Source organism: Pteronotus mesoamericanus, unplaced genomic scaffold (assembly GCF_021234165.1).
Source record: "Pteronotus mesoamericanus isolate MK-2021 breed Mesoamerican mustached bat unplaced genomic scaffold, CSHL_Meso_final contig_29, whole genome shotgun sequence".
Taxonomy (NCBI): Eukaryota; Metazoa; Chordata; class Mammalia; order Chiroptera; family Mormoopidae; genus Pteronotus; species Pteronotus mesoamericanus.
Window position 1 is genome coordinate 202 of NW_026555123.1, and position 70,847 is coordinate 71,048.

At 47.1% G+C, this 70,847-nt stretch overlaps 1 protein-coding gene across 7 annotated transcripts; it reads left to right on the top strand.

Moving 5' to 3' along the window:
- The first annotated feature begins 18,965 nt into the window (after positions 1 to 18,965).
- Positions 18,966 to 50,257, top strand: ZNF131 (zinc finger protein 131). Of its 7 annotated transcripts, XM_054575307.1 has the most exons (8): positions 18,966 to 19,169; positions 20,040 to 20,178; positions 21,148 to 21,249; positions 29,829 to 29,973; positions 39,989 to 40,349; positions 40,452 to 40,674; positions 47,732 to 47,862; positions 48,466 to 50,257. In XM_054575307.1, the coding sequence occupies exons 2-8, from the start codon at positions 20,055 to 20,057 to the stop codon at positions 49,150 to 49,152; spliced, it is 1,773 nt and encodes a 590-aa protein (XP_054431282.1). In that variant the 5' UTR covers positions 18,966 to 19,169; positions 20,040 to 20,054; the 3' UTR covers positions 49,153 to 50,257. The 7 variants fall into 7 exon arrangements, with proteins under 7 accessions (XP_054431282.1, XP_054431279.1, XP_054431281.1 ...); XM_054575304.1 differs by having other exon boundaries at positions 39,989 to 40,674; XM_054575306.1 differs by having other exon boundaries at positions 18,966 to 19,066; positions 39,989 to 40,674.
- The last annotated feature ends 20,590 nt before the right edge of the window (positions 50,258 to 70,847 follow it).

Genomic DNA, 70,847 nt, shown 5'->3' on the forward strand with positions numbered 1-70,847 from the left:
GGTCCCTGGGGAGAAAGGCCCGGTCCGGCGCTCGGTACTCGCTGCAGAGAGCCTCTCGGCTGGTCGGGCGCTCCTCGACCAAACCTCACTTCTCGTGTGCGTTCCCGCGGCGTGTCCCAGCGGACTGTCGGGTCCAGACGCGAGAGTCTGAGACATCAGATCCTTGCGAGATGCCAGAGCCATTGCCTCTGGGGCTGAGCTGTGACTCCAGGCCGTCGCGGAGCCACAGCAGGTAGGGGAAGGCGTACAGGAGTGATTCAGCCGGGTGAGTAGAGGAGGATTCCCTTTAAATTTTGAATGACTTATGGTCATATCTCTTGGACACTTTTTTGGTATAATTCTACTTTATTTTCAATTGTTATTATGAAAAAAAATCCAATCCCCTGCCTTACTTAAAACTGTATTTTCTATGTGCGTCCGCACTGGAGTACCTGAGTCAAGGAAGAATTCAAATATGCTACGGTTTTCATACCTAATGCGCAAATACACAAAGTTGATGCCACATTTTCCAGTGTTATTTCAAAACCCCTGTCCAGTTTTCTGTGATTTTGTGCATTCTGTTATTAGTGGTTCCCTTTTCTCTGCTTTCCCTTCTTCCACTGCAATTCTTCCCACTAGAGAAAAAGGTTAATATGTGTTTTTCTGTCAGTCTTGCTATATGTGACATTCTTTTATCTTAAATTCAGATACGGCGATCAATGTATGCACCTAATTTAGTTCATTGTTTCCCACTCATTTGCAAGTTTCTCCGATCGTTCTGGTGCATTTTAACGGTGGCTTCCAAGGCTGGCCCAGTAGCCTCTGCGAGGCCCTGCCGCGCGCATCCCACGGTCCCCCCTCCCCGCGCCAGCCAGTAAAGCCAAGCAACCCGGCCTGCCTGGCCCTTCCCGACAGACGGGCTCGGAACGCACGCAAGAAACAAAGGGCCGGCCGTGTTCGTCGTCTTCACTACGTAGCGAGAAGAAAGTCTTCGGGGAACTCTGAAGACAAGACTGCCTCCCTCGCCATCGAACAGACGTGTGACTGTAACACCGCCTTGCTCGGGAGAGGGTGGTGCCGTGAGGGGACTCAGCGGAAATCTCAGGGGTTCTTGGTGGCCGGAGTCAGCGCTTCCGATCCCCTGCCTGGGAGGTGCGGCCGGTGGCTGTCCCAGCTGTCCCAGGGCGACGCTCCGAAGGGTCCCCGCCCTCCAGGACTGGGACGCGGCAGCTCCTTTAGAAGGGAAAAGACCGGGCCCAAGCTTGGTCTGCAGATAATCAGTGCCGATCGCCAGCACTTGCACCTGGCAAAATGCATGGTACCGGGCAGGAGAGGGTACCTGGGCTTTCCTACTTGAGTGTAAGTGTTGACCAGAGCTCCCTCTGGATCTTGTAAGGCTCCTAAGTTCAGGAACAGCTGCGGTGCGTAGTAACCTGAGCACCTCGGTGAACCGGTCAGTGGGAGCTCAACAGATTTTTAACGTATTTGTATGCGCATCTATTTTATATACACACACATAAACATAATGGTTTTCCCCTTAAATTTTGAATGACTTATGGTCATATCTCTTGGACACTTTTTTGGTATAATTCTATTTTATTTTCAATTGTTACTATGAAAAAAATTCAAGCATTCCCATAGAGAAAAATCGTTTAACGGACCCGAATGTACCCATCACCCAGGCTTTACACTCTGCTGCATTTGGCAACCTTGTTTCATCCACCTCTCCTGCCCGTGTTCGGGTTTTGCCAGAGTACTGTCAGGGAAATTGCGTGTGTCACATCAGCCTCCCTGTCAGCACAAAGGCGTCTATCTGCAGCAGAGCAGGCCCTCTTTTATAATCCCAATGCCATCGTTATACTTTATAGTTTAACAATAATGTTTTAAGATTTTTTTATTTATTTTGTTTAGAGAGAGTGGAAGGGAGGGAGAAAGAGAGGGAGAGACACATGCACTGGTTGCCTCCCACGCGGTCCAACCAGGAACCTGGCCTTAATCCAGGCCTGTGCCCTGACCGGTAATCTAACCTGCAACCTTTTGGTTCCCAGGATGATGCCCAAACCACTGACCCACACCAGCCAGTGCTTAACAATTATTTTAATATTATCTAATAAGCACTCAGTGTCCATATTGCCCCATCTCTGAAATAACTCTTTTTCGGTTGATTACATCAAAATTCAAAGAAGACCCACACACTGCATAGGCTTGATTTTTCTCACAAAATTTTTTGATGTGTAGTTCTTTATCATCCCCTCTTTTTCTTGCCTTTTATTGTTTAAAAATGTAGGTAAATTGTCCTGTAGAATTTTCCACTTCCTGAATTTGGCTGACTGCTCCCTGTGTGTTGTTTAATTTTCTTTTGTTACACGTAGTGCTTGTGAACCTAAGGTCTTGATATTTATTACATTTAGTTTGAACTTTATAGGCAAAAATACTTCATGAGTGATGCTGCGTCTTCCTATTAATTAAGGAACACATTTTTTTTCTGATAGTGAGACTAAGAACTGCAACTGGGTGTTGGTGATGAAGGCTTGATCCCTCTGCTAAAAACGTCCCACTAATGTCTTAGTTACCGGTTTAGTATCTGTTAATGACTGTTGCCTAGATTCATTATTTCATGGGGTGGGGGCTGCAAAATCGTGAGCACTTCATCCTGCCATTCATCTTCATTTACTAGTTGGGTGTCTACTGTAAAAATGTTCTTTCTCTCGCTGTTTTTATTTTTCAGTCATAAAACCTATTTATTTTTATTATTTTTTTTGTAATTAATGGCCTGTAATTCTTTTAGAGCATGAACAAATGATAAATGTGGCGAATGCTAACCATAGGTAAAGGCTGGTGAAGGGCAAATGGGACTTCTTGGTACTATTCTTACGACTTAAAATTTCAATTCCAGTTTATTGAAGTTATTCCAAAATATAAATTTAAAAAGAGTAGCAACCTGCTCAACTGCTGTGGGAAGTAAGAGAAGTCACTGGTTTCTGGGCGTGAGTTCCTGCGCGGAGGCGCCTGGAGGGCGTCGCCCCCACTGTGTGGAGGCGCCTGCTGGGGCCACCGTCGGCCCGGTTCAGATGCAGCAGAGCTGAGGGTGAAGAGTAAGTCGCTGGAGAAAGTAACCAGTTTCCTCGCAACGTGCTTCAAGTACCAGGGCGAACTCCGAAGAGCTGAGGCTCGCCGAGCCCTTGCGCCTGGCCTGTCTGGCCACCTCGACACCAGACCTGGTCTGTGTGACCCCCGCACCCCAGGCCTGCGAGGGGCACTGGCGTGCCGACCGAGCTGGGGCGGAGGGCTGAACAAGGCCCAGGGCACACGGAGGGCAGGCAGCGGGGCGGCCCGTGAGCTCTGGCACCGGACCCGCCGCCCAGGGCCTTCCGGGGCGCAGGACACCGAAGTGACGGCAGCGGCCCGGGCGGCCTGCAGGGGGCGCTGTGGGCTCCGTGTCTGCACGCAGGGACGGCCGCGGTGCGCTCAGGGCCCCACGTCCCAGCCAGGACCACCGTTTAGGAAGTAGCTTCATTTCTCATTTTCGAAGTGGGCTTGTGTTACTTTTTTACAGAGCCACAAAAGCCAAAATCAGAACAATTACGTCCGTAAAGCGCATACGTGAAATTATAAAAAACGGTCTCAGTGTCTTCGACTGGGGAAGGCCTTTCCAAGCAAGACAGCGAGCCAAGCAGAGACGGGAAGGGCAGGCGTGCCTGTGACGGGGACGGTGCCAAGCCGCCAACGTCCCTCAGCCCCCGCGGCGGGCGGGCGCCCCTCCGGCGCAGGCTGCGGCGCCGGGGCGCGGGGGCGCGGCGGCCTCCTTCGGGCGTCGCAGGCCCGCCAGGTAGTTAGAAAGCAGCTGCGAAATCCCTTGTCCGGTGGGGTCCCATTTATCTGTGACACAACAACTCCAGTGACGTGTGTGCCTGACAAACACGTGAATGGGAAGGGAACGAGAGCCTCTGAAAACACACACCCTGTCGTTCAGCAAACAGGTAAATGTGCGAAGAGGACTCTACGAAGATGATGAAGAGGGGATGGGAGCGGACGAAACGCCGACCGAAACCGCGAGTTCGCTTGTGAGAATATAGACCAGAAAGCTGTGGGGGAGCAGGAGGAAGGGACAGGGGTCCGGGAGCGCCGAGTCCTTGTGCATCGGCTTCTCTGTGACCCTAAAGCTACCGACGGAAACTTAATCACACAGAGGGTGGGCGGGAGGAAGACCGAGCGTGCATCGCGGAGCGCACGGCCGCTGGACCCCGGCCACAGGGCCGGCGGATCAGGGGCCCTCGGGCCGGCGCAGCCTGCGCACCGCTGCCCGCGCCTCTCGGAGGCGAGAGCGGCACCCACCGGCCCCGGAGCGCGGAGCAGGGAGACGGAAGGGCGTTGCGTTTGCACGTGTTCCCAGCCGTTCGCAGAGAAAAGCAGGTGCACGGAGTGATCCTCCGCCTCGCTCTTCTTTGTCAAGTAGGAACTCAGAAGTTTGCCAACTTCAGTTGTTCTTTCCGGGAAGCGCCGCGGCTCCGCGTGCTCTTCCCCGCACGGTCCACGCCTCCAACACGAGGAGCGCCCCGCGCCGGCCCGCTGTCGCGCACCTTCTGCAGCCCCTATTTTTATTTTAAAATTGCACATATTTAAGGTGTGTGACATGATGTGGTTTTTTGTCAGTTATAGTTGGTGTGCAATATTATTTTATATTATTGTGGTATAGGGGTAGAGCATAGAGAGCAGACATTTATATAACTTACAAAGTGTTCCCCCAGATAAGGGTAGTACCCAGCTGGCACCTTACATGGTTTATACTTTATCATGGACTATGTTGCTTCCGTCAGCTTTACATCCCTGTGACTACTGTATAACTCCCACCTTGTACTTCTGGATATTCTGCTCTGATCCACGCAGCCCCCCAAGTCTCCCCCACCCCCCCACCCCCGCAACCATCAGTGTGTCCTCTGCACCCAGGCGTCTGTTTCTGTTTTGCTTTGTTTGTTTCCTTTGTTGTTTATATCCCACATATAAGTGATGCCATATGGTATTTGTCTTTCTCTGATTTATTGCACTTATTTCCGTCTAGGCTCATTCATGTTCTCACAAATTTTAAGATACTATTCTTTTTATGGCCAAGTAATATCCCATTCTATGTATGTGCCACAACTTCTTTATCTAATCGTCCACTGATGAGCACTTAAGTTGCTTCCCTACCTTAGCTATTGTAAATGATGCTGCAATGAACTTAGAGGTGCGTATAACTTTTGGAATTTCAGTAATTTTTTTCTTAGACTACGATGCAACTCATACAGCAATGGCTGGATAAATAATTATTTCTCTTCTTCAATCCAAAGGAAAAAAAGATATATCCTAGCAACATCCAGTGGTAATTAATGAGGGCTTTGTTGGTTTTAAGTGTCATTATAAACTGAACACCTGTGTTTTAGTATATTTAATTGGTTCCATACCAACTGCTCAGATCCCCCGCCCCCCTTGAGAAAGGAGACACCATGCCCAGCTTGAGGAGTATCATTGCCCGACAGCCGACAGCCGACAGCCGACAGCCGACAGCCTCCCGCTCTCAGCTCCAGGGGAGGCCGCCTCCTCTGCCTTTGAGTCTGGGGCACACGTGTTTTGAGGCAGCCATCAGTCAATCACTAAGCCAGGCGGGTGAACAAGAGCCTTTAATGAGTGACTTTTGCTTCGGCCGCCACCCCTTGGCCTGGCAGGAAATTGTCAGATCTGCCTTGCAGTCCAACAGCTTTCCTTGTCTGAGTATCCTTTTTCCTCTTTCCTTTCACAGGCATTAAGCTTTACTTTAAAAAAAAAAAATGCATCCATAATTTCATCCCTACATCCTCTAGAACCAGACAGTGTTTAAGTTCATTGTATTCATTATACTATTTGGTAAGAGTAGAAGTCAAATTTTGTTACCTTAGGTCAGTGAGGCCCATCCGCTCCCCTCTAGCCCCCTTTTCGGCACAATCCTAGTCTCTCACAGCTTCTTTGATTTCTGATACGATAATGAACTGTCCTGGGTGTGGCTTGCACTTTTCTGGCCCCAGACCCACAATTAGTCTCTTTTTCCAGGAAACTTAGTTCTATTAGTTGGGAAGTGTATGTAGAAGCCACATTGTTTTTCACTGATATGTTCAAAACCATTTCATTGATAATTGTACTTGGTCTTTTCCAGTAGATTGAGCTAAGATACACATTTTTAAGGAAAAACACCTAAGTCATACATTTATAACAACCTCCAAATTTTGATGTTGCAGATAGTAGTGACAGAAAGAAAAATTATCTGAGAAGCTTCCAGGTAAGAACCATGCTTCAGTATAAGTTTGCATGTAAGTACTTGGTACTTGATATTCTATTAGGGACAATTCACCTCCCGATTTTAATCTGAAAAGACACTGGAATAACTGTTTAGAAAAGAATCACAACTACCTGACTTTTTAGGGTTTTGGTATTTGGTACATTGAGCATTGTGTACAAATTTAAATGTCTGCCTACTTATCCTCAAAATAAGCAGTTAATCTCAATTATGAAAAAATTATGCAGAACTAAAATTAAACAATAGAACTCAGCTGCTGAAAGCAGTGTGTAATTGTTATATATCCTGGAACTAATGGCATAATACACTATCAAAAATATGATTAGAAAGATATTCTATAGAAAGAAGTATATACCTCAGAGGTATAATACATGGAAAAACTGATCAATGAAAATTGAGAGAAGATAATTTCAAAGTCTAAAGCTTCCAAGTACTTAGTAACTGTATACACAGCACATATTGCCTCTAGAAATTAAAATTATAAGACAGGAAATCCAAAGGAAAATGTTCAAGGGCTATGAATAGGTAATTCACAGAGAAATAGCACCATCCAGGTAAACCCAGCCTTTTGAAAGTTCACTTTGCACCATTTAGCTTTTCTGAAAACCCTACATCGGTACATATTTTCACTAACAGAAAGAAATCTGAAAATAATTTTTGCTTTTATGAAAACAGGTGAGAAGTGAAAGTAGAACTCAGTGTCTGGTTTTCCAGCTCTCAGGGAGGCAGCGCGCACCTGGAGCAGTGAGTGTGGCCGCACCAAGCTCACTCCCCAGGGACCACGCTCAGTACCTGCGCATGTCAGCATCAAGCTGCCAGGCCTTTGAGCTGTGTCAGTGAGCATCTGTGCTTTTTCCTGGTTTATTGCGTGCATCCATTAGCTTTCAGAGAGGCCTACGCGACCTTGTGTGTGTGGGGGGGTGTTACACTTAGAATACATTTGATGTAATAAGGTGTTTCCATCCCGGTGAATAAAGACGTTGTGCATACATCAAACTTGTCTGTGTCTATCATTCATACTACTTACATGCAAAGAACCTAGAAAGCTGCTGAAGTTACTTTTGGTCCTGCAAGTAGAAAATGGTCTATTTAATCGGCATCCAGTACTAGAAAAATGAACAGTCTACTGCTTGAGTGAATTGATGGGTGTATAAAGTGTAATATTTCATTATCTTGTAACAATAAAGGAGAAATCAAGCCAGTGTTGTTTTTTTTAAAAGATTATTTATTTATTTTTGTAGACGGGGGGGGAAAGGAGGGAGAAAGGCAGGAAGAGAAACATCAATGTGTGGTTGCCTCTCACGCGCCCCCAATCTGGGACCTGGCCCACAACCGAAGCATGTGCCCTGACTGGCTAACGAACCGGAGACCCTTTGGTTCCCCGGCCCACATTCAATCCACTGAGCCACACCAGCCCGGGCGCAAGTCAGTGTTTTTAGTAAGTGAAACTACCTTATAAACACATTATTTGTACTTTATATAGTCTGTATATTCATCACATTGACAAGAAAACAATCATGAGATGCCCTGAATTAAATTACAGCAGGCCAGAGGGAGGAAGGGAGAGACGGGAGAGGTTAACAACAAGGACAAGCCAAGACAACACTGCTTACATTCCTGAGCTTGAGTGGAAACAGAATTATCTTCTAGGCGTCTATTTCTGTGATTATTTAAAGAAAAAGCCAGGTGCCACCGGTCACCAGGAGCCTCTGTTTCTTGCTGACCCGTGAACTTTCCAGACTGTTGCGACCATCAAGCTGAAGGACCAAACCCTTCTTCTTAAGGACTAAGTATCTACCCCAGAACTAGCCCCGTTTTGCCTCCACCCACCCCCTTATCTGATAGCTAATGTAAATTCTTTCAAAACAACTTAGGTCTTTCTTCCTCAAACTGTTTCCACAAAAGAGCCCATCAGCCCCAGGACAGCGGACTTGCCTTTTCCATGTGGACCTCCATCACCCGCAGGACCGGGTCCTTTTCTGACGAGCACTTGGCTTAGGAAACCCCTTCTTTCACAGCTTTCGGCTGTGGAGGTTTTTTTGTTGAACAACATCATAATGCTTTACTATATGGTAGTGTTGTTTTAGGTTTCATGTGTTATTAAGTATAATTTGGTAGGTGATTTTGGATCTGGGAATGCTCAAAACTTTTTCCATATAAATTTGTGGCAAGAGCTTCTTTGCTCTCTGCCATTTCAGTTTAGGAAAGTTGCACAGGAGCACTGTGCCTTCAGAAAGCAGGGAAATCTGTAATGCATATGGGCTAAAGAGAGGCTCCAAAGCATTATGGATAAGTAAGTGTTAAAACTATAGAAGTGTCAAAAGGGCAAAAATTAGAAAAATCAGAAATTCGCATAATTCAAAGAGCTGGCGAGGATTTGAGAACAGACCTGTCATCGGGCCTGGTGTTCGTGTGAATTCCCAACAGCAGTCTGGTAGCACGCGGGGCGGGGGGCGGGGGCGCTTTGTGCGCTCTTTCCCTTTGCCCCCATGAACCACACCCCGGGACGACGTCACAGAAAAAACCACACCATTCAGGCCCATGGAGCATATGAGTGATGACATTCCTCCGACCATTGCTTGTCATATTAGGGGAGCTGGAAGGAACCATCATATTTATCATTAGGTAAATGTTTACATAAAATGTGGTGTATTCTTACTACAGAATACATGGCAGCAGTTAGATGAAACAGACATGCCATATGTGGAGCGACGTAGATCCTAAAATCGTACGGATGAGTGAATAATGAAAGCAGAGAAATAGAGGGTCTGGCAGAGGTAAGGCCTGTTTGACTGGTTGGTAGGATAATGAATGAGTGTAATAATTTATAGTTTTAATTGGAACATTTCACCTAAAATGTCATGTGGTATGCTTGAGGGTGATATTGTTATGCTACAGAATTACATGCTTATGATTTTGTAGTAACAAAAGATTTTGTAATAAAAGAGGGGCGTTATTTGTGCCCGACACTGTCTGTATCCGAGTACCATTTATATCCATCAAAAACACATTCACACATTAAAATCCTACAAATTTACATGGATGCATACATAATTTTTAGAATACTGAACAATTAGAGTGAGGCAAGAGATGAAGTGGTTGGAGGTAAGAGAATAGAATAGAATGAAATAAAACATGTTTTTACAAGGATGAATTGTGATAATTTGCTAAGAATTCTGTGTGTGTAGTATAAATAATAATAAAAAGGTGGGTTTTCAAAACTATCATCCTATAACTACTTCTAATGTGTTTATTCTTCCATATAAATCTTTAAATCTTTTACTCACATATAATGAAATATTTTCATTTAAATCTTTTATTAATAAACACATTACATAGTCTATTCACTGGAGATGTACTTCGGAATAAAGAGTGAGATAGGGAGCCACCTCTGTTTATCCCTAGTAGCAGCTCGTTGATGTTACACATATTTAATGACTAATTAATATTTTCCCATTAATTTGAGAAGCAATCACTATTGTACACTAAATTCCAGTATGCGCTTAAAATGATTTCAACAAATGTCACATTAAAATTAAGTTAGAAATCACCCACAAAATGTTACTGCAGTATGCCAAATACTTGGAAATAAAACAGCAATGAACATCTAAATACCCATGAGTCAAAGAAAAAAATCACAGTGAAAGTTATAAAACATTTTAATTGACTTTTAATGAATATTCAACATCAACCTTGAAAGATGCGCCCAAAATCATGCTGATATTTACCTTTAGTAACTGTTTTTAAAAAACCAGTAAAGGATCTATTTCAAGAGATTAGAAAAATAATGGAAATTAAGTCCAAAGAAATTTGAAGTAAATAATTATAAGACTAAATTTAATGATCTAGAAATTAGACATTAGAAATGATTAACAAGAGCAAAATAAATAACCCCTAATAAGGCTAATAAGAAATAGAAATGACAAGGAATAAATTAATAGTATCATAAGATTGGAAATAAAAAGAACATCATTGCAGTCTGTAGGCAGTAAAGAGATAATCATGATAGTATGAATAAGTTTATATCAATAAATTTGAATATTTAGATAGAAAAGGTATATTCCTTAAAAACACAATTTACCACAGAGCTACTGGTCTAGATTCCGGTAGATTCTGTAAATCCTACAGAAATTTAGGGCATGCCACTTTGATACAGTTTTTAGGGTACTAGTGGCCCAGGGCACACCAATTAAGGAAAAATTATTGTACCTTGAACTCCTTACCACAAACAAGCATAGCACTTGGGGCCTTGTTCGTTTTTGTTTTTGTTTTCCTTCTTAAAGATTTTATCTATTTATTTTTAGAGAAAGGGGAAGGGAGGGAGAAAGAGAGGGAGAGAAACATTGAGTGGTTGCCTCTTGCACGTCCCCAACTGGGGACCTGGTCCGCCTGGACTGGGAATAAAACCAGTGACCTTTTGGTTTGCAGGCCAGCACCCCATCCACTGAGCCGCACCAGCCAGGGCAGTTTTTCTTTCTTAATTTTTTTCTCTTATTGATTGTAGAGAAAGGGGAACAGAGGGAGAAAGAGGGGAAAAAACATCTATGTGAGAAAGAAACATGGATCTGCTGCCTCTTGCCTGCGCCCCGACTGGGAACCAAACCTACAAGCCAGGCACGTACCCTGCCCGGGAATGAGACCCGCAACCTTTCTGTTTGCAGGACACTGCCCAACCCACTGGGCCACACCGGCCAGGGCCACTTTCAGTTTGGAAGACAGTGTAGATCACCTGTGACAACAGCACTCCAGCCCATTTAGTCAGTGACTCCTGAGTCTCTGAATGTTGAGTGGGGCCTAGAGGAAGAGAGGGGGCTTGTCCACAGCAGGACAAAGCTGCTGGGGAAGCTAACCAGCCCTTCAGGCCACATGACCCAATGTATCCCATACCGGGCACGGGCACCTGCCCATGGAACTGGAAATGCCCATACAAATCCAGCTGATCAGATTCACTGAGTCTTACGCTTGAGCAGGCGCTACGGCATCCATGATGTAGGTGGTGCATTAAGAATTGAGCCCAGGGATACCCAGGACTCATAAGAAAACCAAAGTGACCCAGAGCCCACTGTCATCTCCCTGTGTCGCAGGAATTCAGGTCACACCTATGCACTGTTTGCTACAAACAGCTGATGAAGGAGGCATGCATTTGGACCTGTTCACAGATGAGTTGGTTCAATGATTGACCGTTACCAAATGACAGGTTAGGACAGGACAGTGTTAAAAGACAGCAGTGAAGGGAAGTCTGCTTAGTGGGCAGAGTTGATAGAAACACACTTGGTCCTGAATTTTTTTTGAAAGGTCAGTGATCTGAGGATTTTTAAGTACATATACATCATATAAATATTATATCATATTTCCAGGCAGTGGGAGTAGTTTGTCTAGTTGGCCGACATGCTGAAAAGAGCAAGATGGGAAACCACTTGGGCTACATCCCATAATTTCGGTATGCAGTATTTCCATTTTTGTTTGTTTGGAGACGTTTTAGTTTCCCTTTACATATTCTTTGACCCATTATTGTCCCGATTTCTTTGCATTGTCTTTCGGTGTCTCCTGGTAGCTCACTGAGCTTCTCCAAAGTAGCTATGTTGAATTCTTTATCAAGGAATTAGCAGATCCTCATGGCTTTCATCTTGGTTACTAGATTATTGAGGCCAATGGTAGTGTCATGTGTCCTGGATTTTTTTATGTTCCTTGAAGGTTTACGTTTCTGTCTTTGCGTTCGAAACAGCAGTCACCTCCTCCAGCTCTTGCTGACTTTGGGAGAGAAAGGATAGTCCTCTCTCTGCCTGTGCGTACGCCTGCTCTATGCTTCTTGCGCCCTCTTGTGGCGGAATTCTAGAGTTTGCCTGCCTTCTCTAATCTTGCTATGAACCTGGCTAAGGGCTGACAGTCTCTCTTTAGTTTTCCCAAAGGTGGCGCTCAAGCTCAAGTTCACGGTTTTCTTCCGGCTTGCAGATTCCAGCCAGCTTTCCGCCTAAATGCACTTTCTGTCAAAGCCTAGAAGTGCCTCATTGTCAGCGTCCGCTCAGCTGGGGAAGCGGTGCTCACACACACTCTCGCGCCTCCCGCTTCCCACCTCCACCCGCAACGAGAAACCACAGGCTGGGAAGACCTCTCTTGGCCTTAAGCTGTGCTCCATGCGGGGCAGGGATCATGCAGGTAAACTCAAGCTATTTTCTTTCTCCAATGCATCCAAAACTTTTTTTTTTTAATCCAACAGAAGGCTGGAGTTCCGCAAAGGCTCTTCTTGTCCGTCGGTGATTGTCTTAAGACAGTGTTTTTTTTAGGGGCTGCAAGAGCACAGCCAAGAGCGCTTGAGCTGGTTCATAGGCCACTGCCGGATCTACAGAAGGATGCCTCTTACCTGACACACAGGTAGTTGAGGCTCCTCCTGGGTCCGTGGGCGCTGGATCCCATGGGTCCCACCAAAGCACTTTTGTCTGTGTGTCAGAACCAATTTAATGTTGCTGCGGGGCAAAGACAATTTACTCCACCGCGATGTTCATGTCACTGCTCTGAAAACTGATTTTGGGCCAGTCTGCCTAGCAGCGCTGCTGGGGAAGGTGAAAGGAAAGAATAGAGGGCAAGTGTTTGCAAGGTCGGGCAGGAAAAGCCAAGAGCCAAGGATGATGTCTGCAGGCAGGGCCGCGGTGCAGCCTCTGAGCCACAGGTGGTCTAAAGGAAGGGACAGAAGTTGCGATAAAGTTAAGACACAACCCAGGAAGAGGAAGAAAGGCAATTTCTTTTTTTTTTATTTACAAATCCTGTTTATTCTATTACAGTTGTCTCAACTTTTCCCCCTTTACCCCCTCCACCCATCGCACCCCCACCCCTTGCTCCCACAGTCGATTCCCACTCTGTTGTCCATGTCCATGGGTCATTCATACAAGTTCTTTGTCTAGTCCCTTCCCCTTCTTTCCACCATAGTCCTCTTTCCCCTCCCCTCTGGTCACTTTCAGTCTGCTCCGTGTTTCCGTGCCTGTGGTTTATTTTGTTGAATAGAGTTCACTTATAGGTGACATCATACGGTAACTGTCTTTCTTCAATTGGCTTATTTCACTTAGCTTAATATTCTCCACTTCCATCCATGTTGTTGCAAAAGGTAGGAGTTCCTTCTTTCCTCTGTGCTCCCTGGACTTGTGTGACTTTTTCTCTCCTCCAATTGGGGAAGTTTTCCATAATTGCTTTTTCAAACAGGTTCTCTATCCCTTCCTCATCCTCTTCTCCTTCTGGTATCCCTGTTATATGGATATTATTACGTTTCAGGTTGCCCTGCATTTCTCTAAATGCCTCTTCATTCTTTTTGAGTCTTTTTTCATTTTCTTGCTCTTTCTGGGAGCTTTTTTCTACCTTGTCCTCCAGCTCACTGATTCGGTCCTCAGCTTCATCTAGCCTGCTTTGGATTCCTTCTATTGTGTTCTTCAATTCAGAAATTGTATTCTTCATTTCCTCTTGTCTCTTATTGATAGTTTCTATGTCCTTTTTCATGCTGATATAGTTTGCAGTAAGTTCCTCATAGTTTCCCTGTAGTTTTTGGTAATTCTCTCTGAGCTCACTGAGCTCATTGAGCTTCCTTAGAACCGTTGTTTGGAACTCGGTATCTGATAGTTTACTTGCCTCTATTTCATTTAGTTCTCTTTCTGGGGATTCCTCCTTTCCCTTTGAGTGGGGCATATCTCTTTGTCTTCCCATTATTCATGAGCCTCTTCTTTTTTGCTTCTGCTTAAGTTGATCTGTCTTGATTTCCTGACTTTGTGGTCTTCTATGGTTGGAGACCACTGTTTTTACTTCCTGGATCTGCCTCTGATGAAATGCAATTTCAATACATCTACCCTGCTTCATGTTATTTTTTACGTTATAAACATTATCATTCAACAATATTAAGTACCTACTATTTGTAAGATACTGTTCTGGGCACTCCAAATACACAAGAGAACAAAGAATGTATCTCTGTCCATGGAGCTCATGTTTAATAATAGCACATGTTTGGTGAGAAACCTTGAGAAAATATTGCAATTTGTAAGGAAGAAAAATGACATTCTTTAATTTCACCAGGAAAAGACAGTGTTAACATTTTGTTGCATTTTTTTTCACTTTTTGCTATGTCTACACTCACAGATCTATACAGTCTAAAGTTTGGGGCTTTTTTATTGTACCCTTGATTTACACAGTGCTATACGATTTATGAAAGGATATTAAACTGCCAAACCCTCTTTATTAAAATTGCTATTAAAACCCTCTTTAATAGAAATTGTATTTGTCAATGGCTTGAGAATTATTAGGGGCTTTAAATACCAGATTTTGTAATATATTGATTAGATGCATGTGTGTGACAGAGAGAAATGTGGGAGAGGAAACAATAGAAATACTTTTCAGGTTTATGATTTATTCTACTAATGGGTAATGCAGGTATCAATAACCAAGCATATAACTCAGTGAGAGGAGTAAATTTGATGTGCAGAAGATGCAGCTTTGAGGCATCCCTAGGGCATGCCACCGGCCACCAGCATGGTGCTGACCATCAGTGTCTGAGCTGGACATACAGGTCTGGATTGTACATTAAGGAAGACCAAGGATGAGGTCACCAGGCTAGTGTGTGTGGAGTAAGAAAGTGGTTAGAAGCTGAGTTCCAGGGATCTAACACTGACCCAAAGTCTTAGCCTGGGACTTCCCAGTCTGTGGGAGCCTGAGATGTTTCTCGGACATTCTAGAGTTTTCGTCTACCCTTGCATACACCTCAAATGGCTCCGAAGTTCCCTGATTGAGCTATCTCTTGGGTTCAGCCTTAATAAAATGGATTAATGGGATCAGAAATTGAGGGATAGATTTCCTGTGTTTATTTCTTCCCCTCCCCCTCCACACACATACATTAGAATTTGACTTAGTTTTCCCACATAAGAACGCTTAATTATTGTAGGAAAACATGAAGGGAAGTTGTGCATTGGAAGTTCAGTAACAGCACTGTGAAGTCTCAAAATTATGTGTAGGCTAGAACTTTAGGAGTCCTGGTGACAGAAGAGAAAATTCATTCTGTTCTGGGATCTTGACTTTCAGAAGTCAAACAGATCATTCTTAAAAGAGTTTGAAAACATTTTTATATAGTGTCCACAGTTTTTTGTTGAGCTCAGTGGGAGAAATAGTACATCAATTCCATCTTCCTGAAAGTAGAAGTCTGGCATTTAGTTTTTAATGTTGTATAAAAATATTATTTGAATTCTGAGTCTTTGCCCTCACTTAAATTTGTCACCTCAAGCAAGAATCTCCTTCACTTCACCCTAGTTCTGGACTTGTTTAGAAGTCATCTTAGAGTCTGGAATAATTCTAAAAATCAATCCAAAATAAGACAAGAAAGAAGTAACACAACTGTAAGAAAAACAGAAAACATAATATTAACATAATAAATTTAATCTCAAATACATTAGAATGACATTAAAAATAATAGACTAGGGCACTCCAATATTAAGAGGTTAAGAAAAAGAGGAATATCCACAGAGATACCAAAGAGAGTCGTGCGAGTTCCATGTTTGCAATGAAATGAAATGAAATGAACGCACCAGCTGTGCTCAGATCTGAAAGGACCCTTTGACAATAACATTCTGGAGTATCCCGAGTGGCCAGGAGAATAGTAGCCTTTTCCACACCCGGATGTTATTGCATTTCATACTGTTGTGGTGCCCAGATGGAACCAGAGCTGAACTTGAACACTCAGCTGCTTGAGACAATGCTGAAAACCACATTCTAGGCCTGGCGTGTCGCCTCCCTGCTTAGCCTGCTCTCTTCGGGGACTTTTGCTCCCTGGCCACTGTTCTGCCTTCTTTCCCAGGCCCACAAGATGACTGAGTAACCCCCTGATTTGGAGTTTCCGAGCCGGCGTTTGATAACTGGTATATGAGTCGCTATCCAAGCTGGAAGCAACTATGTAAGCGCCCTGGAGTACATACGACCGGCCTGAGTCCAGCACGTTGCCTGCAAGAAGGAATGGAGGAAATAATAGTCCTAATCATTCGGTCAGTTTCTTGTTTGCTGCATATTTAAATTATTCCTTGCCCCTACAAAAAATCTGGACTTGTCAAATCTTTTTTCAGCTCATTGTACCTGGATTCACTGGGAACATCCTCCATTTTCAGTTCCTTTGGGCAGTCACAAAGAAGACCTCAATTTTAATCCATAAATGGCTTCTAAAAAATTCTGACAGGTTGCAATATGAATGTTACACTGGGGCCTAACGGTGAACACCATTCACTGAAAGCTTAGTACACACCGGGGACTAACCTAAGTGCTGCCCACGTGTTATCTCCTTTGTTTCCCATAACAACATGGTTTGAAAGGTGAGGAAGTGGGAGTTTAATGACGTTAAACAATTTGCCAAAAGTCACCTAGCTATAAAGTGGAACTTCAATCAGGCTATCTTTCAAACCAAACTCAACCACCACACTGTCTCCTTCCCAATGTTGCCTTGAAAAATACAAAAGGATACCACTAAGGTAGCCAGAACTTTTTGTCAATTGTCCTTACATTTGAAGAATCCATACTAACTCCAGAAAACATCTATAAACCTGGTTATTATTAACTGATACGAAATCTGCACAGAACCACATCACTTCACTCATATGTGGGATATAAAACTGAAAGCAGCAAATGAACAAACAAGAAAAACAAACAAAAACTCATAGACACAGAGAACAGTACGGTGGTGACCAGAGGGCCTATTAAAATATAGGCGCAAGCTGGTGTGGCTCAGTACATTGAGTGCCGGACTGCGAACCAAAGGGTCGTCAGTTCAATTCCCAGTCAGGGCACAGGCCTGGGTTGTGGGCCAGGTCCCCAGTAGGGGGCACATGAGTGGCAACTACACATTGATGTTTCTCTCCCTCTTTCCCCCTCCCTTCCCCTCTCTAAAAATAAATAAATAAATAAATAAATAATTTAAAAAAAAAATAAAACAAACTAAAAAGGACAATGTAATCTGGACCTAAGACATTAGAAGGTGTCGGGGGCTGTGGTGAATGGATAGCTTATATCCCATGTAGAGAGGGCAGTCTCCATTTGACTTAACTCAATTTTTGTTCTAAAGAAAAGTAGCCTTATATGCTTGAATTTCCAAAAAGCCTATTTCTATGTTCAACTTCTTCAAATTAAAAAACAACAACAACAAACGAAAATACCACGTGGCCTGGGCTAGTTTGGCTCAGTGGACTGAGTGTCAGCCTGCGAACCAAAGGGTCACAGTTCCATTCCTGGTCAGGTCTCTTACCTGGGTTGATGGCCAGGTCCCCAGTTGTGGGAGCCAACTGATGTTTCTCTCCCTTTCTCCCTCCCTTCCCCTTTCTCTAAAAATAAATAAAAAAATTAAATAACTGTGTGAATAATGACAATATTAAAATACCAGTAGTCCACTTCAACCTATAAGCTGCTAATCTATTATCCCTGCATATTTTCCTTAAACAATCTCACCTATTTTCATGGCTTCAATACCCACTTTATGTTGAAAATCTCTAAGGTTAGCTCTCGCACCTAGATTCTTTATTCGGGTTGTGTATTATCTCCATTCAGTTGTCTTCTTAAAATTATGCCTCCCCTCCTCATCCTCTCTCCCCACCAGTTCCTCCACCTGTATTCCCTATTTTGGTTATGGTACCAACAATCAACCTGCTTAAGCCAGAAATCTAGAAGCCATCCTTGACTGTTCTTCCCTTGTCATGAATGTATTCAACATTACATATACAGTACCTATGGCATACTTTCCAGTCAATACTGGTTCTATCACTAGATTCCATAGTTCTCTGGTGCATTTGCACCATGGTTTCATCTGGGTCTAACAGCCTCCCAAATGGTCTCTCCTCTTGCATCTTGTCTCATTATCTATTCTCTGCGTTCAGGGTAGAATTCTCATTCTAAAAGGTAAATCTTAGGAAGTTACTATACTGCTCAATCTCCAAGGCGTCCCTTTGCCAGTATAAGAAAAATCTTACATCTTCAACAGTGTTTGCACGGCCCCTGTGGGTCTGTCTCAGCAACAGTCTTTCAGTTCCCGGAAGGCTATAGTCTCAGTGTGCCTTGGCTAACAACGCTCGGAGTTTGGGTTGCTTCTTCAAGGTCGCTAGCTTTCCTTGACCCCCCGGATTACATTGTTCTTCACATCTCGTAACACACACAAATCAGCCCCCAGTCAATTAACTGCTTGAGGTGTCTATCAGACCAATAATCAGAAGGCAGACACCTCATATGCCTTGTTCACCACTGGATTTCCCAGTCCCTTAAAGCACTGCCTATCACAGCGTTGACTCTCAATAAATGCCTGCTGAAATAATGGTTACATTCACTTGGCTATTTGAGTTCTTCCCTAACTCCCACCCTCTTTTCTTTTTGAGAAAATAAACGTCAACTATCTCGTTTTCCTTAAAAAAAAAAAAACCAACAAAACATTTTCCCTCCGAATGAATGGAGCCAGTCACGTGACTTTGCCAAAGGGTCCCCCGCTTCTCTGAGCGCGGTGGTGTAGCGAGTACGGTGTGGACCGCTGGAGTAACATCATGTGTAAGTAATTGGAGCAGATCCACCAGGTCCACAGCCTAGCTAGCACCCACGTGCTGGCCGCAAAGCACGGAGAGGGCGGGCACCCGGGAAGACGATCCCAGGCGGTGGGACGTGCTCGCGCCCGTGGCTGCCCAGCCCGCGCCGCGGCCGCCGGGTCTCGGAGCGAGCGCACGTGCGCCGGCCGGACCTGAGAGAAAGGAGCACCCGGCACTCGCGCAGACATGGAGGGCGAGGCGCTTTTTAGGGGTAGGGAAAGATGTGGGGCGAGTTCCGCCCCGGGAGGGGAGAGCAGAGCAGGTCAGGAGAGGCTTTGAGGGACACAGAGGAGAGAGGGAGGATTCCGAGCTAGGTAAGGCGGGCCGATCTGGGGCTGGGGAGGAAGGGGGCGGGGCGGGGCGGGGCCGGGGAGCAGCGGCATAAAAGCCCTGCGGGCGCGCGTGGCGGGTGGATCCTGAGGTCCCGGCGGAGCGCGCACGCGTGCAGTCGGGCCGGGCTGGGTGGAGACCGGAGATCCCAGCCGCGGCCCAGTCAGGCCCGGCACCGGCCCAACCCCCCGCAGCCCTATTTCCTTTTTCTCGCGCGCGCGCGCGGTCTCGCGGTCGCCAAGCGCGAAGTCCCCACGGTTGGCCCCTCCCCGCCGCTGGGTGCGTGGCCCGTCCCTCCGTGGTCTGCGCTCGCAGGCAGCCGCGTCAGCCGAAGGCCGACGCGGTGACGCTTTACGTCGACGTGAGTGACGCGCAGGTCCGGGCCGCTCCTCCTTCCTTGAGTGAGTGCCGGCCCGGTCGGGGCGGGGGAGGAGAGGGGGGGGCCGGGGAGGGAGAGGCGACCCGGGAGTCGTTGTGGGCCGCGGGCCGGACCGGGTTCCGGCGCGGCGGGAGCCAGGGCCGCGCAGGAGGGTTTGGCGGGCCGTTAGAGGGCCGCGGCGACTGTCGGCCTGTCCCCTGCCAGACTTGCGCGCCTGGGCGCCCGGAGCCTCCGGCGCGGCGCCCACCCCGCTCCAGCGCGCGTCTCCCGACTCCAATTAGGTCAGGCTCGGAGTCCTGCGGCCGCCGCTCCGGCCCCCGGCGGCTCGCCTTCCTTTCTTCTCTCGCCTTCCTCTCGCCTCCCCCTCCCCCCCTTTCTTTCACGTTGCTGGGGTGTTTTTGTTGTTCTCTGCTTTTGGGGTTCTGTTCCCGAGCCCGAGCTCATGGGTGTACATTATCATGCTCCTCTTTTGTAGAGCAGCCCGCCGGCCATGGAGGCCGAAGAGACGATGGACTGCCTTCAGGAGTTCCCGGAACATCACAAAATGATCCTGGACCGATTGAATGAACAGCGAGAGCAGGACCGGTTTACTGACATCACCCTGATTGTCGACGGTGGGTGGGGTGGTGGGCTTTTGGGGCTTCGGTTCCCACCTCCCTTTTTCCCACTCCCTACGGCTCTCTATCAAAGTCTGCAGAAAGTGCGCGCGGAGCCCCAGGGCACTTGTCCTTGCCGCTCACAGGGACCGGCGGCCTGCGGAGGCTCTCGTTGGCGGGCAGTGACGATTTGGACAGAACCGGGGCATTTTAACTTCTGGAAGTTTTCCCATTGCACACCTGAGTACAGGAGTATGGGTGGGGACAGGGAGGACGTCTCTAAATGTTTGGTTAATGGCCTTCTCTGGGTTAGCTTCTTTTGGGTGTCCCACGGGAGTCGTGTGGAGGTTGATACCCTCCCCCCGCCCCCAGTTTCACAAATGGTCTCGGAAGGAGACTGAGGGGATCCTTTGCGGCGCTCGTACCCACCCTCTTTGGGAACCTCCAGAGTAAAACGGGGCCTTTGTCAATCTTCGGTGTTGTTATTGTAAGGGAGGCAAACCCAGCTTGGGTGTCTCTTCAGTGGAGTGAAATAGACTTCTTCCAGATATTAGGCATATTAAAATGTTGCCCATAACAACCACGTGCAGCTTCGTGCTTGTTTTGTGGCTGTTTTTTCTCCCTTTCCAAACGATCTGTAACCTTCTGGGTGGTGTTTATATTTAGCATATTTAGTAGTTTCCACTGGCTAGGATATGCCTTTCACTCTTTAATTAAGTGGTAGGAGGTTCCTACCTCCTGAAGTATTGTAAACTGGTCTTTATAAACTGACTTAATAAGGCCTTTGAGGTAAAGATCTGGCTTTGTGTCTAATTGAGATTAAAATTTGTCAAGACAGCTGCCAAGAATATTCTGACTTTAGTTCAGTAATTTATGTAGTTGTATAATTACATTACGAAGATTTACTTCATATAGTTTTCTAGGTCGTTTTCTAGTTTTATATCTGATTTTTGTGAACATGTATGATTTTATTTTCTTTTTATTTAGGTCACCATTTTAAGGCCCACAAGGCTGTTTTGGCTGCTTGCAGTAAGTTCTTCTACAAATTCTTTCAGGAGTTTACTCAGGAACCTTTGGTGGAGATAGAAGGTAAATGCTTGTTTGAAATAAAACAGTTTAGGAAATGTTACGGTTGATGAAGTTTTAGGCATTTAATTTAGCAAGATACCATGGGACACAGGCATCAGGGGTTTTGTTAGGCAACTGGATAAATCGTTCTTTTGACACCTGAGAATTCTTACTTTCAGTCGAGTGCTTGGTGCAGCGATCTGCCAGGAAAGAAACTTCCGTTAGGTCGTCGGTGTTGGTCTCTTAAAGGAGTCTCTTCCACTGCTATAGCCAGCAGTCCCTTGCTGTGTTTTGAAACCCTATGACACGTAAATTCCCATCTTCGTTTGGTGGGCTTGGGTTTCAGATTGTGGGGTGCTGAGGGGTAGAGCAGAGGCCTCTCCTAGCAGGGGTTACAGGTGTGAAGTGGCTGCCGTGCCGTGCAAAGGGCGAAAGACGAACTGAGCTAGCGTTCAGAAGTTCTGGTGGCTCTCGGAGGCCGGCAACGGAAGGGGCTATCCACCCGACTGCCTCGTGGGAGTAAGTGATCTTTTGTACTTGCTTGATTTTTCTGTAATAAGGGCCTGCCAACTGCTAGGTGTTGTGCTGTGTAGTTTATGTACGTTTCCTGAGGTTCACAGTGGTGATCCTTTGAAGTAAGTGATATTATTTCCAATTAATACATCAGGGAATAGGCTCCAAATGGTTACTTGCCCAAGGTTGCCTAGCTCACAAGGGAGTCACAGTTCAGAACCAGGAAATAAGGCAGCTTGCCCACATAAATACCGAGTTTTAGCTGCTTTCCAGGCTTTCTGAGTTTTGGTTTTGTATCTCTCTTGCCGTATACATACTCTTTGTTATGAATGGGTTGCCTAGAAACACTATTCCCTTGGAAAAATTTCTATGCCTAGGGGAGTGAAGAGTTAAGAATATCCTTTATTTTAGTACATCCCAGTTTGTCTAGCAGTCTGCCTGCCATGTCCATGGGTAGATTATCTTTGGATCATCTGTGGCGGGCAGCGTACAGGCATAATGGGAATCCACAAAGCTTACTGACAGGGGAATCTAGCTGCCTGGATGGCATTGGGTTCTCACACAAGGTAAGATTTCATGCATTAATCCACCTGAGCTACTGTGTGACCCCAGGCAGGTTACTTTACCTTAATTGCATACTAGGCTCCTCTAAAAAGTGGGTTATTAGGCTTGATTAATTGAAATAACGTGTGGAGTACCTGGCATAGTGTTTAGTGGATTGTGGAAGCTTAATGAATTGGGGCTATTTGCCCATTGAATATACTTATTGTATATATGCTATGTTATAGCCATGAAATGAAGAATTGATGAATAAGATAACCTTATCTTTTTAAATAAGGTAACTTTAAAAATTGGCAGATTTAATCGCGGATAAGCAACAGGTAAAGAAAGTGCAGAAAGGGTTGCAGAGGCTTTTATTGTGGAGTGGTGTCCCTGAGGAGGGAAAGCGCGGTGGGATCTACCTTAGAGAGATGGGAGAGACTGCAGAGCAGCGAGGTTGACTTCTGCGCAGACTCTTAAAAAGTTGAAAAGGAAAGGGCTAGGCTAACATGCAAATGCTGGTGCAGCAGGGAGTGCTGAACCACCGGAGAGGCAGGTGCTTCCCTTCTGAAGACTGGTCGCCTTGGCACGTCTCTGGGACCTCGCGGGGCCCCTGGCTGCCATGTCCGTTGCAGTACAGCACACACAGGTCTTCGGTGTTTAACCTGTAGACCCGTAAGAAAGTAAAATGTAAGAACACTTTCTGTTTTTGTTATTTGCCAGAGTCAGGCTTAAAGAATCCGTTTGTCTCCATGTCTCCTTTAGCCGTGGGTGTGGGGGTGGCTGCGCCGTCCACCTGGCTCCCCGGCCGTTGAGAAAACCCGAGTTGTAGTCCTGGCTTTGCTGTCTGTCAGCTGTGCGACTGTGGGCATGTTGGCTTGCTTTCTTTTCTTAATCTGAAAATAAGTAATTTTGGACCACATTGTGGATGTTTTGAATATTAGGTCATCCTCCTCTGGGTGTCCTGGAGAATGCTTTCGTTGTTTTGATTTTGGTTTATTTTCGGAGGCTGTCAACCTGGTTAGGGTCAGACCGCCTTATGTGGGCTGTGGATCCAACGCCAATTTCATTTTCAAAACCTGTGGTGAGCTGTGCGGGCTCCAGGTGTGCCTCGCGGGCCGGTAGTTCACGCCGCAGTGCCGTTGTCAGCCTTCGCTGCGTCCCCTCACCGCATGGGTGGCTCGGCGCTGAGCTGGAGTCTGCACACACAGATTGAGGCGGCCTTTTCTCCAGATCTCCCTGAGCGCCTCCTCACACGAGCTCCCAGCTGAAAAACGGGGGTTGTAGCTTCCCTGTACCGTCTGCGGTCCCCACTGCGGGGTCTACTTCTTGGACAAAGTGGTGAGAGAAAAGGGAAAGAACAAAATAACAAGAATTCTCTTCATCTCTTGACATCATAGCCTCTTTCCTAGTTCTCTGTCAGTGAGAACTCGCTCTCAGACTGGAGGTGCTTGCTCGGTGGCCGCCAGTCGCAGGGGTGCAGCCTCGGAGCCGGGGCTTGCCTTTGGGGAGGGCAGAGGCAGAAGAACAAAGCCAAGCACTCTTTCCTCACGCGCACCCACACAGACTCTCCATCTTCTTTCCTGGCCTTCTCGCCAGAGTTCCTCTTGAAGCTGCTTCTGTCTGCACCTGCTGCACAGTTGTGGGATTTGGACCATCCTAAGCTGGGATATGTGGGAGGAAAAAGAAAAAACCAGGAAACTCTCTGCTGTTTGAGTTTTGATTTCTCTCTGCAATCTGCTTGATTCCATTTATTTTTCAGAATCCTTGTTTACTTGCTTCATGTATTCTGTCCAGGATTTTTAGTTGTAATCAGTAGAGAATATAGGGTAGAGTGTGCTTCTCCGGCTTAACTAGAACTGGAGCCCCCTGCCCTGTAACTCCAGGTCAGGTGACTCAGTCTTTGAGGGTTGGATTCCAAGCACCTATATTTAAAAGTTGCTTAGGTCCTTGTTACTGGAGGTGTGGTCTGAGGACCGACGATAATGGGCGACACCTGGGAGCTCGTTAGAAGCGAGGACTCTTGGCCTCCGCCCTGGACCTACTGAATCAGCCTCGGATCCTTAGATGGTCCCCCTGAACAGCAGTGTTAGGGCAGCAGGGCCCAGAGCCATCCCACTGTGCGGCCACTGTGGGGGACCACCGCCTCACAGGGTGTTGTGGGAGCAGATGACATGCTTGTAAAAGGAATTTCATTTCTGATATGCTCTGTGAGTGTCAGCTGTCATTAGATGCCAACTGAGCTATCTCTCCCCCTGTTTTCTACATCTCTGGTGTAGTAAGTTACCTTTGATTAGAACCACAGGTGCACCTTTGGCTTCAAATAAAAATTCTTGTCCACAAATCCAGTTGCTTTGTGGCTTGTGACTCAGATTCACGCCACATAGAATCTTCGATGAACGTTCACTCCTTTATTTGGAGCACAGCCTTCTCACCTGAGCCTCCAGTTTTCTAAGCCCATTCTTTCTCTCTTCCTCCTGAAACCACATCCACGAGCACCTAGTTTTCTCTCATCGCAACCCCACGGCCGTGTAAATTTGAGCCCTTACTGTTAAGGACGGGACACCCAAGTCCATGTTCAGGCATGTGCTTTTTGAGTGGGAGTTTTCACTAACTGGGGGAATTCCCTAAAACTAGAGACGTTTCAGAATTCTTCCCCTTTGTTTCTTTCTCTGGAGAAAAAAGACAACTCAGATTAAGGTGTAACATTTTCCTTAGATACTTGTTCAGAAAAGTTGTATTCTATAGCACACTTCTATTATGAGAGAAGTAAGGGATTGAGGGGAAAATGGGCTGAGATTTGAAAGTTAACAACTTCGTTTTGATAGAGAATATTTTTACGCCCATTCATTACCCACCATCACCTCACTTCTCTGGGCAGGACTTAACCGGTCTAGTTCATGTTAGCTAATTAACCACTCAGCTCAGAGCTTTATTCCTATGAACATTGTTGGACTGGATACATAAGAAGCACCAAGGATGCTTATAAAAACGTTTTCCTATCCCAATTTTGATTCTGGAGATCAGGGACCCATGGGGTGGGGGGTGTTTGCGCATGCGCTTGAGTTTGAAGTGAAAGTTTGTTAGAGAGTAGACTACTCCACAGGCAGAGCAGCATTTAAAAAAAATTTGTTATTCATTTGAGAGAGAGACAAACATTGATCTGCTGCTCTACCCACTCATGCCTTCACTGATTGACTCTTGCATGTGCCCCTACCAGGAGCAAACCCAAATGCTGGCGCATTAGGACAAGCCCATGCTTTTATTAAGTCTACGGGTGACTGATGAACTAAGGTTAGGAACAGCATCCACACAGTTAAATTGTTGAGGCCAGATGTTTCTGGAAATTACAAATTTTTATAATTTTCTATAATCAGTACATATGCTACAAAATACTTCTACTGGGGTCTAAGGCCATACTCTGTAACCAAATAATATTTCAGCAGTATAGCACATTACTGTTTACTCTAATTGGGATAAAGACTATAAATAGCCTTATTTCAATTCAGATCAAATTTTGCTGCCAAATTATGGGAAAACGTCTGGTTTTAAAAGATTGGGGGACTTTGGGATTATAAATACGAGATTGTGGCCTGTAGTGAATGAGATCATGGGTATACAAACTCTGGCAGGAGCATTTTTCTGCCATTGTTGTATTTAAAAAGCTTCATCCGTAGGCTTTGGAATTGGGCCATCGGTTTGATCCTAGGTGGTTGTTTTTTTAATTTTATATATATTTTTAAAATTTTACTACGCTATTCCAGTTGTCCTGATTTTCCCCTTTTGCTCCCCTCCACCCAGCACCCCCCACTCCCTCAGGCAACCCCTCATCCTTGTTCATGTCTAAGAGTCATGCGTGTAAGTTCTTTGGCTCCTCTCTTTTACATCCCCATGGATATTCTGTAACTACCTATTGGTACTTCTTAATCCCCTAACCTCTCACCCATTCCCCTGCACCCCCCTCTCATCTCTCTTATCTTTAACATTTTAATTATGTGTCTTGGAGTGGGCCTCTTTGCATCTGTCTTGTTTGGGGCTCTCTGTGCTTCCTGGATTTGCATGTCTATTTCCTTCACCAAGTTAGGGAAGTTTTCTTCCATTATATTCTCAGATGATTTCCAATTTCTTGCTCTTTTTCTTCTGGCACCCGTATGAAGCAAACGTTGGCTTGCTTAAAGTTGTCCCACAGGATGCTAACCCTAACCCTCATTTTTTGGGGATTCTCTTTCCTTATTGTTCTGATTGGTTGTTTTTAGTTCTTTACATTTCAAGCCATTGATTTGATTCTTGGCTTCATCCACTCTGCTGCTGTTTCCCTGTAAATTGTTCTTTATTTCAATTAGTGTGTCTTTTGTTTCTCACTGGGTCTTTTTTGTGCTGCTGAGGTCCTCACTGAGTTCTTTGAGCATCCTTATGACCAGCGTTTTAAACTCTGCATCTGCTGGATTGCTTATCTCCATTTCATTCAGCTCTTTTTCTGGAGTTTTGATCTGTTCTTTCATTTGGGCCATGTTTCTTTGTCTCCTCATTTTGGCAGCTCCCCTGTGTTGATTTCTGTGTATTAGGTAGAGCTGCTCTGTGTCTTGACACTGTGGCCTATGTAGTCGGTGTCTTGTAGGGTCCAGTGGCACTGCCTCCCCTATCACCCAAGCTGGGTACTCAAGGTGCACCCTTCATGTGGGCTGAGTACACCCTCCTCTTGTAGTTGAGCCTTGATTGCTGTTGACAGATCAATGGGAGGGATTTACCCAGGCCAGTCAGTTTCAGGGACTGGCTGTGACCACTGACCACCAACCTCCGCCCTCTGTGGAGGGTCAGCTGTAGGGGGGCAGGGTGATGGTGCTCTGGTGTGGTCTGTAGCTGTCCACTGGGTGTGCAGGCCCTGGGGGTTCCCAGGTGGTGCAGACCAAGGTCAGCCCCCACCTGTGTTTTGCCTGGGGCCACCCTGCCTTAGTTTATTTATAAAGTAGTCTGGGATGGCTGCTACTTGTGGTGGCTTGGAGAAGCCAACTGTTGAATCTAGGTTGCTAGTTCCAGCCTGGGGCTCGCTGAGGCCAGGTGCTGCTAGTTTGAGAGGATTTAGGAAGTTCTAAAGCAGGAGCCAAGACCAGCCATTCAGATGGAAAAGCCGCTTGGGTGGGCCCATAAGTTGGGTGGAGCAATGGGATCTCCAAGGCGGGTCAGTGTTAACCAGGTTGGAGTTTCAGATATGGCACCAGCTTGCCAGCCCTGTGGCTCTGTGGGGGGAAGGCTTAGAAAAAGGACAGTGGCCTCTGCTCACCCTGATGCCACACCTCAGCCTCCCGCTGCACGCCCCTTGTGCCCCTCAAGCCACCTCCCTGGTAGTGGAGCCCAGAGGGAGTGAGTCTGAGGAGGTGGGTCCCTCCCTGTGTAGGTTCTTTAAGAGGAACTGCTTGGGGCTCAAGAAGTTTCTCCCAGGGACTCAATCCCTGCTGGTTTCTGCAGCCAGAAGTTGTAGGGACTTATCTTCCTGGCACTGGAACCCTGGACTGGGGGCCTGCTGTGGGGATGGGACTCCTCGCTCCTGAGATGTCTCTCCCAGACTTTTACCCTTCACACATGGGTATGGGATCAGCTCGTTCCACCTCTGTGCCCCTTCTAGCAGCCTAGATGGATGTGGTTTCTTTAATTCCATAGTCGTCAGAGTGCCATTCAACTCAGTTTCTGTCGGTTCTGAGCTACGGTGATTCTATTTTAGTTGTAATTTTGTTGTGGTTGTGCGAGGAGTCAAGCCATGTCTGCCTAGGCCGCCATCTTGACTGGAAGTGTGATCCTAGTTTTATTTTCACTTAGTGACTATGTGACTTGGGTAAGTTACTCTACTTCTCTGTGTCCTAACTTCCTCATCTGTAAAATGGAGATTGTAATAGTAAGTACTTCATAGGGCTGTTACCAGGAATGAGTTAGTACTTGTATTTAGTGTAAAGTATTTCAGTGTTGTTGTAAATATGCATGTATCTTGTATGTTCTATTAACAGTCAAAATTTCATTCCATTTTAGGAAAAATTTACACATTGTGTTTAAAAAGGACTTTTTAAACACGCTTTGCAGTACTTTGAAACATCTGGTCAAAACTGCCTCAAAAATAAAAAAATAAAAATAAAAACCCCAACAAAATCTAGTTGCCCATCCCTCAGGCTATTTTCATATATAATAAAGAATAACATGGTCAGAGACGACCAAGGGGAAAGATTCAGACTCAAATAAAAGTAGCCTTCAGTGAATCAGTTATTTTTAGTTAGCTTATTTGGTAGCATGTGACATGGTCATATCACATTATATTTTATGGTGTTTCTCATTATCCAGGTTGCTTTCATACATTTTGAAATGAGTCTACCCAGGCTCAGGGGTTTAGATTAGCCCCAGGTTACACAGGTCACGGAGAGCTGGGTGCTCAGCTAAAACTTTGAAGTTCTGGTCCCTGAATGATGCCCTTTCTTCTCACACATCGGGGATGCTGGATACTCCACCGACACTCACTGTTGCCCTGAGGCCATACTGAGGTGTATGAAGTGCGTGGGAAGAACATAATATTTCTGTATTTGCAATTGTGTATTTTGTGTGTAGTTTGGACTTGAGCATTTCTTATTAAAAGCTTTACATTAAATGTAATTTTTTCTTTGTTCCTCTCCGTAGCATTTTTTTAGCCTTGCATTAGCAGACTGAAATAATAGTATATAGCGTTAAAGGGCATAGAGAAACAAAGTATCCTTTTGGGCCAGAATTTAAACAGAAAACCTGTAAAGAAAAGTTGGAATCATGGTTTATTTTTGAAAATGATTTTAGCATTTATTTCTATTTTGTGTCCTGCATTCAGGAAGCATTGTGTTAGGCACTGTGAGGTCCCTCAAGTAGCTTATAGTAGAGATGATACCTCAGATCAGACCAGGCAGGTACAGAGTTCAGCCTAGGGGAAGTATAAAAGCAGGTTTCATTGAAGATGTGGCATTAGAATGGGGCCTTCATGGGTTGTAGGATTTGTAGAGATAAAGCGATTAAGCATTCAGGAAAGAGGGTAGGTGTTAATGAGGGCAAGGAATCTCTTAGGAAGTGAATGGGCTCGAGAATCAGGATAGAGTGTATGTGATAGATTTGAAAATGTGGAAGGGAAGATGGTGAGAGGTAGAAAAATCACATGAAGAACCTAGACGTAAAGGCAGAGTAGTGTTGAACTTGATTTGCTAAGCCATGGGAAGCCATCAGCGATTTTGGAGTTGAGTTGATGCAGGGCTCCCTGGCAGGTGTCGTCACATGTCTGACGTGGACCAGTGAGCCTGCTCATCTGTTTGAGTAACAGGTTTTACTCTTCTGTAAGGACATAGAAATCTTTGGGATTCATCTAAAAGTAGTTTGCTAGTTAGTGCTGGAACTTGGCTACAATAATATCATGCCAATAATGAGAATTCTGCCAGGAATTAATCTTCATAAGTGACAAGTACCAGTCAGGTTCCAGACCTTTTTCCCCCCCCTCTGTTATAAGATTTGAATCAACATGAATAAATGCTAATTCACATCTTTTTTTGCAGGTGTTAGTAAAATGGCCTTTAGTCATTTAATTGAGTTCACATATACAGCAAAATTAATGATACAAGGAGAAGAAGAAGCCAATGATGTGTGGAAAGCAGCGGAGTTTCTGCAAATGCTGGAAGCTATCAAAGCTCTTGAAGTCCGGTGAGCCCTCATTTAAGTCTGTATGCTTGCTGATTGGACCACATGTAGCTGAGTTCTGAAGCACCTGGTGCAAAGAGAAAGGAAAAAACAGTTACATTTTTTCGGGTTATAATTTGAGAGCATACTAATTGCTTGGGAGCCATTCCTGGTATTAAAATACAAAATTTCTCATAGGAAGTATAAAAAAAAAAAACAAACATTAAAAGACTCCACCGTCTTTCACAGTGAACACTGGCATTGTAATGCAGTGACTCGGACAAGCACTCTCAGGAGTCAGGCTGCCTGCGTAGTATCCCAGCTCCGCCGCCCCCGTGCGCACGTGCGTCTGTAATGAAGGCAGCAGCCTCCTGCAGCAGCTCCGTCTCCCTGTCTGTCGAATGGGGATGCTGATGGTACTTTCCGCATAAGATGCCTTGTGAGGGGAAAGGAACTGAAGCGTGTAGAGAGCTCAGCAAGGGGTCTGGCCCATGATGCTCTAAGATGCAAACTGCTGCTGTTACTTCCGCGCTCTGTTCCTCACGGTGGGTGGTCCTCAGTGTAAGTCGCTGGCACAGCATTGCAGGGCAGTTTGGTAAAATCAGTTTCACCTGGGATGAAATAATTTCGTCCAGCTCGCTCGTGTGGTTTAGTCTAAAGATACACTTCAGAGTTACTCTAAAAAATAATTGAACTGTAGACATTCATAAATATCATTTCTCCTAATGAGCTTTTAATTAGTTTGGTGACAGTTCAAGATTAAACTTCTCTGACAAAGGGTAGTGTGTCTACGTTCTCTGATGCCCTGGCACGTAGGTGTGCGGTAAGCATTAGTGGGTGGGCGCGTGCTAGGAGCAGACCACCCCTCCCTGCGGAGAGCGCGGGATGTGGGTGCTGAGACGGAGATGTCTTGAAGATGCATGCCTGACTAGGTCATATCTTCTCAAAGTGGAGGTAGCCTGGGGGGTACATTTATATGGATGGGCAATACCAAATTTGTGGTTAAGTCCTAGATGAGAATCTTCTGGGGGAAAAAAAGTTCCGTGGTCCGTTTGCTGTGCACAGCGCGGGGGTGATGCCTCACTGCGGGCAGGGCGCAGGGCGCAGGGCCTGGGCCACAGCAGTGGGGTGTGTTCCGGGTTGGGCTTGGGAGGCACTTGGTTGAGTTCTAGTGAATCGTCTGGGGAGGGGAAGGTAACAACAGCTGGTGCAGCCGCTTCTCTAGTCCTATTTAAACCCTTTTAGAGGACTTACTAATATAAGATGGGGGTTCTTATAGTGCTTGCAATGATTAGTGCTTTTCAGTATAAATACAGTGACATGTTGAATTGTTTCTTAAACCAGCTGGGCATGTATTATCCTCTGAAGAGTTTCTTTGAAAATAGGAAGACAGCAGTATTACATATTAGCTGTTTATAATAATGAAATTTAAGAATAAAAATCAATTTAGCTGTGGTTCAAGAGCTAGTTAAGGCAGCTCTTTATTGAGATTATAACTTTTTCGGATACAGAAGGTGAATAAGGTTCTTTTTTAACATTTGCAGTATGTATTTTTGGAATAAAATGTAAACTTTTTGAATGACATTGAAAAAGGTACTAGGACTTTATTTTGTTTCATTGGCATGGCATTATTGTTTACTTAAATCAGTAGGTTCCTCTTATTTGTCAGGAAAGCAGCAGTTGCTTTATAGATTTTTTCCTCTGCAGCCTATTGAGGTGTCATTTACACACAATATATAATTCACACATTTTTAGTGTGGAATTCTGAATTTCTTGATTGTGTACAAAACCACAACTAAGACATAGGAATGTTGTCACACCCTAAGTTTTCTCACAACTCTGCAGTGGACCTTGATCCCCACCCCCACGGTTACTGGCGTGATTTTAATCTTGTTTAGAATGTTGTAGAAATGACTCTTACATTGGGCAGTCTTTCAGGTTTGCCTTTTTTCACTTAGTATTATGTTTTAGAGAGCTTTCTGTGTTGTGAGTGTTAGTATTTTTTCCATTTCATTGTTGAGTCCTGTTCCAGTTGTATGGATGTGCCACCTGTTGATGGACATTTAGGTTGTTTCCAGTTTTTAGCTTTTACATATGAAGAGGCTGTGAACATTTGTGTACAGTTCTTTGGACATATGTTTTCATTTCTCTCAGCAAAGACCTGGGAGTGAAGTAACTGGGCTGTATGGTAGACGTGTTTTCTTTCTGTACAGACGCCGCGCTGTCTCCCAGAGCTGCGTGCGTCCGCACTCCATCTGCAGAGCAGGAGGCTGGCAGCTGTCCCGCAGCCCTGCTAGCAGTGCTCAGTGCGGGGAGGCGTTTGCATTTCGCCACCCTCATAGGTATATAGCGGTTGTCGTTTGCCTTTTCCCAAAGACTAATGTTGAGCTTTTGTTCTCTGTGTGTGTGCTTCTTTGCCACCTCTTTATCTTTTGGTTAGGTGTCCACATCTGTTGCCCATTTTTAAAAATGGGTTATTGTCAAGAACATGAAGGGTCTGAGATTTTATCCGATTTGCAAGCTCAGTTTTATGGATGCTGCCAGAAGACATGAGACTCCAAGAGAGAAAGGACTTTATTTCTCCCACAGCGTGACCTTCACGTTTGTGTCTCTTTTTCTCCCCCACCCCAAATTCCACAGTGGCGGCACAGTGGCCTAGGTGTGTGCTAGACTCAGTGATTTGCGTCGCAGTTGGGAACTCTGAGCTTTAGGAAACCAAAACTTGTACAACGAGTGGCAAGCCGACGGGCCCAGCCTTTGCCCCAGAGGGCCGCTGAGGGGCGGCCTGGACCGTGAGCCTGCCCTCCCCCTGGCGGGGCACGGCCCTGTCTCCTAAGGCCGCGTGCTGTGCAGACAGCCTTGAAGTGATAGTCCGGAACAACAGGCTGTCAGGGTCTTTGTTTACAAGACATGATAAACAAGGGATCTGTGGAGAGTGCTCTGCCAACAGTGTCCTTGTTTCTCCATCAGTTCAGCCTCTGGTGAATTTTCCCGTGGGTACCCCACCCCTTGAGCACTCTGATTAATCCGACGGTCGAGACTGGGAGCTCACACATTCAGCTCTTCTCATGCGGGACTGAACTGAGACCGCTGTCAGCAGTCCTGCGGACAGCAGGATGTGGGACCCTGATGTGCTGGGCTTGACCACGCACCCGGTCCCCTAGGGTCCTGGACCCGGCCAGCTGAGCAAGACCCTGGAAAGCCAGCTGGCTCTCTCCTTGAGTTTTTGGATTGAGTTTTCAACTTAGCCCTATGCATTAATCTAAGGATAGCAAGGTGCTTTAGCCATTGCACAGTCTCCATGGCGGCCCCTGGGGAGGAGGGCCAAGGCAAGTCTGTCATCTCAAATAACACTGGCCGGTGATTTGCGGCTGACACGGATGCCTTCGAAAGCCCAGGCGGCGCCGTTGATTGCATCCACTGAAGGCGGGCGCGGAGCTTGCACCACCTTTGTATTTGGATGACTCTCCCTCTAGGGATAAAACGTGTACCCACGTGCACGCAACAGGTCAGTTACTCCTCCAGAAAGCTCCTCCAAGTGCCAAGGGTAGCCTCATTTTGGAGAGATACCCGAAGTTACCAGAGAACTAAACCGATCTGCCAGTGGTGTTTCCTTAAACCCTGGTGGTCTCTTCTACCCATCCCTGAGCTGCAAGTTGATACAGTTTTGGGAGGGAAGGAACTTGGTACTTGGCGTCCGCACAAGAGGTACAGCCCTGTAGGTGCTTTTGAAAGAGTGTGGTTTACGGTTGCCTGTGCCCCCACTGATGGAGTGGGACCTCCATCAGTCAGAGGCACAGGTGGTCATGGCCTCCAGTGCGGCCTCCCTGTCTCCTAGCTCAGTTGGAATGACTGGGCTAGTCCTTGTTTTCAGAGGAACTATCTGGAGGCGGTCAGTCCCGTCCTTTTGTCACGAGCACCTGCATGTCAGCTGAGTGGCAGTCGTCGACCTTGCAGGTTGAGCCTTGGCTCTGGGAGTGGTAGTGGGACAAGCCTCTGGAGCTTTATGCAGGCTGTGCAGGAGCTTGGCCATCCCCCCCCACCCCCGCCCCCCACCCTTCCAAGAAGCTTGGGAAAGTAAAGGGAACTGGTTTGACGCTCAGGTTGCAGTCACGGCGCTCTGACAGCGGATGGCATACCGAGCGGACAATTTCGGATTGCTCGCAGCAGGTGAGGAGAGCTGCATCAGCGGCTTCCCACCCGAGGGAGTGTCTGGGGCAGTTCTGGAGGACAGAGGTGGTTGCTGTCCCTTCGCCCCCTCCCCCTGGAGTCTAAGGCATTCTCTCCCTGGTGCAGGGATGTTGTGTCCCCCCCCCACCCCGCGCCCCCCAGTCATCTCTCACGCAGATCTCTCACCCTGCACGCAGACCTCTCACCCTGCACGGTCAGGGCAAAGGCATTTGCATAAAACTTAGAGACCCTGTGTGTCTCCCCCTTTGGCTCATGACGACCAGCTGGTGTACTTGGCCAGCAGTATATTCAGTGAAATGGTCATTACTCTTAGGACCTGGGCTGATGCCGGGTCACTAAGAGGATCCAGGTGACTGGTGTGGAGAGGCGTCTCCACCTCCCCGTGGAACTGCTAGGCTTCTTTTGACCAGGCTCTCGCCTGGAAGAGGCACCCACCTAGGCTGCACTGGGGTTGCCTCTAGGGGAAAGGGAGGGGTGTGCTTAAGAACGGTCAGGCAGAACCCTAAATTTCCAAGTGAGTTTACACAGCTTCCCACTTTTTTGGTCTTGATCATTACCCATGAAGCACCTGAGGACAGATGATCTCTTCCTGGGGACAGCTGAGTTTAGTGACCAGGCTGTTGACTCAGATACCTGGACAAGGAGGAGGTGAGCGGGGAGCCAGAAGTCTCTCTGAGTCAGTGTCTGCGGCCGTTCCCGTGTCCTGCACTGTCCGCATCTGTGGATGGCGGGGAGTTTGAAAGGCCCAACGATACCTTGACTCTCAGCCAGTGACCAAATGGCTTCTGCACGTTGTCGTCAGACTGTAGATGGGCCAAGCTAAACATCAGACACCGATTCGCCTCAAGGGCCACGGTGGCGGTGTGGCCAGAGCCCGCCTCTCGGACTAGAACAGCAGCTGCGCCACCTGAAGGAGTGTCAGCAGTGGTGGGGTCTGTCCACTGGGAACACTGGGGGACGGTGCCCGGGGCAGCGTGGCCTCCTTCACCGTGAGGCAGACAGGCCAGCTTTTGGCAGGTGCCCCAGGTTGGGCATGCCTGACAGCTTCTGTATCAGTTTGTGGTGGTAGATGTGTCTCCACGTGCAGACTCGCATCAGCCGTAGGTGTTGGCGATGGAAGCCTGGGTGGGGCGGGCCGCAGAGCAGCGTGGCCCTGACTGGCGTCATTAGAGCGCAGGCCCTGACACGGGCCTCTGAGTCACCGGTCCAGGTGGTGATCAGCAGATGGTACCTGTTTCCATAGCTGTGGCTCCAGAGGTGGATGTCTTTCATCTGCCAAGACTTGCACGTCTTCTGATAGCTAGGCCACGGGCAACGGCTCAAGTCAGTAACGATGGTGTGGAGACTGTTGTCCAGAGCTGTGAGGACGGCCTTTAGCTCCGCCTCTGAGTGGAGCAGCCACCTGCACTCCTGCGTGTGCGCCGAGGCTGGCCGTCTGCGGCCCCCGGTGAGGGCCCTCTGCCTGCGGCTTAGCTAGACGGTCGGTGAGTCAAAGACCCCGTTTTACTCCGGTGGTTTTCTTTGGGCAGTAGAGTAAGGGGACTGCCACTTTTTCATGTGGAGCCAAGAGGCCAACTGTTTTTTGACCATACTATTTGTCTTTGACAAGTGAGCCTTGTTGGGCACATCTTGCCTTGCTGGTCGTGAAGTCTTAGTTGACGCACTCCCAGTGGCAATATCAGGCTGGAGGACCTCAACGTCTCGGTTAGGCATCAGTTTCAACAAGAGCCCAATGGGCTGATCCTTTCTTGCCAGAGGGAGTGTGTCTTGCAGCTCTGTTAGGGAAGTGGCGAGTCTGAACTCCAAGGAAGACCTTCGGGTACAGGTGCCTCCCTTTGTCAGAGGCTCTAGTGGGCAGAAGCAGCAGTCTCAAAACACTTGTAACTCAGAGGAGCCTTAAGGTTGTGGAAAATGTACCACAGCCGCCCGATGGACAGCTGCCAGTGCGGTCAGTTGGCTAGAGCACTCCCGTCCCCGCCCCCCGCCTTGTCCCCCCCCCCCCCCCCCCAACTATGCTGATTTGCAGATCAACTGCCAAGAAGACGAAAGTAGAATGCGCAAAGGAGACACGCACCATTTCCACCACCCAAACGTCCAAGGATGCTGGGCCTCATTTTGGGGGGAGGAGAGGAAGAAACAGTTTTTCTTTTCCTGCTGGAGGGATTAAGTGTTGTGAATCCACCTGCAGAGCCCCAAGAAGCTCTGCATGGTAGGAGGCCCGTGAGGTGGTTGGGGTTTATCAGCAGTCCTTGCCGGCGGAGGTGTGGTAACACTGCAGTCAGAGCCTTTGCCGGTGAGGCTTCCGCCTTGCCAGCCAACAGGAAATCATCGATAGAGTGTAAATTTCAGACAGCATAAGACAGGACACGTGTGCCTCATCCCGACCCAGCTACTGGTGGCAGATGCCAGGGCAGTTAGTGCCAGTAGCTCTTCTCTGCATGTGGCTCTTCCCAGCTGGGCAGTCCATTTCTGGTACTTACGGGATGGGGAAGTGCAAATTCTGTAGGATGTTCAGATGTCAGAGCAACAACAGCGGGTGGAACCCCCCACCCCCATCCCCAGGGTCAGCGCAGCCTCTCAGTTGCTGTGAACCTTGCCCAGACCCCAGCAGTCGAATGTGAGTATCTCCTCTCCCTCCCAGATAAGAGGGTGCGTTAAACACCTGAATGTAGCAGAGCCGTGAAAGTTTGAGTCCCTCTTGTTGCTGAGTTTCCGTCCACATCCTGGGATAGGTATATGGGGTCTTCTCTGTGTACCTGTGGGAACAGAAAGACCTTGGCTCCGCCCCCAATTGTCTTTCTCCCAGACAGGTGAGGTCAAGGTTGAAGGGAGGGGAAGGTGGGAGAGGAAGAGATGTGGCGGGAGAGGGAGACTGTGCAGGAAGCGAGGGGGCGCACGCAGCTCCAGCCAACGCCCCCGCAGCCCCCTGGGGCCCGGTGTCGGGCAGCACAGCCGCCCTTGCTGGCACCTTCGGTTCGCGCGTGGGGCTCAACGGCCCTGTCCACGGGGTGTCCCAGCGGGGGCTGTGAGCTTTGTTCCTGTTCGTTAACTCAGACTTGCCCTGCACAGTGGAGCCTTTTTAAGAGTGTGCTTTAATTTTGGGCATTTGCTGTCCCTTTGTCATGATAACATCTTAGGCTTTTGCCTGACTTAACTAACAAAGGTCAGGGGGTTTTCAGCAGGCCTGAACGCAGGAATTTCCATTGTTTTGGAGTCTCTTCTCATTCCCCAATGACTCACCTTCATCAGCATTGTAAACCCATTTAGGCAGGAAAACTCTTACTAGTTAGTGTCTCATCATCATAGGAGTTTGTCTCCCCAGGAGCACCAGAGCACCCTTCGGCAGCCAGGACCCACTGCAAAAAGCTCTGAGACCTTTTATGGTCATCTCCAAGTGGCTCCGAGGTGGCCGTGACAGATGGCAGACTGCAGGAGGGACTGAGCCCGGAGGTGGCCCAGGTGTCACTGTTCCTCCTTCACAAGCATTGTGCTGCCCTTTGTCTCCAGGTGCACCAGCGAAGTTCTCCAAATGACTCAACTGGTGTCTGTTAGTAGCAGTTGCGAATTTTTCCTGTCACACTTGCTTTAGGTGCACGTCACAGAAACTTGTCGGTGAAGGGGCAAAATCTACTGTCTCCATGCCCCTACCATGAATGTTAGTGTTCACGTGAATATTAGTGTTAGTTGTCAGGATGGGTGGACTTCAGGCTGAGCACCAAATTGGCTGGGGAAGTCCTCGCCTGTCCCCCACACCTTAGGAGAGTTTGCAGCACCCAGGGCACCGGTCCACCAGCTGTCCTTGAACTTCCCGCTCAGTGCTCATCCTGCAGCCGCCCTCCCAGTTTTTCCTCGTCAGAAGCTTTTTGGTTTCCCAGGGTTGCTGTAACAAAGTACCACCTGCTGCACGGCTTCGCAGCAGATAGGTACTGTCTCGCAGTTCTGGAGGCCAGAAGTCCTACATTAAGGTGATACGGTGTCGGCAGGACCTTGTTTTTCAAAAGCCGCTGGGGGGCGCTGTGGCTCATGGCAGGGCCACTCCAGTCTTTGCCTTCGTCCCCATGGTGCCGGCGTCCCTTGGTCTTCATGCAGCTTCTTCCCGTGTGTGCGTGTCCTCCTCGTGAGGACATGGTTGTATTAGAGTAGGAGGCCCGCTCTGCTGACCTCACCTGGACTTCCTGACATCCTCTGAGACTTCCAGAGGAGGTCCACAGTCACAGGTAGCAGGCGTCAGGGCTCTGCTGTATCTTTTCGCGGGGCGCAGTTCAGCTGAGCGATAGGCAGGTAAGTGGGGGCCAGTCATGGTTACTCGGCCATACAGTGCACTCAGCACGCTGGGTGCCCGCTCCAGTGGGCCCCTTCCGTTCCGTCCACTGCTCCGTGACGCCTTGTCTGTCCTGTGCCAGAAAGCCTGGTCTTTTTCAGCGCCCTGTCGTTGTTGTCAAAATGTGGCGAGAACTGTGCGGGATCAGAGACCATACCCTTCTTGCAAGCCAGCAAGTCATTCTGCCACAGTTTCATGGATGCTGATAGAAGATATGGCTTATAGGTCAGAAAGAAAGGACTTTTATTGCTCTACCCAGCAAGCATGTGAATTCCATGTGTGTGCCGGTTTTCCCTTCTCCCGCAAGTCCCATCGGGGGGACATGGAGGGGCTCAGCTGAATGCCGTGTGTGTGGTTGGTTTGCATCACAGCCAAGGAATCTCCAGCTGGGAAACCCACGTCTTTTGCAATGGGCTATAAGCACACCTGCCTGACCGTCATCCCGAGGGAGGCGCCACTGGACAGGAAGCAGAGCTTCCCTCCACTCCAGAGGGCGCCGCGGTCTCCGCCTTCCCACACACTGGCTCTCCCACAGACACCCTTGAAAACATAGCCCAGGGCCAGAGCCTTTAGTTCATGAGGCAGGTAGAAGCACAAGAGCCTTGTGGAGAACTGTTTCCCAACAGTTGTCTTCTCTTACTGAGTTTATTAAATTGTGAGAATTTTTTTTGTATTTTCTATACGAGACCTTCGAAAAATATATTTGCAGATATTTTCTTCTAGTCTCTGACTTGACTTTCTGTTAACTCTGTATTTCAAAAGCACAAGTTTTTAATTTGCATGAAATCTACTTTATCAATCTTTTCTATTAAGTTTTTTCTTTTTTGTATGCTATTTAAGAAATCTTTTACTAACCCATTATTACAAACACTTTCTCCTGTCTTCTTGTAGAAGTTTTGGTTTTTATACTTAATGTGAACCATTTTGAATGTGTTTGTTTATAAAAATGAGTCAAGTTTATTTTACCTATGTAGATAACAGTAGTTCAAGCACCACTGTTAAAAAAATGATCTTTTCTTTCTTTTTTAAAAGATTTTTATTCATTCATTTTTTAGAGAGAGGTGAAGAGAGGGAGAAAGGGGGAGAGAAACATCAATGTGTGGTTGCCTCTTGTGCACCCCATGCTGGGGTCCTGGCCTGCAACCCAGGCCTGTGCTGTACTCTGGGATTGAACCAACAACCCTTTGGTTGGCAGGCCGGTGCTCATTCCACTGAGCCACACCAGCCAGGGTGATCTTTTCTTTATTAAATTACCTTGCAACCTTTTTTCAAAAGTCACTTGGTTGGGTAAAGCGTGGGCCTGTTTCTGCTCCATCAGTCTCCACGTGTGTTCTTTCACTAATAACACACGTCTTAATCCATTGTGCTAAACAGTAGGTCTTAAAATCAGGTAGTATAAGTTCTCCAATCTTGTTTTCTCCCTCTCCATATAAATTTTAGAATCAGCTTACTCAGTTTTTTCCAAAAAGCCTACTAGGATTTTGATTGATCTTACTGATTTTTAAATTCGTATATTACGTATTTCAGGAACAAAGAAAACTCTGCTCCACTAGAGGAAACTACCACAGGAAAAAGTGAGGCCAAAAAAAGAAAAATTGCAGAAACTTCAAACGTCATCACTGAGTCGTTGCCATCTGTGGAATCAGGACCCGTTGAAATTGAGGTAGAGATCACGGAAGGCACCATTGAAGTGGAAGAGGAAGGCGTGGAGACGCTGGAGGAGGGCGTGGCTTCTGCCAAGCAGTCCGTGGAGTTTGTTCAGAGCGCGGCTTCCTCTGACGATTCTGCTCTGGCCCTGTTGGCAGATATTACCAGCAAGTACCGTCAAGGTGACAGGAAAGGGCAGATGAAAGAAGATGGCTGTGCATCTGACCCCACAAGCAAACAGGTAGAAGGTATTGAAATTGTGGAACTTCAGCTGTCACATGTGAAGGACTTGTTCCATTGTGAGAAATGTAACCGTTCATTTAAATTGTTTTACCATTTTAAGGAACACATGAAATCACACTCCACTGAGAGTTTCAAGTGTGAAATATGCAATAAAAGGTATCTTCGGGAGAGCGCATGGAAACAGCACCTCAATTGTTACCACCTTGAGGAAGGTGGGGTCAGTAAGAAGCAAAGAACTGGGAAAAAAATTCACATATGTCAGTACTGTGAGAAACAGTTTGACCACTTTGGACATTTTAAAGAGCATCTTCGAAAACATACAGGTAATTAGCACACACCTTATGTTGAAAGTATATTTTTTCAAACCACTTCAAGTCTAAATATCTTAAGTCCTTATTCATGCTTTAAAAGCAAAATCAGCGTTAACTTTGAAGGTAATTGTCACTCCTGTACCTTGCCAATACTTATATTTTTAAAAAATATATGTACAGTTTGTAGTTATTTCCTGAGGGTCATAAATCATGAAATTTTAATTATGGTGAAACTGCACCGTGACTCCTTTTTACGTCTCCTGTCTTGGTTACCACAGCACATAGAGAGTACATTTATAAACAGCGCTCGCTGTGTCTGTGCCTTCGTGTACGTTGGTCCTGTGTTCTGGCCCAGTAGATAGGTGGGCCACGTACGCTCATCTCCCACCCTCCTCTGCATGGTCAGGCGTGGTAGGGCTGGTGGTCAGCGAGGGACACGGGAAGAGTAAGGTCTCTATCCTGGGAGCCACCCCAGGCACAAGGGAGAGGTCCCAGGGCCTCGACCGTAGGGCCTGTGGCCCTCACAGTTCTGCCTCCATCCCCTCTGCCTGTCTTTTTCCCTGTCAGATCCCTTGTCCTTGTTCCTGCTCCTTAACCATTCTTTGCAAGATCCCTTATGCGGGACACAGGAACTACCATCAACTACTTGAATGTTGGTGAGTCCCTGACCCACTGTAACAAAGGTGTGGGGATAGCAGTGGGCTAAGTGTCAGACCTCTGGACCCTTGTTTCCAAGTCCTTATGTGTGATGGTGGTTAAAGCTGTTTAGACTATTAATACAGTGAGTATGGGAGAGCTATCCCACACTGTTCGGGATCTTTCTTTTTGATGCTGGAGTTTGGAGAACTTTTGTTTTCCTTTTTTTTTTTTAAGATTTTACTTATTTAAGAGAGAGGGAAAGGCAGGGAGGAAGAAAGGGAAAGAAGCATTGATATGCAAGTGAAATATCAATCAGTTGCCTCTTGCCCACCCCCAATACCGGTCAGTTGCCACTTGTCCACCCCCAGTCGGGGACCTGACCCACAACCCATACATGCACCCCAACCAGGAATTGAATTGGTGAACTTTTGGTTTACAGGACAGTGCCCAACCCACCGAGCCACACTAGTCAGGGCAAATTTGGAGAACTTTGGATGAAATATTTTAATAGATCCTTCACTGTTCAGAGTTGCTTGCTACACACTGCTTGAAACTGAGAAATTAGATTCAAATAATGCAGTGTCCCTTACTATTCAGATACTTGTTATTAATACTCAGGAAAGGAATAAATATGTAAATAACAAGGGACTCTCATATTAAGTTGGCCAAAAAGTTTAGTTTTTTCCATAAAATAAAAGACACATTTTTCATTTTCACTAATAACTTTATTCTGGGTATTTTGAGTATGCCAGCCATCTCCAGCTATTGGCTTCTAGCAGGTAGAGGCCAGGGGTGCTGCTAAACATCTTCCCATACATAGGACAGCTCCAGAGCGAAGAATTATTTGGCCAAAATGTCAGTAGTGCCAAGAAAATTCTCAAATCACTTCTGACACGTTCAGTCAGTCGCAGCACCTTCTCCATACACAGCACAGATTTTTTTTTTTCTTTTTTTTGTCTCAGTTGCATTTTTACCTTTCTTGAAATAAAGCATAATACACTCAAAATGTTGGGTGTCTTCTTTCATCTGCAGTATTAAAATGGCTACACAAGAATTCACTGATTTTGATGGTTTTTTTAAATACAGGCTGATACAACACCTGTCCCAGGGCAGTCTAGCAGATTGTTTCGAAGGCAGTCAGACAGTTAAGCACTGCTAGAGCCGTCCTACAGAAAATCCCAACAGGCTTTTTGGCTGACCCAGTACTTACGGCTCAGGATGGATTCAAGAGGCACTTTTTATGTGTGTTTTCTCTTTCTAAATTACAGTCGATGATATTATCTTCGTTTCGGGTGTAGAGCTAGTGGTTAGACATTATATAATTTACAAAGTGGGCCTCCCCGGTCGTCATAGCGCCCCTCTGACACCGTGCGTGGTTGTCACGGTGTTACTGACCGCCTTCCCTTTGCTGTGTTTTACAGCCCTGTGGCTGTTTCGTAACTGCCAGTTTGTACTTCTTATCCCTTCACCTCTTGCACCCAGACTCCCAGCGCCTCCTCCCATCTGGCAACTATCATTTTGTTCTCTGTCTAGGTGGTGTTCATTTATTTTGTTCTTTATAGTCCACCTAGGAGTGACATGGTATTTGTCTTTGTCTGACTTATTTCATTTAGCATAATATCTTCTAGGACCACCCATGTTGTCGCAAATGATAAGATTTCATTCTTTTTTTAGGGCCAAGTAGTATTCCATTGTGTAAAACGCACTACAGCTTTTTTGTCCAGTTGTCTGTTGATGAACACTCAGGTTGTTTCCATACCTTGGTTATTGTAAGTAATGCTGGTTCCAGGTGCACTTAAAAAGAACGTATACATTCTGCTTTGGGGTGAAATGCTTCAAAAATACCCATTCATCTGCTCTAACGAGTCATTTAAGGCCACCGTCTCCTTGTTGATTTTCTGTCTGGGGGGCCTGTCTGTCGATGTCAGCGGGGCATTGAAGTCCCCGGCTCTGACTGCATTGCTCTCACGCTCTCCCTTGATGCGCATTTGCTTTATATATTTAGGTGCTCCGGTCTTGTGTGCATAAATGTTCACAGGGTTATACCATTTTGTGGTTTTGATCTCTTTGTCATTATGTAATGTCCTCCTTTGTCTCTTACTATATCCTTTGTTTTAAAGTCTGTTTTGTCTGGTGTAAGTATTGCTACCCCAGCTTGGTTTTTGTTTCCATTTGCATGAAATATCTTTTCTATTCCTGTACTTGCATGCTGAGTCCATTTTTTATCTGCGGTGGGTCTCTCGTGGACAGCATGTATATAGGCCTTGTTTTCTTATTTATTTAGCTACTCTCTGTCTTTTGATTGGAGCATTTAATCCATTTGCGTTTAAAGTGATTATTGATAGGTATGTAGTTAATTGCCATTTTATTCATATTTATATATTTTTTATATCTTCTTAAAGAAGCCCTTTAACATTTCTTGTAATACTGATTTGGTGGTGGTGATCCCTGTTAGCTTTTTCTTGTCTGGAATAAAAGACTTTAGGGTACTAATTTGGGTAATTAGTAGGTATTCAGTCTTTTGGGGAATTGCTTTCTTATTTTCAAATATTATATGTATATACCTGTTGAATATTTGGAAACTGACTATAATTATATAATTATAGTCAGTTTTCATGACCTAGTAGGTCTTTAAAAATATTCATCTATTTTAATTGTCTTTTGATGAACATTTTTGTGATAGTCGGAGTCACTTAGCAAAAGAATTGACGTACCAGAAGCGCATTGCATGAGTAGGTGAATGTGACTCGGTAACAGGCGTACATCGCTGGGTTTTCAGTGCTGCGACAGAGTCACTTGCATGTTACGTCCTGGCAGCGTGAAAGTGGAAGTGATTCTCTTTTTACCAGAAACATTACCTAGTGACTTACCTGTCTGAAAATAAGACAGCAGATCCTTTTGGAAGTTTTAAAGTGTGCTTTCCAAGGCCTGCACTGTGTATTTTGGATAGAACAGTAGGCTGTAGAGTTAAAGGACCTTGTTGGATGTCTTTGTCCTTTCTTTCAAAATGATGTAAATTTAGTTGTTAGAAATTACAGAACCAGATGCCCTTGGAGGAACAGTTTAGCAGGCACGGAAAGCAAACTGAGCTTGGTTGTCTTTTTATCCTCAATTATTGTGCTAATAATTAGTGACAAGATAGTTGCAGATGTGATCGTGAGCTAGTGAATTAAAGCGGAGTGTAAGTAAACAAATTTAAATTGTTTATATTATTAAAGGGTGGATTGTTTTTTCTCATAACAAAGTGTAAAAATAAAAAGAAAACAATCCCTGTTTTCTACCATCAAAATATACATAATGTCCCCCCCCCATCAGTTTCGTATTTCGCATACTGATACTAATTTAGTGGTTTGGTTTCTTGTGTATCCTGAAAGCATACACTGTGCTCTATGGCTTGATTTGTGAAATACTGGCTCTTTGTCCTCTGAATTATTTTGTTTCCATTTGGAAAATAGTAATGATAGTGCCAACCTACTAGGTCATGAAAAGAAAGAAATTTTAGAGTCCCGCCTTCAGGGCGCAGTCACAGTGTGAGGTGAGCCCAGCGTCTTATGGGGTCGCCCGCTGGGGCTCCTTTTCATTGTGGAGGAGGCAGGGCGGCTTCCAGGAGGCTGCAGGGCCTGGCCAGGTGATGAGCGCCCGGCAGACGACGCGATGCCCCACAGGCACGGGGAAGCAAGCGGGCGGCCGGTCACGAGCTCTGCTCGCGGGTCCGTACAGCTCCAGGACTGGGTCCAAGGGGAGGGAAGCCAGGAGGTGCCGCTGAGGGCACGCACCTAAGCGCCGTGGGTTGGCCCCAGAGTGTGGTTCCGGGGGAAGAGAGGAGGCTAAGATCATGTCACTGTGTTTTTGTAAGTGCTGTAAATGAGTTCAGATTTTATATTGGAAGGCCCTGGGTCGTTTTAAAGAAGTTTAAGCCAGAAAGAGATCTCTTCAGATTCATGTTTTAGAGAGGTGCCTGGTGTTATGGGTTGGGGTGGTGAAACCTTCTGGGTCTCATTAGGAAGCTTTTGAAATAAAGGGGCTGAGCAAAGGCAGTGATCGCAGCAATGTGACATAAATAGGCAGAATCAACAGCATTCGGTGACAGGTGAGACGTGGGAGTGAAGGTGACTCTCAGCTCTCTGATTTGAGCGGCTGCCTGACTGGAAGTTGATTCACTTAGAAGGAGAATGAGAGGAATAGGGTAAGCGCTTTGTGTTGGGGGGGGCGGGGGGGGACACCAGTGTGAGACAACAGAAAGGTAGCCTCTAGCCGTGTCTTCAACCGGTCATTTCCTCGGTGCCCAGAGGGAGCGTGCGATCACAGGCCAATGGCCCTGGAAATCACAGGGAGGTTCCTGCCCCAGTTCGGGTCGGCCGGCGCGAGGGCCTGGACTGGCCACTTGTCCTTGGGCTGCTCCTCGTCTGTGTAAATAACCTTTTTCACTGGGCTGTGGCAAATATGAGAAAATGATAAAAGCACTTTGAAGACCATATTGTCCACACAGCTAGAGTTAATCTGTTGCTATTTTTAGATTTTACTGGGCCTATTAGACTAATTTTTTTAAATAGCGAGAGCTCAGATGACCTGCGGTGTAAAGTGACTCTTCTCCTTCAGCAGTGCTCTCTCTCCAGGGGGGACAATCGCCATCATTTTCTTTCTTATGCTTTCAGACAGAGTCTTTGCATTTTCAAGTAACTGTAGAGAGAGACACACAGAACTTCTGAGAAGAAAAGCAGAAGCCTGCAGTACAGCACTGTGCTATTTAACTTTCCTTGAACTCTTTTTAATATGCAAAGCATTCATGAATCTCCGTCCTTCGTTTCACTGTGTCCACACGGCACTTGAGTGTATGAGCTTGCGACCATTTACCTCGCCCCTCCTGCTGATATGTGCGGAAAGTGATTCTAGTTTTGTTTTTTTTTTTAAGATTGTGTTATGTTTAGAGATAGGGGAAGGGACAGAGAAAGAGAGGGAAAGAAACATTGGTTGCTTCTCTACGTACCCAGACCAGGGACCACACCCGCAACCCAGGCACATGCCCTGACCAGGGACCAAACTAGCGACCTTTCGCTTTGCAGGACAGCACCTAACGCACTGAGCCACACCAGCCAGGGCTGTTTCTAAGTCTTTTGCTGTTGCAAACTGTGCAGCAATAAATATACTTGTACATATATCTTTGTGTACATGTTCAAGTAACTTAATTTTTCAGAGCTGAGTCCTGGACCCCACACCCCGATGTCTTCTCCAAGACCAGGTTCCGTGTGTGCTTCCGACTCCTCTCCTCTTCCACAGGCTCCTTCCTTCTCAGCCAGCAGACAAAGATGACTCTTCTGGCTGAAAGACCCTCGCATCGACTCGTCCCCCTCTGGCCACGTCCCCGTCTTCACTTCCAAGCCTTCCTGAAAGGATCTCGGGGCTGACTTTCCGCTAACTTGCCTCTTGATGCCGCCGTGCCGCTCGCACTCTTCCTGCCGGGCCCGGCAGGCCCCTTGCTGTCCCGCCTGATGTTCGTGTTCAGCTTGGCACTGTTTCCAGTACTTGTCTTCCTGAACTTTCTTTAAAGTCCCTCACTGTTTTCTTCTCCTTCTGGTTCTGGTTGTTTTCTCTGCTGCCTCATCAGCCTGCTGTTTTAATTTGCTGTTTCATTGGGTTCTGTCCTGGATCTTGCTATCATGTAACACACCGAGCACTTTATCCACGTCACAGGCTTTGTTACCGCCTATAGGAGCTCCTGTTCTGTCAGTCTGCCTTCTGTCTGGCTCCAGAGTTGTCTGCACAGGTATCTACTGGGCTTCGCCAGTTTGCTCGGAGTGCCTTGCATTCAGCGGACACAACACTGAATTCATGGGCTTTCCCAGCACACCCCACTCCAAACCTACTGGGACTTCTGTGTCCTTCACTCCGGTTGGTATTCTAGACGGAGATATGAGAGCCGTTATTGATGCCTCCCTCTTTACTCCTTGCCCACCGTCCTGTTTACACCTCTGTGCCGCCACCTAGAATAACCTTTCTTCTTGTCTTTCCTCCTCTCATTCCTTCCAGCAGCACTAACCACTCTCCTGTCTGTGCTCGCTTCTCTACTACCTCTTGTCCATCACAGGCCTTCTCCAGGGCGTGGCATCTGCTTATTTTCAGGTCGTTCATCTTCATGAAATACACTGGCCTGTGATAGGAAGTTTTTAAAAACACGGACAGTTTATCTTCATCACATAGCATGTGGTCTGGCATACAGTAAATGCTAGAAATGCTTGTGGGGTGGACAGTGATGCATTTCCCAAAAATAGAGATCGATCTTAATTTTTATCTAGGGGAAAGTAGATGGTTTCTTAAGAAATGCAGAAATACAGAATGGAACTTAGATTCAAGTTTTATCAAAAGAAATCAACTTCTGTTGGCTTTTTCTGTTTATCTTAATTTGTTGATATAATTTTTTCTATTCTAATAGGTGAAAAACCTTTTGAATGTCCAAACTGTCATGAACGATTTGCTAGAAATAGCACCCTCAAATGTCACCTGACTGCGTGCCAAACTGGAGTGGGGGCGAAAAAGGGAAGAAAGAAGCTTTATGAGTGTCAGGTATGTGTGGCTGTGTTCTCTCCTTAGCGGAGGGTCTGTATCTGAAACCGTTACCAGTAAGGGGAGTAGTCTAGAGCAGAGGGTGAGAACTGACAGCTTGGCAAGAAATGAGAGGAAAGAACGTGATTGTGTTGATTTTATAAGGAGGATCGTAGCGGTGTTTTCTCTCTAACCCTCCACGACACCAGTGTCAGCAAAGTTACGTTCAGGGGACGGGGGTCTGACACCAGGCAGGAGGGGAGCAGCGAGAGGCGGACCTCCCACAGCTGGTTGTCCTGTGGTTAGTGCGTGGGTCTGCATTGTGTTACTATGACAAATTATAATATTATTACTTTGTATTTTTAGAATTTTTGAGACATTTAAACAATTAAGGCAGTATTAAAATGTTTCCCAAAATATATTTAATTTGTTAGCCACATCAGCAAAAAGACCAAATAAAATAATTATGAAATTTCTTGGATCAGACAAATGTCACATTCATAACACTTTTAGGAAAATATTCAACTCTTTTCTTACAGAGAATAAATGAATCTTTTTTTAAATCCTTTTTCTCTTTTGCTTGAGTATGAAGCATTGCTAACATTGTACATTTGGCTGTTTCAGGTCTGTAACAGTGTGTTCAACAGCTGGGACCAGTTCAAAGGTCACTTGGTAATACACACTGGAGATAAACCCAACCATTGCACTTTATGTGACTTGTGGTTTATGCAAGGGAATGAGTTACGGAGGCATCTCAATGAGTCCCATAGTATTTCTGAGCGTCTGGTAACGGAAGAAGTTCTTTCGGTAGAAACCCGTGTACAAACTGAACCTGTGACGTCCATGACTATCATAGAACAAGTAGGGAAGGTGCATGTGTTGCCGCTGCTTCAGGTTCAGGTGGACTCAGCACAAGTGACTGTGGAACAGGTGCATCCCGATCTGCTTCAGGACAGCCAAGTGCACGACTCGCATGTGAGCGAGCTTCCGGAGCAGGTCCAGGTGAGTTACCTAGAAGTGGGTCGAATTCAGACAGAAGAAGGTACTGAAGTCCACGTGGAGGAGCTGCATGTTGAACGGGTAAATCAGGTGCCCCTGGAAGTCCACACCGAGCTTCTAGAGGCAGACTTGGATCAAGTGACCCCCGACCTCATGAACCCGGAGGAGAGGGAGCTGAGCCAAGAGGACGCTGCGGAGGTGGCTGGAGAAGATCCCGAAGACGCTGGAGGTTTAGAGACCAGGCCAGAGGTGGATTCTCAAGCTGAAAGTGCGGGAAGTGAGAACAGAACATCTGGGCCGGTTTTAGAATGAATAACAAATGAGTATATTTTTAAACGTATATGTTGGGTTTTTGAACTGATGTTGGGCAGTGTGACTGTCCTTGAGCTAACAGACAAGTGGACCAAAGTTAAACTCTTCCTTGTTGTGTGGAACTGTTTCTATTGAAACAGCCTAATTTCCCTTCCCGGCTAATGCCGCAGAGGAGGGATGTTTCCTGTAAGTGAATGGGAAGTTATGAGAAGTATATTTCTGGAAACTTAAATGGATTCTATTCTTATACAGTTGGGTACGAATGTATCTATTTTCATTGTGGTAAGGGTTCCCCCTTCTCTTTCCCAGGTTGTGTTCTTCCTCAGTTTCTACATACTGTAAAATCAAACATAAAATCATTAGAGTACAAGCATTTGTATTCTAATGCATGTTAGAAAATTGAACCTGTAGGAACACAGGCTGCATGAAGAAAAGTGCATTGTTACTGTGCAGTTAAATCTTGGCTTCTGGCTTTCTTCAGTTTGAACCACATCCTTGTCTACCCTGATAGTCACAGATGTCAGCTCTGCAACAGAAACCGAGTGGTGGCGGTGGCAAAAGTTCCAGAATGGAAAGAACAATCCACACCCATGTGCCTTTTCAGAACCAACTAAACTTCTATAAAGCATCTCTGGTTCTTTCAAAGTGTGTGTCGTAAGGGGCGATGTAGATGATGCTGTATAGTACTTTATATTTTTGCTTATAATGGCAACTACCAATTCTTTTTCACTTAGGTTGAGAATTTCATTTAATGGCAGCCAAAGGGCCATTTTCAATTGGGAAAAATTCATTTATATCTGTGGTAAACTTTATTTTGGTTGAAAAATTGCACTAGTATTTTACCACCAGATAAAAAAAGATGAGCATCATTTAAAAATTAATGTATTTAAAATAAAGTACAGAGAAAAACATGTATATAAGATATCAGGCTTTGTTTTGAGTGAATCTTTTCCCCCAACCTTAATGTAAAGGTCTTGTGCTATAACTTTTAAAGCCATACAAATAAGAGTGCTAAACTGTGGACTTAAAAGTAGGTGTGTAAATATTTTTAATCAGTATTATTTGGAAAATAAAATAACAACCACATAAAATAAACCAATATGCTATTTTCTTTACCTGTTAAATATTGGGAGATACTTACATTTTTAAAGTAAAATTAAAAATTATGTGTTCATGGCTCTTTTTTTTTTTTAATTACCAGTGTGGAAGTTGGTTTATAGTCAGAGGTGTTTTCTGATTTCTATAAACGCGACTTTATACACCAGTATTAACATGACTGATACGTGAATTGAGGTATAAAATTCTCTGTACACATTTCCAATCCCCAAAGACCAGTTCAAGGAAAGGAAGAGGGTGACATTTGTAGTTAGTAAACTGTGGGCACAACAGCCTATTGTTAAAATAACTCTCTTCACTTACTAGTATGTTAAATTTAAGAGATCAGTTCAACTTACCCTTCTTTGATAATCCTGATGTTAAATGCATTGCATTTATAGAGTCACTGAAGGGAATGGCTCCCCACAGCTTAGAGACGTTAACAGATTCAGAGGTACCAGGAGTAGGACGTTGTGTTTTTATTTAAAGATAAAAAAAAAATAAATGAGCATTTTCTCTTTTTAATTATATTTTATTGATTATCCTATTAACAGTCCTGATTTTTCCCCACTTTGCCTGGGCTTCACCAAGTTCACCCCCTCCTTCCTCAGGTAACCCCCCACCGTTGTTCATGTCCATGGGTCATGCGTGTAAGCTCTTGGGCTACTCCATTTCCTGTACTGTACTTTACATCCCCATGGCTATTCTGTGACTACTTATTTGTACTTTTTAAAGATTCTATTTATTTTTCGAGAAGGGAAGGGAGGGGGAAAGAGGAGGAGGAACGTCAATGTGTGGTTGCATCTTGCACACCTACTGGACACCTGGCCTGCAACCCAGGCACGTGCTGTGCACTGGGAATCGAACCAGCCACCCCTTGGTTTGCCGGCCAGCACTCAGTCCGCTGAGCCACACCAGCCAGGGCTATTTGTGCTGCTTTACCCTCACTCTTCACCCATTCCCCTCACCCCTTTCCCATCTGGCAACTATCACAACATTCCCTGTATCCATGATTCTGTTTCTGTTCTTGTTTGCTTGGTTTGTTTTTTAAACTGAATTGTTAGATTTGGGGTTTTTTTTTCCATGTTATTCATAGTTTTGATCTTTTAAATAAGTACCTTTAACATTTTCCTATAATAATGGTTTGGTGATGATGAACTCCTTTAGTTTTTTTCTTGTCTGGGAGGCTTTTTATCTGCCCTTGATCCTAAATTATAGCTTTGCTGGGTAGAGCAATCTTGGCTGTAGGTCCCTGCTTTTCATGACCTTGAATATTTCTTGCCAGTCCCTTCTAGCCTGCAAGGTTTCTTTGGATAAGTCAGATGACAGTCTTATGGGAACATCCTGTAGGTAACTTAACTTCTTTTCTCTTGCTGCTTTTAAGATTCTCCCTTTATCTTTAACCTTAGGCATTTTAATTATGATGTGCCTTGAAGTGGGGCGTTTTGCATCCTTCTTGTTTAGGACTCTCTGTGCTTCCTGGACTTCTATGTCTTACTTCCTTCACCAAATTAGGGAAGTTTTCATTATTTTTTCAAATAAGTTTTCAGTTTCTTGCCCTTCCTCTTCTGGCCACACCTGTGCAAATGTTAGACCTCTTTAAGTTGTCCCGGCGGCTGCGTATACTAACCTCTTTTTGGGGGATTCTTTTTTTCTTGTTCTGATTGGTTTTTTGCTTCCTCAAGTTTCATATCATTGATTTAATTCTTGACTTCATTCACTCAACTGTTGTTTCCCTGTAAATTGTTCTGTTTCTTTTAGTGCATCCTTCATTTCTGACTGGATCTTTTTTTATGCTGCTGAGGTCCTCACTAAGTTCCTTGAGCATCCTTATAACCAATGTTTTGAACTCTGCATCTGATAGATGGCTTATCTCCAATTTGTTCTTCTGGAGTTTTGATCTGTTCTTTGAGTTGGGCCATGTTTCTTTGTCTCCTCATTTTGGCAGCCTCCCTGTGTGTGTTTCTGTGTAGGTAGAGCTGCATTGACTCCATGCTTTTTGGTAGTTTGGCCTAATATAGGTGCCCTGTAGGGAGGGTCCAGTAGCACAGTCTCCCTATCACTCAAGCTGGGGACTCAAGGCACACTCTTTGTGTGGGCTGAGCGCACCCTCCTCTTGTAGTTTAGCCTTGGTTGCTGCCGGCAGATCACTGGGAGGGATTTACCCAGCTGGTCAGCTGCATGGAGTGCCTGGGACCACTGACCACTACCATCTGTCATCTGTGGAGGATCAGCTACACAGGGACGGTGGTGGTGCTCTGACATAGTCTATAGTTGTCCACTGGGTTCACTGGCCCTTGGGGGTTCCTGGGTGGTGCAGGCCAAGGTCAGCCCCAACCTGTGATTTGCCCGGAGCCACCCTGCCTGAGCTATAAAGCCATCTGAGATGGCTGCTACTTGTGCTGGACTTGGAGATTCCCAGGCGAAGCCAAGCTGTGAATCTAGGCGGGCTGCTGCTAGTGCTGGGCCCGGGGCTCCCAGAGGCCAGCTGCTGCTTGTTTGAGAGGATTTAGGAAGTTGTGAAGCGTGAGCCAAGACCAGCCACTCACATGGAAAAGCAGCTTGGGTGGGCCCTGATGTTGGGTGGGCCAGAGTCAGGATCTCCAAGGCAGGTCAAACAGTGGTAGCCAGGTTGATGCAGTCTCAGACATGGCAGCAGCTTGCCAGCTCTTTCGGGGGGAGGGTTTTAGAAACGGGAAAAGGGCCTCTGCTTACCGTGATGCCAGGTGTTTCAGGTCCTCCTTGGGTGCCACTGGTGCCTGTCAGGCTGCTACCCCGGTGCCAGACCTGAGAGAGTCTTGAGTAGATGAGTCCATATGTGGGTTCTTTAAGAAGAACTGCTTTGGGCTCTGGAAGTTTCTTCCACCAACTCAATCCCCACTGGTTTTTGCAGCCAGAAGTTACGGGGACTAATCTTGGTGGCACTAGAACTCTGGGCTGGGGGGACTAGTGTGGGGCTGGGGCTGGGACTCATTCCCGAGAGAGCCCTCCTGAATTTTTATCCACCGCACGTGGGTGGGTGAGGAACTAGCCCGTTCCTCATCAGCAGCCCCCCTACCAGTCTGGATGGATGTGGTTTCTTTAATTCCATAGTTGTCACATTTCCATTCAACTCAATTTCTGATGGTTCTGAATGATGGTTCCATATTTTTGTTGTAATTTTGATGTGGTTGTGTGAAGAAGTGAGCTGTGTCGGCCTATGCCGCCGCCCTGACCAGAAGTTACAGCATTTTTAAGTGTGTTTAGCGGTTGGGTACCTACACAAAGCATATATACTTGTGTGTGCTTTATGTATACACACACTTTTCTTTGAAGTCAAATACTGGTGAAAGAATTGAATTATATCACATTAAATTTTCAGTTTGTCTTACGATGTCCATATTCCTGAGATAATTGTAGTTAAAAAATTCCTGACAGTGGTCTCAAGCATACAAATTACTAGTAAATTTTGAATGCTGAAAATAGCTCGTGCTGTGCCCTGAAGCCAAGGTATGACACAAGGTTTATTTTTAGACAATTAAAGAGCTTTGACCGCAAGGTGCGGATCAGGGATAAAGGCCAAGCAAAGTGTTAAAATTACCACGTGAGTTTTTGGATTTGGCAAGGCCTTTCAAGGCGGTCTGGGGGCAGGTATAGTTCCCTTTACTTTTCCCAAAAGGCGACAGAGGCTAAGTTGGTTTTCTCCAAGTGCCAGGAAACTTGATTGCAGAGGAGAGGAAAACTACCCACAGGTGATAAACCTAATTGACTTGCAATTTGCAAAGCATATTACACATAACACAGCTATTAAAAACTTGAGTACTGAACTGGAGATTTGGGTCCTCCCGCGTTTTTACTCCTCCTGGGGGTTTTGGCTGGGCCTGCAGTGTGCCGGCTGCCTGGGGGCGGGGCGGGCGGGGCGGCCTCGGCTGACACAGGAGCCCCAGCGCGCTGGAGAGAGACTTGCCCTTTCCAGCGGCGGTGCTGCTCTCTGACCCCGGTGGCCTTCCAGCGGCTCAGGCCCTGCTGAGTTAGCCTGGACTCCCAGAAGTCGCACTCACAAGACAAGGCTGCCCACACTTATAGACAGGGCAGCTGCTGGCCAAGGACAAGTCAGGGCTTCTTGCCTCCTCAGGTTCAACACTTCACTAGAACGACTCAAGAGCTCAGGAAAACATGTGGATAATGATAGTTACCTTAGAAGGGATGCAACCCAGGAACAGCCGGATGGAAGCGGTGCCTGCAGCAAGGGGCAGTCGCGGGGCAGGGAGACGGGGCGGAGCTTCCTCTCCTGAGGCTTCCGCTTCCCAGCGCACGGATGTGTTCAACCTGGAAGCTCCCTTGCCCATGTTCACCGGAGTTTCATTACCTAGACAGGACTGATTAAATCATCGCCCACTGAGTATCAAACTACCGTCCCCTTTCTCCTTCCCTGGAGATCTCGGGGTGGAGCTGATAGTTCGAACCTTCTAATGTGGTTGGTTCCTCTAGCAACCGGGGCCAGGAGTCACCTTGTTAGCAGAAGCTGGGGTTTGGGCAAAGGGCTTGATAGGAATGAAGGGATAGAGCAGCTTACCACTCAGGAAATTCCGATGGTTTTAGGAGCTCAGGGCCGGGAACCAGGGACCAAGACCAAATGTGTCTTATTGTACCACAGCTACCGTCTGACAGTCAAAGAAGAACTAAACTGAACCCTAATGTTTATGCATTTAAAACCTAGGAATCTTTTCAATTTGTATAAAGCCAGAAGGCCCTTACTGTAGTCTCGCTAGTTTAAAAAGTCTACCACTTTCCTATACTATTGAAGTGGGAATACTTTGACAGTGATGTAAACGCTCCCCCTCCGCTGAATTTGGGAGTAAAGATTTCAGGATCAGAAGGGTCGGTGACGATCCTCTAGACTGACTGTCCCCTTCCTGTAGTGCTCAGTCAGCCAACAGTGTTGACCGAGGCCTAAATGTAGACAGAAGTCTCTGACCGAAAATCAAGAGGATTTTAACGCACATCTTCAACAGCATTGACTGTTCTAAACAAATGGTCTGACAGTCATTAAGGTGTTCACATGGGATAGTTTTTGTAACTCGTGCAGAATTGCAGGAGACTGCCTGACCCTACCCGGCTGATCCTGCCGGAGAGAACGCAGTAGCTTTGCCTTCGTTAGTGACATCAGGAGAGGGAAACCGAGGCCGATGCTTTTCAGGCGGAATGAGCCGCGCTACGGCGCCGACCAAGATTGTCCTAAAGGAGTGAAATGAGAAGCAGCAGCAATCAGAACTGTCAGACCTTCACCACCACCATCGAACGGGATCCTTTATAGGCGGCAGCCTGGAAGTGTATTGCTTTAGAAGGTAAATGTGAAGCTGGCCTTCTCTATCATGAATGTGTTCTGAATTTACAGGATCTCTTAAAATTACTCCCTGTTCTATAAATGTTTCTTCCTAGATTCTGTTGACACGGCAAATAGGAAGGCAGCCTGTGAATTCAATACTTGCTTTTCTCCTCACCTCTCTTGCAACCTAAGATGACACACCCTTATTGAAAAGAAGCAATGTACCAAAATACAGGCTAGGAAAGAAAAATTTCAGTGTAACATAACAGCATCATTGATGAATCACTTATTATGTGTTAAGCACTCCACAGTTAAGCACCTCAGTGGCCTCGTGGGCCTCCATTGGTAAATGCTCAGTGGCCTCGTGGGCCTCCATTGGTAAATGGAGGAACCAATGAGGAGGAGGAGGAGGTAAAAAACAGCTCATGAGGGTGGAGCCCGCATTTGAAACCAGGGGCTTAACTCTGCAGGCTGCACTCTTCACCCTGAAATGCAGTGACCGCTGTACGAGCTCTCTGCCGCAGTCGACAGCACAGACTGCTCAGAGCATGGTCTAAAACCCCTGCTTTCTTTTTGGAATCCACATCAGCCCTTAGTGGGGTCTGGGCTGCAGGAAACGGGAGCTGTGTGCTGGCAAGACATGGGCAGCAAACTGGATCTCCCTTCGCCCTGAGACGACATCACATAGGCAGTGGTTCCTCAACCTGAGTGCATCAGGATTGTTTCAACGCATGCTGCCGGACCCCACACCCCCAGTCGCCGACTCAGCTGGCCTGGGTTAGGCCGGAGAAATGGCATTGCCAACAAGTTGCAGGTAATACTGTTAGTCCTGGAGCCACACTTGGAGAAAGTGGCCGCAGGGCGCCTCCAGGAGGCACCGATGACTAGCCAGCGGCATGCGTATTTTTTTGCAGCCTCTTCTGTTTTATAGTTTGGCTGCCCCAGTGGGATGCTTTTGCTTCGTCTGGGTAACTCAGATATACTTTAAGGAGAAAATTTAGCTAGTGTGTGCTAAGAAGTAAATGTCAGTGCATGGATTCACTTAAGGGAAGAGCTGATTGCGAACTGCTTCCCAAGGGAAGGGAAGACAGGCAGGAAAGGTTCTGATGAGAAAAGTAGCAGGTCCGAGCAGCGTGGCTCCGAGAGCAGTGGGGGTGCCGGGGGCGCCCGGAGTGGCATCCAGCCCGTGGAGTTTAGAAGTTGTCTTTGCTGCCGAGTCCTAACTTTCCTTTTCTGGGATCTCCTCTAGAAGCTTTGGAGCCCCCTGAATGTATATGGCGGGAGGGCCTATGTCAGGTTTTGTGTTAGAGGCTCTCAGTTTCTAGGCCGTTTTCCTTGTGACATCCTGTCCTGTGTATTGTCATGTTATAGAATTCAGCGACTGTTATATCACATTGTTTAAAATGCAAAGTTTCATCCTGTCTGTGATGGCTTTCAAAGAGCAAACAGCCCTGATGTGGCTGATGTGGCTCAGTGGATTGAGTGCTGGCCTGAGAACCAAGGGGCCGCTGGTTTGGTTCCCGGTCAGGGCACAGGTCTGGGCTGCAGGCCAGGTCCCCTGGAGGGGGCTCACAAGAGGCAACCACACACTGATGTTTCTCTCCCCCTCTTTCTCCCTCCCCTTCTCTCTAAAAATAAACAAACAAATAAATAAAAAAAAATTTTTTTAAGCAGAGAAAACAGACTGATGGCATGTATTATTTTAAAGATGACTCTTTTTATAAAAATCCTCTTGTCTTTTGGGAAGAGGGCCAGCCTTTAAACACAGACCTTTCTCGCAGAGCTCAGGGACCACTCTTCGCTCAGGGACCAGGGAGACGGCATTGCAGTTTCTCTTGGTTTCCCGCCATGCCCGAGGGCCAGTCCATGGAGCTGTCCAAGGTTTTGTTTCTTGCCCTTCCTGTTCCTGGGCCCTCAGACGGTCCTGCAACCAGGCAGCAGAGGGTGGTAAAGAAGAAAACAGACTCTGGAGTCAGACGGACTGGACTGGAATCCCAGCCCCTCTGTGTGGCTGTGAGCAAGTCAAACAGCGATTCTGGGCCTCCATTTCCTCCTCTGTCAACACGGGGATGGACATAAGGGTAACTAACTTGTTAGCATATTTTGAGGATTTCATCATCTTTGTGAAAGTACTTATGAACAGTGCCTGGCAAACATGGGAAAAAGAAAAAAAGGAATCCTTGGGCTTCCTGATTTCGACCAGAAAAGGATTTTGAACTTCTGTTATCTCTCTCCTCGGCATTTTTTGCCTGTGTGCGCGCTGCCCCGGCGATCCTGAGCACAGGATCCGGGAGCAGGAGGGGGTGGAAAGGCGGCTCGCTGAGCGGGGACTTAGGGTGGCCAGCCTTCGCTCTGCCGTTAGCCAGCTGTGTGACTCTTGCGAAGTTAACTGACTTCTCTGACCTCCATTTCCTCCTCTGTAAAAGGAAGGACTTGAGTTTCAATAAATAGCCTCTACGCTTTTAGTATTCCATGATTTGCATTCCGGGCTCCACTCTCAAGCTGATGCCTCGGCTTCCTTGCATGTAACCTAGAAGAGTATTTGACACTTACCATTCCTTAGCCGAGGGTCGTAGCTGGGGAGCAAACAGGAGGTCCGGGAGCCACCGCCTAAGGGATACCAAAGGAAAGGCCCAATGCCTGCGAGGAGTCCGCGCAGAGGGCGCCAAGAGCACTTCTTCCTGCGGCGCCTGGGCCCTGCCAGAGTCGCCCGAAGGCGCGGTCACAGTGAGGGCTAAAAGGCCCTGTTCTGTCGGGGAGTCACTGGGTGGCGGCCTCCCGAGGACGCGGAAATCTTTGATCCAGAGCCTGGAGCAGCTCCGTACGACGCGCGAGTTACTGGGAGTTGTGTCCGCCCCCTTTCGGCTGCGTCGCCGCTTACCGTCTGTGCTCTAGGAGGGTCCTCTCTGTGCCAGGGCCAACCCCCGCCCCCCTCGGGTGTCTGCGCTGGGTGCCCCGAGCCGGGAGCCCCCCTCCCCACCGCCCCGCCCTCCTGCTGCCATAGAAACCGGCCTCCCAGCTCGGTGCCCGCGCCTCCGGGCCCGACCGGCCGCAAGCCCCCTCCCCCGGGCCAGCCCCCCGCTCCCGATTGGTCCTTCGGGAAACGCTGCGGGGCGCCTGGGTCCCCGCGGCGGAGTCCTGGCAGGGGCCAGCGGGCGGGGTTTGCGGCTGTCGCTCCGGTCGGCGGCCCCTGACAGCTTGGGGAGCCTCCGGTGCTCCTGGCGCCGCGACACCCCTGTGCCGCCCGCTGCCGCTCCAGCATCAGCCACGCAGCCGAGCCGAAGCCGGGCTCGCCGGGAAGGTAAGGGATGGCCGCGGGGCTAGCCGCCAGCGCCCCTACCCCGCCCGCGCTTCCCTCGGCCGGGCTGCAGTACTGGGGGCTGGGGAGGGTCGCCTGTCCTCCCCGCGGCTCCAGGGCACCGGGAGACACTCCTGGAGGAAGGAGGGGCTGAGCTGGGGTCGGGAGAAGGAGAGGCGCTCCCGGGGGCGCCCCCTCCCAGGCCCGTCGGAGGAGAGGGCACCAGGGCGGGGGGCGGCCATGTGCTCGCGCGCGTGGCCCGAGCTGGTGTGGCGCCCGCGGGTAGGGGCGCGTATGTCCCCCGTCCCCGGCCGCGCGAAGCCCGTGTCTGTGTGTGCGCCGCACGTGAGCCGAGGAGGGCTGCCCCGCGCCTCGCCCTAGCACGCCCCGTGCGCCGGCCCAGATCTGCACCGTTTGTCACTAGGGCTGGGGACCAGGGTGAGCCGGGCGGGCAGCGAACGGGACTGACAGCGAGGGGCTGAGGCCACGGGAGGAAACCTGCGCCACTCCCCACACCACGACGCCCCCTAAAGGAAGGTGCTTCTTTGAAACGACCCTGCAAGTAAGGAACAAGCCTCTCCTCTTCTCGCGTATCCCTCCAGGAATAGTAGGAGCTCCAAGCCTCGGCGATAACGGCCAGGAAAGGGCGAAGGATAGCAACAGGGTCTCTAGTGTGCGTTGCACAACATTTGGGAGGAAGGAGAGGTCAAGACAGCAGAGGTCGGTGCTCTGAGCCCTCGCAGGTCAGCGAAGATCCAGCCATCTGCACTTTTTCTTCCCTGTCCCGTCGCCCCCCCCTCCCCGGCCCCCCTTCCACCTCCCTCCTCGTTCCCTGCTCCCTCCGCCTCCAGCTCCGCACCCCCACCTCGTCCTCCCGAGTTCAGCGGACAAGAGGACTCTGTTAGACCCCCCTCCCCGGCCCTGTGCCTCCTCTCGAGTCCAAGCCAGAGCGCATAAACCGCGTTCTAAGCTCTTCCCTGGGCCGCTCAGACAAGTTTGGAAGTTAAACAAATCGCGTTTGCTCCTGAGGCCGCGGGAATCCAAAAGGAAAACAAACAAAACAAGACCGAAAAATCTCTTCCAAGTCAAACCAAGATTTCAAAGGAGAATCTGAAACGAGCATCTGTTTAGGGCAAGATGGTGGGGTGTTCTGTTGTTTTTTAATGTATCACTCGGGCTTGCAACATCAGCATTCAATGGGGTTCACAGAAGCGCTTCAAAAGATGGTTTCTGTTAGTGTTGCAAAAGCACTTCTAATTTTTGGTTGCCATGGTAACTGGAGAAGTCGCCCTGCGCTGTTGAGACGCCGCCTGGCTGGAACCAGGAGCTGCTCCAGAGGAGCTCTCCTCGGGTCCCCTTCAGTTACCATGGTAATAACGATTGAGCTCCGAAGATACTGGTTTCCTTTCCTCAAAGTTCTAAAAGCCCAAAGCGTGTGCTGGTTGTTTTATTTAATTTTATTTTTTTTCAGAGTTTGCAATTTGTAAAACAGATCTTCCCTCGCAGACAACCGAAAGTAAACACCGCCGGCCAGGCAGCCCGCCCTGCCCGCGGGGGAGCTCTCTCCGCCGCTCCCGCTCTAACCTCCCGGCTCCAACCCGGGAGGAAGGCGGGGAGCGCTCGATGCTAAAGGAGTCTTGGCGGGCACAGCTCTCTCCCCACGCAGCACTGCGGCTCGGGGTCCTAATTAGCTTCCTAATGAGGAGGTGGGGGCGTGTGGGTGGGGGCCTCAGAAAGAGGCTACCGGGGGAAAAAGTGAAGCCCAACTCTCCATGCGCTGGTGTTTTGTGTGCTGTTGAATCTGCCCAGTAAAGCCCGGATGGGTTTATTTTTGGCTTGACCACTGTTCAGTGGTAAGCCTGGAAATACCTTCAGAGAGGCCTCCCTCTGTGTTAGGAAGAAATGGGGATTGGATATTCAGCTGGAGGTATGTGCTTTTTTCTAAGAACCAACCTACATTTAAAGTAAAGGCACGTTTGTGTGAAATCTGAAGTCCGCGAGTGGGCCATAGAGACCTTGAGTATCCAAGGTTAAATGTAGGTCGATGCCCTGATTTAACCTTGGATCCTCAGTTAAAATGGATGAAATTATGGAGAACATTGGTACCATTCAAATACTTTAGCAAACCTTGGTGCCTTTTAAGAACCATAGCTCTTTACACATCCATGATTCCTGAGCAGTGAATCCTATAATTCAATTTTATGCATTGATAACATAGGATTGGAAAATTTGAATGCCTCTAGACTTAAAGTTTAAAAGAAGAAAAGATTTTGTCTTAGTAGGTTAATATTTTCTGTCAAATATGTAGTTCATTTTGAGAAATTTAAAAATTAAAATACTGTGAAATCCAACTTTATTCTTTGAATCTCATTATAGTATTTCTCTAGGGAGTAAGGAGCCTTAATTTATTAGCTGATTTTCTTTCAGTTGTTGAAAGGACAAGCTTCATAAAATTGCTCTCATTCTATTGTTCTCATTTCTTATTGTCATTCTAGAAAAGTTTTTCTATAATTGAAGTTATAAATTTCAAGAGAAGGAAATATTCAAATTACTTGCAAAGACAATAGTTTATTATTTGAATTAAGCAGATCACAGCTCTTAAATTATTTTCTCCCAAGAACTTCAAAGATAGCCCAGCCATTATTTTAAGCATCCCAAAGAATATTAACCAATTTTACAGATGGTGGGTTTCATTCAAAAGACTCAAGTCATTTCAGCTAACCACTTGAAAAATTAAGAGGCAAAAACACATGCATATCAGCTGAGACGTAGAGAGCACAGAGATGAGAAGAGTGGGTGGGAACAGCAGGAAGAATTTATGACTAAAGAGAACAATAAAGCCAAAGGGAAAAAGTATCTGAAGTGAGGAGAAAACTCACAGATTAAGGGAAAGGGAATAAAAGAGAGAAAGCCCAGTGCAAAGAGAGTTGCACAGAAAAAAGAAAGGAAAGCGAGAAAGAGAGGAGGAAAGGAAGGAAGGAAGGAAACAAGTTAGAGAACAGGAAGCTAAAAAGAACTCTACTCTTCGTCTTCCATGAAGAACAGAGCACTTGATGCTTTTCCAGAAACCCCCAACACCGCGGTTCAGCCAAGTCCTCCGAAGCAGAGCGCAGCTGGGAGGCCGGAGCAGCAGGCCACACTCACGCCGCTCTCTGCCTCCCGAGGCAGGGGTGTGGGCTGGGGCAGCGTCCCCAGCTTTGCAAAGCCAGCCACTCACTAGACCTTCTTCTTTCCAATCTGTAAGTCACCAAGAAAGCTTTCTATGCCTCTACGTGTGGGGACCATTTTGGGGGATAATTCATAGACACATTTGATCATGTAATTGCATTTTTTTGCCTTAAATGGAAAGTTTTTACTTCATAAAAGTTTTTACTTTAAAAAAGTTGCTGAAATAGTTATCAAAATAAGGCACTCATCTAATTTTATGAATTAGAGCATATTAAAAGTTTCTAACAAAAACAACAGTTCCCTCCGTGGACACAGTCACTCTGTGTTCTTAGCTGTTGAGTTACTTACCTCTCTGTTTCCAAATAAATGGCTGGTCCTTGATTCAGTTTTAGGCAGAATCTTTGCACTGTCCCTTATACAGGAAAGGACATAGCTCTCTTACTCATTCCCTCCAACTTCCCTCCCTTTATTTATTTTTTAAAATATTTTATTTATTTACTTATTTTTAGACAGAAAGGAAAGGAGGGAGAAAGAGAGGGAGAGAAATATCAATGTGTGTTTGCCTCTTGCACCCCCCAGCTGGGGGCCTGGCCTGTAACCCAGGCCTGGGCCCTGACTGGGAACCGAACCGGCAACCCTTTGGGTCACAGGCCAGCACTCAATCCACTGAGCCACACCAGCCAGGGCTCCTTTCTTTATTTTTTTCAGTTTGGTCTGTGGGAGGAAATCCATCAGCGCATAACGTAACACTGAAGATGCCAGGATGGGAAAGCCTAGGGGCATCTCGCTTGGGGCTAAATGCTTCTTAGGCCTTAGCCAGAGCAGCCAGAACTCAGCTAGTGTCAGAAACAGGTGGTCCAGAGTGAGCCCTGGGAGGGAGGAATTGTTGTGAGTCCGGAAGATAAGCAGCCGCTGTTTCGGCGGTTCGGATTTTATACGGGGGACACGGAGGCAGAGCAGCGGCTAGCGCCCTGGCGGAGGGTATCGGCGAGGAGGCCGAGGGCCTGAGGCGGGCACACGCCTCGCGGGGGCTCTGTCCCGCAGCAGCTCTCGCGTGTGCTAGCACGGCTCTAATGACCGCAGCCCTGAGTCTGCATCGGCACTGCCGTCGCGGGTCACTGCAGACTCAGGCTGTGAACTGCAATTGTGTTTCTTTTTGTGTACAGCGTGTTTGGAGAAAATAACTATTATTTTCATTTCGATTGGTAGGGACCTATTGCTCCTTCTTTCCAAATATGCCAATGGCTCTGTAAAACACCTCTCCTTGGTGTTTTCCGACAGCGGTCAGTTCCTTCCCCGCCCCACTCCAGCCCCTCAAAGTGGCACTTCTGCCCCCCCCCCCCCGCCCCCCGCCCCCCGCGCCGGGCTGGCCCAGTTCTGTTCTAGCCCTGGGACGCCCGGGCTCTCCGAGATTTCCCTCCACTGCCCCTCTGTGCTGGCTCCCTGTTCTCCCTCTTCTCTGGTTTTCCTCTTTCTTGGTTCATGCCTTCATTTTATGGAGCATCCGCATTGGTAACTTCTTAAGAAAAGGTTATGGGAAGTAAAGTTTTGAGACCTTGCACATCTGAAAATGTCTTTATTTTACTCTCACATTTCATGGATGGTTTGGCTGGTAGAGGAGTCTAACCTGGAAATTGGTTCCTGCAAATTTCTGATGTCATTGGTTCATTGTCTGTAGCTTCCAGTGTTGCTGAAAGTTCAATGCCATCCTGAGTCTTGATTCTTGGCATGAAATACATTTTTTTCTCCCTGGAACCTTAATTCTCCCATTGTTTTATGAATTTCACTAAGTGTGAAGTGTGAATTAACTTTCTATGGATTACGTTCATCAACATGGCGGGGAAGGAAGTTGTGTTCGGCACCTCTGGTAAATTAATGATGTAGACACACTTGGAAAATGATTCCTTTTATTGGTTACTTTTCCTTGTTACATAGTGATTGTTGTTGATTTCATCAACCCAAGACTTTGAGCTTTGAATAACTTGGTTGCTGCCCTTTTTTGGCCTCCTTGAATTTCCCCAGTCTCCTCCTGGGAGATCTGGCCCGATTTGGCTCTTCCACAATACATGACAGTCACCAGCCTGCTCCACTCACTCAGGACGTATGCAGCCACAAATAGCCACTCAGCAATGTTTTCAGCGCTTTGGAACGAAGCCTTGAGCAGCCCCAGGGTAAACTGTGCCTCTTCGGTGCACAGCCTGCTAACACCCAGCAAATCTGCGCTCCGGGCTTGTGTTCTGCCAGGCCGCACGTGCTGGAGCATTCGGTTCACCGGGGAGGCAGAGATGCTGTTGTGAGGGTGTGGGCTGGGGGCCCGCTTTGAATGGAGAGATTTAGAAGGCGATTCAAGTGAAGGCGGGTATTTCCATCTTGCCAACCCTCGGGCTTCCTGAAGAGTCGCTCTCTCCGCTTAGCACATCGCAACCGTGTGACAACAATTCTGTGTGGTTTGGTGACGACTGTCTGTCAGAGAAAGCATAAAAAATTTACCCAAGCTCTGTAACGATTGTGTTTGTTAATATTTATAGAAAACAGGATGCAACATTTTTAGAGGCTACTATGCTGCAATGCTGAGTAAGTAAACTGTTGGCTTAAACCTGTTTGTCTCATTGCTAGAATATTCAGTGAGAGTTGCAAATTGGTGAATTAAACCTTTTTGTTCAATGCCAGATTATTTGGTGGAAGGTGCCCATCACATCAGAGACAAAGATTCAAATACAGAATATTAGTTCCATTCTTGGCTAACAAAATACACTCTGATCATATTTAATCAGGAAGGTTTTTAGAAGCCTTTTCAACTTTTCTGGCCTTATTTAGACAAATACTCCTGGGACGTAGTCACCAGCTTGAGTGCCCATAGAAGGCAGTGAGCTAGGGACTGCCCTTCCCTTTATTTTGCCTCCAATTCAACGGCACCTTTTAAAAAACCCATCTCACCCTCTGTTTCCCTGATCCCCATTTCCTTGTCTTAGCACTTCCTTGGCCACACAGGCAAATTCCTACAGGCCCTGCCCCCTCAGGAAGCCTCCCTTGAACTGGCCGGATCGCCCAGGTGTTCCCTGGGCGCCCGCCCTCCTGTGCGTGGCTGCGTCTAAATGATGTGTTTCTGTTTCCGCTTTGCCTCCTCGCTAGTGGTTCGCTCAGAGCCACAGGGCTCCTGGGGCGCACCCGGGACCCACGGCAGAAAGCAGGAGGGCAGCCCCGGCTGGTGCGGCCAGTGGCTGGGGCGTCGATTCCGGACGGGGGCGTGAGAGAGGCAGCCCATGACACATCGATGTTTCTCGCCCTCTCTTTCTCCCTCCCGTCCTCTCTCTCTAAAAATAAATGAGTAAAATCTTTAAAGAAAAGCAATAAGGCAGGTAGGTACTGAAAAAATAATGTCAGCTGAACTGGACATTTCGCCTTGGTATTGGAGGACTGCTCCGCCCTGGAGTGAGAGGGCGGCCCCCTCCCATTGCCCAGGGCGCGGGGAGGGCAGGGAAGGAGGAAGGATGATGTGTTTTCCGTGCTCCGCCTTTCAAGCAACATGGGTCAGTGGGGATGGCGCGAGGTTTGGCTCGCGGGGCCAGGCGAAGGGGCAGCCTGCGCATGGGAAGCACAGGCTCTGAGGTCAGAGGGACCTGGACTGGTCGTCAGACCGACGCACCTTGCCTGTGCAACTTCGGACAGGTTCCCAAGTCCTTGCAAAGGCTCATTTCTTCATCTGAAAAATAAGGGTAATTGCAGGCACCTTTCAGGGCCGTTGCAAGGATTAAAGAAAATGAGTTCAATCGCTCCTCGGCCTTTTGGCTAAGATCAAGTGTAGAAAATATGTATAAAGTCGTTAGAAAAGACTACCGATAGCTACTCTAAGTTAAGAATGCTTTTGGCTGCAAGTAATAAGAGAATATTTCTACTGAGCTAAAAGAAGAGTATTTTCGTGCAGAAGAAGTCTAGAGAGGCGTAGTGGGCAGTTCAGTCTGCCATAACAAAATAACATAGACTGAGAGGCTTAAACCACAGAAATTAATTTTCTCACAGTTCTGGGGTCCGGAGGTCTGAGATCAGAATGCCAGATGGTTCTGTCGAGAGCTCTATCTGACTTGTAAATGGTCCGCCCTTCTGCTGGGTCCTCACCTGGCAGGGACACAGAGAGAGAGAGAGGGCATGCTAGCTCTCTGGTCTCTTTTTATAAGGGGACTAGTTCCATCAGGAAGGCCCCACCTTCATGACCTAAGCTAATCGAAACCTAATTACCCCCCCTACACAACCCCATCTCCAAATACCATTGCATTAGGGGTGACGGCTTCAACATATGAATTTGGGGGGAACACAATTCATACCAGCCCATCGACAATTTTGTTTTAAAAACTGCTGTCAAAGACCTAGTGTGTTCCTGTTTTTCTGCTCTGTCATCCTTCTTTTGCTCCGACGGTTGTCACTACCTGGTCTTTTGGTGGCTACGCCACCTTCAGGCAAGTTCCTCACAGGAACAAAGGAGAGGAGCCATGCTGGTTGTCAATATCCCATTTTATCAGGAAGCCCAGGCTAATTAGAAATTAGAGTCCCTCAGTCTCATTGTCCAGCGCAGCATCTCCTGGCCAGCTCTACAGCCCTAGCTGTGGGGGAGGAGGAGAAGTTGGGGGCTTTCCAGCCTCGAAGACAGGAGACGGCAAGGAAGGAAGGAGAGAGGCAGTAAACACGTTGAGTGAGCCAGCCTACAATGTCCGCCAACCATCACTTACTGATGGGGTGACCGTACGGCCCTTTGTCAGGGACAGCTCTGGACTTCACCGGTTGTCCCAGTGTTGTCATTAACAGCAACCCCTTCCTTTTCAAATGTGTCTTGGTTTGCATGACAGACTCTCTATGTTCACCCTGCTTATTGAGCAGTTGCTATGTATTATTGTAGACTCTCAGCAAATAGTTATTCATAAGGAAAATAGAATGCAACAAGCCAAGATTCCGAGCAGTGCGTGCTTGCGTGGTAGAGGCTGCAGACGTGCTACGCTCACAGGAGGGAGAAAAGTGTGCGCGCTGACAAACAAGGCGGGGAGCTGGTCTGGATGGAGATGGAGCACAGGAGGGGGCGGGGTGCAACTCCAGGTACGAAAGATCAACGGACTAGGCACAATTTGAAAGCTGAAAGTGCACAGTTAGTGTGCCAGGGAGTTTTCTTTGAAAGACAGACAACACACAAGTTTTAAGGCTGCCTTTGTTTGATGAATGCTTTGGAATATGGGGTACCACGCTAAGATATGATTTAGCCTAAGAGCATTTTGAGCACTCATGGCGCAAAATAAAAAGCCATCGATATTTATTAAGCCAAATATATACTTTTTGTTTGCCATCACAAACAACTTACCACCAAAACTTTGCATGTAAGGAGAACCATGATTTTCTAAATTATTCTCTTGTGGAATATGTATTGAGTGTGACTTTGAGCTATTTTAGTAATAAATTCCTCTTTGATCAAGAGAAAATATTTACATTTTCTAAGTTTTCCTTTGGGTTGATATAAAATAAAAATATTTACTTAGCTGCTTATTTATTTTTCCTTAGCCTGGTTTTTAAATCCCAACCATTTGTTTTAGGGACTCATTCATTCTGCCGGGCCGCTCGGTGGGCTGGCAGAGCGGAACGGGATACAGTGAGGACACTTGGTTCTCGTCTTGTCTTCGTCACTGACTAGCAAGTCTCCTCACCTCCTTGAATCTGTTTCCCAATACACCTGGGAGACACAGCAACCCTGCAGCCCGACCCCTTCCTCTCCTACTCCTCCGGGAATGAGCTCCACTCATCGTCATCGGGGAAACCCTGAGACAGTCACTCGTTGGCAGCCTGCAGTTGGTTTGGCTTGGGGACGTGTTAAGAAATAAGATTGCAGAGGAAAACCGGGACGAGGCCATGTAGGGCCTGCATGTGCAGCGTGTTTGTCTTTCTGGTGGTCCAGCGTATCCAGAGAGCTTCTCCAATATCATATTTCAAACGAATCAATGTTTTCCTATCCTCCTTCTTCACTGTCCAACCTCACATTCATACACAGGAATTGGGATCTATAGGGTGATCTTAGCCTTGGTCTCTAATGACACATCTTTGCTCCTGGTGACCTTTCCTAATTCTTTGCTGCCCTTCTGAGTCAGCTTTTTCTGAGTGACGAGAGAGAAGAAAATGTCAAGGGAATATTAAAGTGGGGTCTTGAAGGCTGAGTAAGACAAGGAGTAAGTGTGTTCCAGTGAGGCCAGGCTGGGCGCTAAAGCTACCCAGGCATGAAAGGATATTTTATGACAGGGAAGGTAAACTTCAGGAATAAATTGCATAGTTGATTCAGATCTCAGAAGTTTCCTTCAGGGCTGGATGATTAACTGTGAGCCTTTGAGGGGAATGGGACCAAGGGTACCTTGGAACCCTGGGTAAACACCGACTCCCTAGTGTCCTAGAGGTGGGATTTAATTCACTGCTAATTAGTGTTGATTTTGGCTCCCCGGAGGGAAGAGTAAACAGTGGGAAGGCAAGGAGCAGGGAGAAGGGCAAAGGCAAGTAAGTGCATGGGTGTGTGCATTTGTGGAACCGTCTGGGAGGAACTGAGAAGTGCAAAGAAGGTCTTGAGCCCTGGCTGGTGTGGCTCAGTGGATGGAGCGCTAGCCTGCGAACCTAAGCATCAGCCGTGCCCTTCCCGGTCTAGGGCACAGGCCTGGATTGCGGGCCAGGTCCCCAGTAGGGGGTGCATGAGAGGCAGCCACACACTGATGTTTCTCCCCCTCTTTCTCCCTCCCTTCCCCGCTCTAAAATAATATAAAATCTTTTTTAAAAAGGAGGTCTTGAAAAGAGAATGGGAATTATTTTTCATGCTTTAAAGCAAATTCTGCTGGAGGCTACTAACATCTCACACCTTAAAAATAAAATAAGAGGGAAATGGAGTCTTTTTGAGTCTTACTGAGCTCGTTTTAACCTTGGGCACCTTCCAAGGGGAAGCCACAATCGGGTTGTTTTTACTGCCTGTGGGCTGGAGCAAATGCTGATCTGTAAACATTCCAACCCTTAGGATTCAAATAACCTTCTTAGGAATGTCTTCCCACGTTTGAGGCGTGCTTCACTGGGCACCTTAGAATGTTGTACAAAAGCAGTGGGCCATTTCATCAAACCCATGATGTTGCAGAAATTTTCTAGCCAGAGGTGCTCTGGTTAGGGGCAATCTCAATAAACCTGCCCTTGTTTCAGGATGGAACACTTGAGAGAGTTTTTGGTGTTCTTGTTTTGTTAAATGTTTGCCTTTTCTTCTTTATCATAGAACAGTCAGTCTTAGTGGGTTGGGTTTTTTTTTTTCCCTCCAGCCAGAGAAGGATGTTTACAACAGTATTATCTATTTCTATATCTTGTGGACTCCGCAGTACCTATTAAAACATCTGTACAATTCAGGTCAATTGAGCCAGCATTACAGACTCCTTGTTGGACCTTGGTTTCCCAGAATCCTGACATTAATAAGACCAAGGACCTGCCTCATAGAAACCCATATTCCAGTAGGGAGGACAAATATGTATACAAATATGTACACAAATGACCCAGACGCCTGATAGGTCACTTGAAGACCTGGAAGGAAAACCAGCGTTCATGGGGGAACTATGAGAGGAAGAGCTGAATTTTGGTTGGACTATCAGGAGCAGAAGAGATGGGAAGGAAAGGGAATTTAAGCTAAATTTGAATAATAAGTAGAATTTCAATCATTACATGAAACATAACACGGAACATTACATGACTGAAATAAAAAGAATGCAGTTCATCTCTTATACAACAAGAATTTAAAAGAATGCGCCCACTGGCAAACTTCTTTTAATTCATTAGATCCTGCGCTCATTCCATAGGCCACACTGAGTGCCTGCGATGTCGAGTGCCAGGCACTGTTCCGACACAGGGATGACCCAGCAGCTTCCCTGCCTGAGCGCCCTCAGTGACTGGAGGGGTAGGCAGAGACTCTCGCTCGTGCAAAGGACGATTCCGCAGAGACACAGCCAGAACCGAGGCAGCGCCAAGTACCCTGAGAGCGCCACGGGCTAAAGGAAGCCAAGGAAGGCCTCGCAGAGGGCTAGAACATTGAGGAGTCACGGGCAAGGGGGTCAGGAAAACAGGTCACGGAGAGGGAATGTCACATGCAAAGGCACAGGAGCATGGAGCAGTGTGAGATGTTTATGGGATCTCAAGTATTTTGATATGCCTCAAATATAGGCCTTTAGGGAGGGAAAGTGTTCCTTCCCCATCTTGGGGCCCCTGCAACTGGGTCTACAAGTCAAACCAACAAAGACAGAGTAACAGGAGAAAAGCACACACATTTATTTAATACGCGTTTCACGGGACAGGGGCGCCTTCAGAGGGAACGATGCCCGAAGGAGCCGACCCGAGCATCTGACGCTGGCTTGGTGGACACCGTGGAGGACACACTGGGCCAGAGAGGCAGAGATCCATGTGACAGGCTTGGGGACCAGGCAGGGCCTGGGTGGCAGGATTCTTCTCCGCGTCCCTGGGCCTTGGGCCTTTGGAGATGAGGATGCTCCGTTCTGCCCTCCAGGCCCAGAGAGGGCACCTCTCACCTGAGGGCTTTATGGCATGATTCAGGGGAGACGAGCGAGGGGAGAAGGATGTTCCAGTTACCCTCCTGCTTAAGGCACTCAGTACCGAGGTGCCATAGTTTGGGGTAGCATGTTCTGAACCCCATCTGGAGGGGGGGTAAATAGGAGCAATGGAGATGAGTCTAAAAATAAAATTAAGCACCAGGTATTAAAGAACTTTCTAGACTATGCCCTGGAGGTTGCATTTAATCCTATAGTCACTTTAAGGAAGGATTTTAGGCAG

Bases quoted from the DNA above. Each gene is read 5' to 3' on its own strand.
- ZNF131 (XM_054575304.1), top strand. From the start codon at position 20,055: ATGGAGGCCGAAGAGACGATGGACTGCCTTCAGGAGTTCCCGGAACAT. The intron at 20,179-21,147 runs GTGGGTGGGGTG...CTTTTTATTTAG, and splicing joins CATCACCCTGATTGTCGACG to GTCACCATTTTAAGGCCCAC. The intron at 29,974-39,988 runs GTGAGCCCTCAT...TACGTATTTCAG, and splicing joins ATCAAAGCTCTTGAAGTCCG to GAACAAAGAAAACTCTGCTC.